The sequence below is a fragment of the Neopsephotus bourkii genome, unplaced genomic scaffold, assembly GCF_033783945.1.
Source record: "Neopsephotus bourkii isolate Nb327-2 ecotype Australia unplaced genomic scaffold, CSIRO-AGI_Nbou_v1 NB_38, whole genome shotgun sequence".
Classification (NCBI taxonomy): domain Eukaryota; kingdom Metazoa; phylum Chordata; class Aves; order Psittaciformes; family Psittacidae; genus Neopsephotus; species Neopsephotus bourkii.
Window position 1 is genome coordinate 1,343,807 of NW_026900555.1, and position 72,089 is coordinate 1,415,895.

The 72,089-nt window shown below is 41.1% G+C and overlaps 1 protein-coding gene across 1 annotated transcript; it reads left to right on the plus strand.

Annotated features, from left to right (window-relative positions):
* Positions 1-17,546: 17,546 nt before the first annotated feature.
* Positions 17,547-20,283, plus strand: SERTM1 (serine rich and transmembrane domain containing 1). The gene has a single exon (XM_061345290.1). It carries the CDS (start codon positions 19,666-19,668, stop codon positions 19,987-19,989), a length of 324 nt encoding a protein of 107 aa, XP_061201274.1. The 5' UTR covers positions 17,547-19,665; the 3' UTR covers positions 19,990-20,283.
* The last annotated feature ends 51,806 nt before the right edge of the window (positions 20,284-72,089 follow it).

A 72,089-nucleotide genomic window follows, 5' to 3' on the forward strand; every position in this document is an offset into this window, starting at 1 on the left:
CAAGAGGTAATGGCCTCAAGCTACACCAGGGGAGGTTTGGATTGGATATTAGGAAAAATTTCTTAACTGAGAGAGTAATCAGGCATTGGAACAGGCTTCCTAGGGAAGTGGTGGAGTCACCATCCCTGGAAGTGTTCAAAAACTGTGTATATGCGGCTCTCAGTGATATGGTTTAGTGGTGGTCTTGTCAGCCCTGGTGTAATGGTTGCCTTTTCCAACCTAGTCAATTATATGATTCTGTGCATACACATGCAACCCTGTAACTGCTCTGCCTAGCAAATCTTCTTGCATCTTTATAAAGACCAGAGGTCATTAGCCACAAGACAAAAATCTCCAAGAAAATAAGTTTTTGCGGTTCCAGTGCTTGCAGAACTGTATATTCTCCATAAGGTATATATGAATTTCATTGCCTTTAAAATCAAGGGCAGCTTTCTCATCTGGCTCTGCCTTACAGGATTTACTGCTGCCTATTTATGCATCCCAATTGCCAGAAGAAGCAGCAGTGCTTAGAAATGAGAAGACATCACTGGCTGGCCTTGGGCATTACCTGTGTATTTAATGTACCTCTCTGTAGGTATGTCCCAAACAAAGAGCTGACTTATAAATATTAAAAAAAATCCATGATAAATGTTAAATACTAACAGACAAATGTGATACATGTCAGTGTTTCATATCACGAATAAGCAGGGCATAAGTTGCTTGTCCTTTTATTAGCATGCAAATATATTAATGTTATACAAGTGACACTTAGGGAAATGAATAGTCTGTTATACTGTAAGGTTCTCATTAAAGATAACCTTTCCTGAGGTTGCTCAATGGTGAAGTTCCTAAGTGGATTAGTAGGAAGCATGAAGAGAATGAATGAACTTTGCAGTGACTACTTTTAATAAAGACTGCAGGTAATTAAAAAGACTAAAGGTATCTGGAGAATTCTAAGTCTAACAGTGTTCTAACGGTATTTTAAAAACATCTAACGGTGGAGTCAATTGAGCTTTACAAATCATTTAGCTGGTCTTGGCATTAAGAAGTAGCTTTTATGTGATGGAGGAATTAGAAGTTAAATATTGGCTCAATAAGACTTTTCTTATTTGCAGTGTTGGCCTTTATTAAATCATAAAATTTATGTAAATTGTAGTGCAGAAGCCTTTTCAGTATCGGAAAACGCTACCTTGAAAATTCATTAGCTTTCAGCCACTGTGTTCATGAAAAAGTACAAGACAAAATATGTGCTGAAGGCATCTGAGCACAAATCCAGGCCCTAAGAGGATATGCACGGTCAGGGTCAGGAAGGCATTGATACTTGCTGCCTTCCCCTGGAGCTCAGAGAGGAAAGACAGTATTTCTGGGGAAAGGACTATCTGTCCAAATAGCAGAGGGCTTTATCTTGGCTCTTAGTAGACTTGTGTTCTCTATATGTAAATGTTTAGAGTGAAGATTCAGGTTGGACAGATGAGGATCTGGATTTTCTAGTGCGGAATTTAATTCATTCAGCTGTTCTGTGCCTATGTCTTAGGAATGTAATGAAGTAACTCTTTCTGAGGAAGTCCCTAAGCTCCCTAGATACTCAAAAGGAGAAAGACAAATGGCTTTAAGTCCATCAGAAAAGGTCATGTACACCTAATTCATGTGCTCAAACTTAGATGAGTAAGAACTCCCTCTGGAGGTTTTCACAGTCACATACTGCTTTTTATTGACAACAAAGTGAATTTAAGCATTTCAGAAAGACTGATCTTCAAAGCCTTAAAATACAGCTCTGTTTGATGCATAATTGGGGTGAACTGCATCCAACCACGCACTTCAATACAAAAATTACAGTATCTTGGTGAGGACAAAACAGCCAATACAGATTCTAACCATTAAGATAAAGGGAGAAATTTTGATACAAAATTTCTTTGTTGACTGATTTCATAACAACAGAAAAAGTTCTGCATTTCACATTATAGACGTTCACAGAAGGCTGGGATTGTATTCGCTTGTCCAGTCAAAGTTCCCCAAGCTGTGGTACACCTGGGAGGAATGATAAAGCAGAAAATACGTAGCAAAGCCAAGCAGACAGCATGGATACAGCAACTGTTGGCAGGCACTCCAGCAGACTGGGGGAATTAAGAAGCTGTTTCTTTACTCCACTGCCTAATGACTCTGTTCAGGTTAATAATAATAATAATAATAAAGCCTTTCCTATATTTTTCTGCATTCTAAGGCAGAAAAGCCATTAAATCTACCAAGGCTGTACTGTCTCGTAGACAGCCTAGTAGCAGCAGGAACAACACTGAGCTCTGGAGGCCCAAGTGGAGTAGGCATCAGTCAAGCCATGTTTCCTCAATGTTCTTGCCTTTTCCAGGCAAGAACCTGAGAGGCAACCATACCCATCCAGAGCACTCTCCAGACCTTCAACCTGCTGCTCTGACTCCAAGGCAAAGTCAGTACTTAGCTGGCTGTAGCTGCACTTAAGAATAAAATAAAATAAAGTGGCTTTGTAAGGACTTCTTTGTGTTCTCACCATCTGAAAACTCTCCATGCATTCTGCTTTGCTGTTCCTTCATCCTTCTTTCAAACCTTCTCTGGAAAGATCTGTCTTCCTGTTTCTCTTTTTCTGTTTAATGGCTTTAGTGGAACATTTTATCTTTGCAAAACATTTTAAGATTCACTTTGCATGAAAGACACTGTCCTGAGGAAAGGCCAACTCATATTGTGTTATTTGCCCAGAAAGCAAGAAAGAGCAATAAAAGAGCAACTTAATTACTTTGGAGCTGCAGTGCTTCCCACTACCATGGCCTCTGCATGAGATCCAGACACAGCCACCAGCACTGACTGCAAGAGGCATGATGTTGCTGACAACTCCTCCAGTGCTGCTTTAACCAATGTCACTGAGCAGCTCACAGCAAATGAACGAGCTACCACAAAGAGTGGCAGGACATCAGTGATGTAATGCAAACTAGATAAACATCAGGAAATATCAGTGACCTCCAAAAATCATAAAAGCTTTTCTGCCTCCTCTGCTGAACAAAAGTGTACCTTCTTCCAGCAGTGCTGTTCACTTCCTCTCGAGAGGTGCTTTGCTCAGGAAAAGAGTGCAGAGTCAGAGCACAGCTGCAAAAACTGAATTCCCACTCATTGCCTGAGTACTGGTATCTTTTTGTAGCTACACAAGCTAGGATCATGTAGCTACATTATGTAAGGTTGAAATTGTGAGACACAGTGGATAGACCTGGATCTGACTTCTGAGTTTCTCCCAGAGTCCAGGATCACTAGTGACTATGCCTGATGCTGTGGGGTAAGCGCATTCATCAGTAGGAAGCACTCAGGAATTTCTTCATTCCTCAGTGGATTAGGTTTTGAACTAAAATCCACCAAAGTGAGAAAAATCCACAGGATCACAATTTATCTTTAGAACGCACTGATATCTTTTTGGCCAGTGCTAGTGACTGCACGCCTGGTTTACCAGCCACTTTAGTATATGCTTTTCCCTTCCCTTCTTCCTCCTGCTTGACCTTAGGGGGAAATTCTTGCTGCCTATCCTAGCTTGTAATTCCACTGATGGAATAATGGAGCTATAAAAGAAGCATTTCTCATGGGTTCTTTTTAAAAAGATATAAACATTTGTGTTTACTGCTTTTGCTTCTCCTGTCTCCTTATAATTTTATACCTGGGCCCCATCTATATGACAAAATCAATGTTGAGAACTTTAATTCACCATCTGTTTATACCCAGTGACATCCCAGACACAGGACTCATACCAAAGAGACCCCTAGTCTTAGTACACAAGTAAGAGAGAATATAGCAAAATGTCAGCTTTGTTTTTGTTTTTGTTTTTTTTTTTTGGGTGTGTGTGTGGTTTCTGCAGGATTCTTCCCCTCTAATTTAGTCATTGCCAGTTCTGTAGTAGACATCTACAGTATTTCTTTCCTCACAGTTTCAATAGGCTTTGTGTGTTATTGCCGCAACAGCTCTTGCACTCAGCAAGTCATAGAATCATAGAATAGTTAGGGTTGGAAAGGACCTTAAGATCATCAAGTTCCAAACCCCCTGCCCACTGCCAAATGTGCCCTTTTCTGCAGTGGCTGCAGGTTGAACTGAGCCAGGTTAAGGATATAATAGCACTAACTGACACTCTCTTCTTTTTGAGTTTCCAACCCAAGAAGAAAAACCTAAAACAAAAAACAAAAACAAACAAACAAACCAAAACAAAAAAACCCAAACAAACAAAAAAACCCCACAAACCCACAGAAACACTGACTTTCATTTTCACAGGTGAAATACGGAAAGGGGACTTTTGCCACTTGAAAGCCAAGCCCACATCATACGTATGCCACTGCATTCACAGGTTATTATCAAGGAGAAATAAGGTTCAACCATTGACATGCTTTAGAGGTGGACTTGGCAGTCCTGGGGAACAGTTGGACATGATTTTAAAGGTCTTTTCCAACCTAGTTGATTCTATGATTCTATGATCCCTTGTGAATGACTTTCCCTTTAAGATTTGCCTTTTATTTATTTATCCCTATGTCTTGTTCCTCCAAAACTTTGTTTTATGACATCCCAAGTTACTCTTCTACTGAAACCACATAGAACTGTATCAAAAAGAGCACATCCCACAGAAGTGCCTCTGCAGCACATTACAAAACGTGCAGCTCCCAAAGAGCAATTTTAAATGAAGAACAACCTTTTCCAACATCCTTTTCACAACTGCACATGGACATTGGCCAGACAGAAGACTGAGCTGAAGAGGGTGTATTAAACTCTCCATCTGCTCTTCACAAGGCTCATCACTGATTTCTAACCCACAGTAAAGTCATTTGGCCAAAAAAATATCACAGTGAATGAGACAAGTGCACCAGAAGCCAGCTGATCCTTTCCTTCCACAGTGTCTTGGGAAGGAAATGTGTCCAAGCCAGTCAACATTTTCCCATTATTTGATTCCAGAGTATGTGATAGCTGTAGGTAAGTCACTCTCCAAATGAACTAGCGAAGCCAGATTATGTTCTCATTTGGACTGCTTTATAGGCATTATCGCAGTTGGTCTTGGCATGACTATTAATTCACTCCCGTGTAAACGATGTCAAAGTATCCTCAAGGGCCTCAGCAGCTGTCCTGAAAACTCTTCTGAGTTTTAAAAAAGACACCTACAAGTTTCCACGTCCCAGAGAGGTTGATTTTCCAACACGCTCCTTTATTGTGCCCAGCTCCGGGTTAGGGTCCTACAGTTTGTGCCCCCGCAGACTCTACAGCAAAGGATCCTCCATTTCCCACGGGCTTCCCTGCCCAGCTACATGTAGGCTCCGCATACTCTCTCTTAGGAAATGTACCAGCCTGGGGAGGTGTGGAGAAACACCGTTCACCGGTATGGGACAGCCATGGGCGGCAAGAGCCGGGTGCCAGTGCGGGTTTGTGTAACGCCCGGAAAACCCCGGTGACTTCCATCCTCGCAATGCCAGCGAGGCGGAGGGATTTCGCTCCCGCAGGGCCGGCAGTGTGTGTCCCACACCCCGCGCACAGCCGCCGCAGCCCCGCGGCAGGGGCCGGGACCGGCGGGCGGTGGCGGAGACGGGAGAAGGGAGGGCAGTGGGCGGTGCTCCCGCTTGGGCCGCGCGGGACAGCGGCGGGAGGGGAGCCGGAGAGCCGAAGCGGGAGTCGGAGCCGGAGCTGCAGTCGGAGCCGGGCGCGGTGAGCGGAGTGCGGGGTGTCTGCGGGCAGCAGGGTGCCGCGCTGCCGGTGCCGCTTAAGCCGAAGCGTTCCGGAGCGGTCTGGCCGTCTCTTTTTTTAAAGGCGGCCGGCACTTCGGGCTTGGGTGCTGTTTCTCCCCCTGCCGAAATCTCGGTGCGCTTCGTCCGGTCGAGCCTCAGTGAGCCGGAGAGCTGAGAATTGTTGCTCGCTGTTGTTCGTACAGCGCCGACACCGGTTCCCCTCGGTGCCCGGTGCGAGCGGTGCGTTACTGAGGGCAGCGCCTGCTCTCCGTGCCTCACCGGCTGCTACTGCTGCGGGGTTCCTCCCCGTGCTCGGTCCCCCGTGTGACCAAGGGCATTCGTTGGGTTTTCACATGCCTTTAACCTAGGTGTGTCTTAGGCCTGTGTTTGCTTCTTCCCAAATGCTTTTTGGAAAGAACCTTTGTCCTTACTGACTTCGTGAGTGCTTGAATGGAATTGAACGCTTCCTCGTTTCAGAGAAACTGCTTGTGCTGGAGGCAGAGAGGGGAGAGCGTAGGAACAGCGGCTGGGGCGCTGTGCTTCTGGCGGGAGGGGTGCCGAGAGAAGGGAGGCACGGGCTGATTTCCATGTGTGAAGGATGCTGCAGACTGGGGGTTTGGTATTGCAGACTGTTGGGTCGTCACTGTGCAAGTACATTTCTGATTCTATGGATATAAGCACCGATTGCCAGCCGTGGGCTCTTTCACATTGTCTGGGGGAAGATGACAGGAAAGGAATTGCTCCCTCTGCAAATAAATTGTAAATGCCCATCAGTGGGAGAAGAGCTGAGCTTAGCACAATGTAGAAAAATAAACCAGGGTGGATGCACAAAAATGTGCGCTTTCCAAACTCTGTGTCTGGCTAAAAGCTGCAGGCTGTTACAGCTCTTAGTAGAGGTAATAAAGTTTGGGACAGAAAGCAAGTGAAGCAAACTCTTCTTACGCTTGCAGATGCTAAACAATTAGAGAGAATTTGTGAAAATAGTGGTAAAGGGCTGAGCATTTGCCACACTAATTAACATTTATGTAAGCAAAGACAATTAGGAATGCACACTGGGTATTAATGAATTTAATTCTCAGGTGATTAAAGCAAAATGGGAGAAAGAAAACAGAAGAAATTTATAAAAACTGGACCATATAAGGATGCATGTAGTGCTGGTAATTTCATTCTGGTAAGTCATCCAGGTGGAGGGCTGTTGTCTGTTCCCTTGTGATTTTGTTTTTTACAGTCATTTTGCCCCGTTCTGATGTTTTTGTGCCTGAACAGACAGAAACAAAGGACAGCCTGAAACCACCAGCCTCCTTCTCCCTGCTCTAAAGCCTAGAAGGGCTTTTCCTCCTTAGGGGTGGTTGCAGATGCTTGTAGCTGGGTACTGGCTGCTTTTCTTCCTCACCTCATCCTCAGACTGGGTCATCCGTATCACCTGAAGTGGTTGAAGGAGAGTTAAGAATGTCACCTCTGCTTCCCTCATGTTTCCCTGGCTTTCCACTGCTCTGTCGTGCCGGCTTGCCTGCCTGCAGACTGCTGCTTGCTGTATCCAGTACGTGTGCATTGCTGTTAACAGGAGAGAAATGCTGTAAGACCTTCAAATGAGGGCAAGGGCTCCTGGGTTATATCAGCATCCAAGTCTACTCTAGTACTATCACCAAGTAGGTGGATGTATGTTTATGAATATATTTTGTTTAGGAAACTATTGTTGCTTGCATTTTGTTAACCTTTTCAGATGTAAAAGGCTGACTGGGATAGCTTTTGTCTGCCAAGTATCTTGGTTCATAACTGGGTCTTACTGGTGCAGAACAAATCATAAATTGTATTCTGTAAATTCCTCATCTGAGGCAGGAAACAGTGCAGTTTTCCTCCTAGCCCCATCTATGCAAAAGCAAAAGAGGAATTAGCTCAATGACAGAGTACATCCAGGAGTTACTGAAAAATCTGATGTTTCTGATAGGCTTGAGACTTGGAATTTAAATACTAGAAAGTCAAGACATTTTCACCTCTACCTCTACTCTCTTGCAAGCACTCCTCCCCTGTGTCTTCATGACTGCGGTTACCTCCTTTTCCTGGTTTGCACAAAGGAAATCCTGTTACGGCATAGTAGATCCATGGCGCTGCTGCAAAAAAACCACCTTTTACCCTGCATTTCCCCACTTCTGCTGCTCCCCCTTCTCCTCTCCATCAGACATCTCAGTCGTAGGCTTCACTTTCAAGTGTCCTCAATAGCCTCCCCATATGTCATGTACCACCTCTCCTGCTTTACCAAGACGTACCCCTGGGCTTTGATCAGCCCGTGCTCCCAGCATCTGTCTCCCTCAACACAAAGGTTATAGCTTTTGCCGAGCTTCATCTTGTAGCTTCATAGAGGTACCCTGTCCATCATTTCATTATTTTCCTTGATACATCCCAGCACATTTGCTTTTGCTGTGATGCCTTCAGCAGCTGTCTGGTGAGGTGCTGAGACCAGCCCTCGCCCGTGCTGCCACCATCCCTGTCACTGGAGTTAGTCTAGCTCTGGATATAAGCACAACAGTGTCTTCTAAAGCAAGGACACCTGAGAGGCAGTGTCACACAGAACACTATCTAGCACCAGCAGGAACTCTCCTTCCATAGTCTACATTATCCTCACTTGCTCTTTTTGGCATTTCAGGTGCAACCCTGCCCCCTTATGCTTACATGTTACAGCGTTACACTGCAACTCCCTTTGCAAGACTGTTGTCCCTTTGCATAAAGTCATTGCAGATTGTTTTGCAAACAGTGACAATATGACAATATTATGCACACAAATACAGATATGATAATGCCAGTTTCTTTGTCAAGGGAGAGCACGCAGCCTGCATTGCAAAATGGGGGATGGTGTGAGGATGGAGAGCTTTTCTGTTATACCATTGAGAGGAAAGAGAATTGAAGGTTTTCCTAAGTCTGTCTTGGTAAAGCAGGTTGAGGCACCTGAGTTGGGAAGCAGAGTTACAGCAAGCGGAGTTACTGTGATAGCACATCTTTGTGTAAAATTCCTTTGACATTTTAAGTTCATGGTACATAGCTGGTACTGCATCTGCTTTTTTGGTTTCTGAAACATGATGATGCATTAACAGAACCAAGTGCACAAAATTCTGTCCTGGCTTTATGTTGTGTCAGGATTTCTAAGGAGGTTAACATGAAATCTGCTTGACATTTTTGGGTTTGATATGGACCATATACTTTATTTTTATAAAATACATTGAAGCCAGTGTTTCAGCTGAATTTTATTATACAAAAGTGTTTTCTTATTACTCTGGATACCACTTACTGGGTCACAAATTCATTAGTTAAGGACTAATAACTCTATTGACTAGCGAAGTTAAGGGCCACTTACGATTCAGCAGAGTCCCTTTCTGATATCTGCAGGGAGGGCTCCCAGAACAGGGTGGATGTGCTATCGGACATTCTGAGTGACAAAGACTCTCAGCTATGCTCTTGTGTACAGCCACCTCATCTGGCATTGAGCAGGACACTGTGCCACAGTACTGAAGGGGACAGTAGCGACCTTAAATCTATTCACGTCCAGATTTAGCTACATTTTGTCCTAAAACTGTATTCCTGATAGGTGAAGGGGCCTCATCTGATATTTCTGATTTTTTTTTTCCCCTTTACCTGAAGGGATGCTGAACCTGAGGGTCTGAATCATGCAAATTGTTAGCTTCACTTGTGGGTGTTTTGGGAGAAGGAAAGCGAGCTCTGATAACAAGGACTGCTTGCTGTGGGGCTTGATATTTTATCTGGTAGATTTTGCTCTGAGCAAAGGATGCGGAGAAGCTGGAGCACTGCCCTATGAGAAGTACATGCAGCTTCAGGAAGGGCAGACACAGCACACAGCCCTCCACTGCCGTGTTCATTTGACCCCAAGTGTGGAGCCCAGTGCTGGTCTGCTTGATTGAATACAAAAGGTGGTTATTGGGAGCCCATGTTAAGAGTCAGGCATAAGCTAACAAATTTTAATTAACTGTTGTTTGTTCTGAGATTAATTGCATCACCACCTCCGCATGTGCTGGGAGGCATCTTCTCCTCTGAGCTTTATCGGTGTCAGTGGGATGCTCCAGGCAGCCACTTGCAGCCTTGGCAAGGACGGGTAGCAGGAATAGGGTGACTTAACCATGAAAGGACATGGCAAGACAGAAGTGGCTGAAATATTTTCATATACTTATTCTACTGAGGAAAATGGGCTTTAACTGAATTTTTCTCTTTACCTTCCTTTCTTTTTGCCCTGTGAAAAAGTAAATCTCTAGTTAAACAGCTGTTCCACTCTACAATAAATTTCCTATTCAAACAAAAATTAGAATCTGGGGTTGCAAGAAATCAAATGAGATATCATTCCACAAAACACAGAAATGAAAGAAACCCGATTCTCTGTGGTTTCTCCTTCTTCCCTGGCTAGCCTTGGGGGCTAGCTTTGGGGGAACCAAATGGTGTGTGAAACTTTTGTGTCCCCTCTTCCTGATCATCTGCTGTCATTGAGGTGTCTGCCTGTGGTTGAATTTGGCTGAGAGTGGCCAACAGGAACAAAAGTTATTCAAAGCGGGAATAAATCTGGGACTGGACAGAAAGAAATCAAATATGACCTGTCATTATGGACAACAGAGAGTAGGCTTTTGAGTTTTAGGGTGGGGTTTTTTCAGCAACCTGTATTTTTTCACAGGAAATTCTCAACAAAAGTGTGAAATAAATATTTTTAGCAAACGAGCACAGGAAGAAGACCAGTTTCCTCAGTGTCTGAGATGCAGGCAGGACCAGAAGGGTCCCATTACTTCATCTGAGGTCCTAAATGTAAATCAGTGAGACTCTTTTCCCCATTCATATGCTGAGACAAAGTGGGAACAGAAAAGTCCCTGCTCCTCATGTATCTTATTGGCGATGGGAGTGAATACAGTGTTGAGGCCAAATCCTGCTGTGCCACAACATAGTCAGCACAAGCCTCAGCTGTGGGCTAGCGCTGCAGCTGAGACCATGAAAATAGCTGTGAAGAGCATTAGACTGGTGCAAGAGGGATGAAGGACTGTGGGATAGAAATGTGTGTGCCAAGGGGTCTTCTGTAGCTAATCTTGATGTTCTGGTCCAAATATTTCTGTGTTCTTCAAAGGTAATTAAAAGCTCAGACCTCACCATCTCACTGTGTATGCTTGCCATTTGAATATGAATGAATGCATTTAAAGAGCCTTGAGAATGTATTGTGTTTTGCACTGCATTGCCAGCGTGTTTAATCAGCTCAAGATTTGGTAGGCTCTGTTCCCTTCGCCTTGCTGGGGATTGGGCTGTTGTATTGAATGAAGGGCTAAGTGGGCAAGAGCTGTGTTCTGTGTGTTAGGAGGGAGAGGAATAAAGAAGAGTCTGCAGAGACAAAAGATAGCTGGAAAAAGAAGCAAAATATTTTCTGTTTGCCTTGTTTGAAGATACAGTCCCTGTTGCAGAGATCCGTGCTGCTTTCTCCCAGAGAGCTGTTCTGAAAGAAAAAAAGAGAAGGGAAAGGGTCTCTGCTACAAGCAGACAAAACTGAGGGACATAGGATCGAGCTGTTTGTTACATGAGGCAGATCTGCCAGAGAAAAGGTACCTGGGGACTGTTGCATTCCCCTCTCCATCCCAGTCCCACTGCCTGCCTCAGCCTGTGTGCTTCTGGGCAAGGTGACAGGGTGCATGCCCTCACAACCAGAGGACGTGCTGCGTCCATCCCTGGGGAAGCTGACTTTGGGTTCACCTGCAGCCCCCCCCCACCTCTCCTTCTGCATGGGGAGGTGATCAGGAAGCTGTCTAACTCCCTTTGGGTGGAACAGTAGTATACTCAATGTTATCATAACATTTGGATTTCAACAATGCTGACTTTTAACAGCTGCACTAGATAATTTTCTTTATTGAACTCGGACAAGCTTAAACCGTAAGTGATTCAGTGATTGAAGGGATGAAAGCAATACAACAATGCATTAACATTCATCCCCAGAGGTCTGCTTCTCTAGTGCAGTTCAAACCAAACGTGCTGAAAGGGTAGAGCTCGAGATGTGTAATGATTGTGTGTCTTTTCTTTCCCAGAGGGGAGGATCTTTCTGAAAGTGGCCCCACTTTTGCTTTAATCTGCGCCATCTGGGATTGTTTCTTCATATACAATCAATTTAATTTGTTTTATTAAAAACAGTTCAGGGGCCACATTTTATGTTAGATATTGAATGAATGTAGCACACAAAATTCTGCTAGCTATCCTTGTGTGTATACAGTATTCAGTTTGGGGATTTCAGGTAAGTGAACTTGAACTGCAGATTGTCTGAAATAAAGAGAATAAATAAATAGTAGTGTGTAATCCAGAAAGACTGATTCCCGGCAGGAGTCTTTAGGGGATAATGTGAAATGGACTGGACTGCAGATACAGTGCTCTGGTGCTTAAAGAGGTGTCAGGGGACAACAGGCTGTCTTGGTCCTGGAGCACTCTGCAAAAGAGGAGGAGGCAGGTGTTGTACCAGAGCATGGCTGTAGAGTAGAGATCAGGATCACACTTTTGATGTTATACATGCAGTGATGTAACTGGACAGAAGAAGGACGTGTTTAGCAGAAATAAAACAGAAGCCAGGATTCCAGTCATTTTGTTTTTTTTCTGAAACTCCTGGCATAGAGAAGAGTCAAAATTCAGCGCTTTTCCTCCCTGTTTTATTTCTCAATGTCGTTATTACTAAACTCTTCAACTTTGATGTGCTTTTTTATAGGGGCTTTTCTCAGTATGCAGTACTTTTAGATTTGGGCGTGATAACTAATCACATCTTGCACATTGGACACTTGGCTTTCATCCCTATATATTCCTGCTTGTAAGTATATTATTCATTCTCCTTGCTTGCTTTTATCTTACTTTTAAAGAGCAGGTTCAACAAACAGACTCTGGATCTGATCCCAGGTTATGATGGCTTTGCTTTACATTGATATAAATAACTCCATAATCTGCAGATTCATGGGAAATGTAAATGATAAAAGCATTTGAGCCTATCTGAATTAATCTAAGTATCCTTATGGCTTTGAGAATTTCCTTTTTGCAACCCCACACAAAACCCTAAATAAAATATTACTCGATTTTCACCTGCAACCAAGCCATCTGGGCACTTGTCTTCTTAGATTTTGAAAGTCATAAATTTAAATCACATAAAATCATAATTAAAAAAAATGAAATTAGACCATACATTAAAGGAGGACTTTGCTTGTGGCTGGAAATAATTTTTCCTTTTCCTTGAGTGTGCTATTTTATTGAATCAGTTGGTGACTGGTTCTGTTTCCCAGGCAGAGTGGTGAAGGGATTCTCTGCTCCTGGAGGGTCCATCTGTAACAGGAAAAAGAAGCATCCTACTTACTTGTGCCTTTTGATTGGTAATAAGAATTAAGGATCATATTCTTGCTAAACTCCAAATGAACATTTTTTGCTTTTGCTACCTGTGTTTTCGATGGAATAAAATGTTGCTCACTTTTTTTTTGCCTGGATTTACTGTCTAATTTAGTTGCATGATGTTAAATTGCTACATTTTTCTAGTCTACAGCAAATTGTTTTTCAAGGCTGAAGAATTCCCTATATGTAACGCTCATTCAGTCCTTTAGTATGAGCATGCAAATATATTTTTATTGGCATTAAATTCTTTGTGTTACATATTAACTGAAAAAACATTATGTGGTGATATAGTCCTATATGTTACAGGAAATAAACATGGAAAATGAAGGTGGTGAGGAGGAAGATGAAAGAATTAAACCAGTAGCTCACTGATCATTTTACATATATTGCATTAACAAGGGTCATGAGATATTTTAATCTTTTTAATAGACTTAGTGAATACTTGTTGCCAGCTTTTGGAAGTAATCACTGATAACAGAATTTGGGGAGTGACACACTTTTAGGGATGAGGGTTCATCCTGGAACTGGCATCACTGTACTGGCTGGGAACCTGCATAATCCTCCTCCTGCTCATCCTGCCCTGGTGCTGAATGAAGAGACGTTGTTTTGCTTTCAGGTCATAAGGGATGATATCATTATCTGCTCACTCCTGGCTTTAACTTTCCAAAAGGGCAAAAGAGAGCAGAGAAAACACTTGTGAGTTCTTTAACAATCAGTGTCAGCTTTAATGAATGTCTTCTGCCTCCCTTCTCCTACTCAAATCAAAGAGCTCTCTGCCTCTGTTTTAGGACAGACCCCAGACTACCATCTTGCAACTCATCTCCCTATCCTAGCCATTTCCTAGCTAGATTAATGACCAGTAATTTTAGTTCCATTTGGATCTGCTAACCACCATATCCTCCCCATCAGAGGGACAGTCCTAAGTCTTCCATTGAGGTCACATTGTTTCATTAGTGTGGGTATGGTTCTTTCACCCTCATCTCCATGTCCCCTGGGACACGTGCAAGCATGGGAACTGGCTCCATGGGAGGACAGTGTGTGCAAGATGATGAAGCCTCATGGCCAGAGGCTCCTTCTGCCAGGATCCATGGACATCTGACATGGGCGAGTTTCTTCAGCTGTCCTGCAATGGGTCAGTGAGCAACTCTCTGCCCTGAAGAAGAAAAGGGGGTTATTTTAACAAAAACTTCTGTTTTGAAGATGATAGAAATCTAATCTTTCTGCCGCACTCATCCTCTGCCTTTCTGTATACATTGGGCTGAAATAGGCAAAAGGGTTTTACGTTAATTAGGGAAGGAAGGCAGAGTCAGTTAACAGCGTGTTTATGTCTGATGGGATGAGGGACCTTTACTGTTGTACCTATGGTAAAGACAAGTTAAGCTCTCTTCTGTAAGGAGTTGTTTACAGTAAGGGCTTTTTAGAATACCTCCTTCTTGTAAAGAAAGAGTGATGGGAGACTCTGACAAAAATCCTAGTTTGTGTAGCATAAAAATGCTGCTTTTCTTTGGTGTCAGTGTGTCTCTGCCTGAACATTTTGAAACCTCTGAAACAGCCAAGGTATTTCTCAGCTTTTAGTCACAAAAGCCAGGAAGAAGCAAGAATGCAAAGTGCTTCTCTTTGGCTGATAAATTTTCAAGAAAATTAACCAGATTTGCCTGTGCTTCCTGTTTCTCAATTTTTAGGGCTTCAGTGGTTGTATGTTATATTAAGTTATAGTTCACTGAGCCTGGAGAAACAGAACTGTTGCATCAAGATATGCAGAGAAATACAATACAGGCGACCGAATGGCAAAGGATTTATGACATTGGGACTATGAAAAAGCTCTCTGTTTACTATATGCCATTCTGGAGAGTGCTGAAGTCTCATCATTCACCTTAGACTGAACTGGGAGACGACTAGTGTCTCAGCAGTGCTCAAGATTGAATTATATATACTACATGTAATTTGGCACCTAGGGCATATGTTAATTGATGAGGTCTCTGCTCCTGAGCACATTTCCATTTTCTGAAAAAAAAAATAGGTTTTAGAACAGGTGCCATATTTGGGGACTAAAGAAACAGAACAAGGTTTTGTGCTCCTGCACATCTAAACCCATCAGAGTGTGGTGGTGGTCTGTGCCACCTTGGTACAGTGAGTTGTTCTACTGAAGTGTGTGAATCTTTCAAAGCAGTTTGCCCATCAGAGCAGCAAGGTTGAGTAATGGAATAACAGCAGCAAGAAAACTCATCCAGTGTCAGAAAGGCAGATCATGAGCTGGGACTTTCAGCAGTGGGGTTGGACTTGATAACTCAGAAAGTCTCAAGTTGTGCATCCCTGTATTTTGATTGCAGAGGTGTCTCTGAGAAAGATCCAGCTACACCACAAAATCTGAGTCCCCCAGCAGACAGGTACCAGTTCTCTTGTCCCAGGAGTTTGCAGGATTGGCTATTTGGGAAGCCTTCTCCCATCAGACTTCCTCTCCACCTGCAGTCATTTCGCAACATCACTTTAAATTCAGTCTTCGCCTTAAACCAATTCAGCTTTCCAACAACAGATGAATGAAAGGTACAGACTACTATAGAATTTGAAAGCTTTGGCTCCTCAGTTGAATTCCTTGATCAGTTTATGGCTCCTAGAAAGACAGCGGGTTTATTGTTGTTAGCCACTTTGTTTTACCATTATACTTCGAAGACAATGACGAAATTCCCAGTCATTTTTTAGGACCAGGTTTGGGCTAGATGTTATGATGTTGTTCTGTTTAGTCTTCAGAAATGCACAAAACCAATTGCCAGAAAATAAGGTGAGGCTGACATCTGGCTTTATTGGGGGATATTCCTTTGGGAGGATTAGAATAAGTGAGATAAATGATTCATGCTACTTACCTTCTCCCAGCAGAAGCAGGAACCTGAGCCAAAGAATAGCAACGGTCCACTGAACAAAAATACTTGTGGATCCCACTCTTAGAAGCGGAGAGGTCTAATTTGCAGCATGGCAGAGGTTGATGCAGCCCTGGGACTTTGTAGTGGAGTTTTGGTCCAGAATAGCATTTGCCCCCTTACCCCACATCACTGGCTGAGCTATCCTGGCTGCTCTCCATCAGGATTGAAGTGTTGGAACAGCACCAGGGAACATCATCATGATCAGATCCATTTTATTTCTGTATGTGTTTTGTACCTTCCCTATGAATACTACTCAGATGTCAAGACCAGATACGTTCACACTCTGTATGATTTTGCTGTTTACTCCAACAGGGTACAGATGGTTGGTAAAAAACCTTTCAAAATGAGTAGGACCTTACACTTTAGGTCTGTATTTTTAGATGTGTGATTAAAACATCACGGATTTTTTTTTTTCATCTTCCTTAAAATATTACCTTAAGAGCCACTTTAGCTGAAGCTACATTTTGTGGTGAGATTCATTTACACCTCACATCAGTACACACTGTGAGTGAGGCAACTAGGATGTGGACCATAATAATTTGGAATCAGAGTTTTAGTGTCTCTATTCTCAATACAAAATATTTGGGTAAAAATAGCCCCACTGACATTGTAAGACCTATAAAGGCTTTCATCTAGCAAAACACATCTCTGCTTAACTGTGAGGTTCTGATCAGTTCTATTTAAGACCATAAATTTCCCACCGACTTCAAAGAAGGACCCACGCCAAAGTTCTTCCTTGTACCAGGGCCAAAACTGTTAATGGGAAAAGGAGAACTTAGCAGATTTCAAATTTGTGAAGAATTTAAAGGCTTTTAACTTCTGCCATGTTAAAGAATTTATGTGAATTAATTCCTTAAGTTATTATAGAGCAATTCAGTTAATAATGGTTCTGCTTCTCATTATGATGAGTAATCAAGGATAAGCATCTTCTATATCAAAGCTTATCTTTTAGAAAGGATAAATTAGCTATAATGCACTTAACTACTTCCAGAACATGAAATGAACATGTATTGTTCCATTAGTTAATTTTGGGTCACTGAATTAAAGACAGTTCAAAAGGGATATAATCTCATAAGGATCTCTTTGTTCAGTCTGTTGTGACTTATTTCACAAGGTACAATAAATACTGTCTTGTGGGGCTAAATACTATTAGGGTTATTAAATGGTTTTGGTTTAGTATAGTTTCTGCATCAGTATGAGTTACCACAAGAGTAAGATTTTTTTTTATCTGGTATTTGTAGATGCAGTTTTGTACTCCTGCATATCTTGTAGGCTGTCAGGGTGGTTGATTAACCAAAAGCTCCACAATAAAACAATCAATGCAATTAATGAAAAATGAAACAACATCTGGAATGTAACCTTTTATCCATGAAAACATTACAGATGGGTATGTGCTAGCAAATTAATCCAGGCCAAGGCATAAGCCTGTCTGTCTTCATCTCTCCTGTTGAATTAGCAAGCGCACCTCCTGGGATGGTTTTGGACAGCAAGCATCCTCCAAGCAATGCCTGGACATATCTGGGGTTACGACTGGCCATTATGCATTCCCAAATAAAGCAGATTTGGCCAGCCTGTCCATGGGAATAAAAGGGAGTTTAGTCGTCTTGATGAAGCACAGGTTGTCCTCAAGATCAGAAAATAGCCTTGACCTGGTTTATGTAGTAGTATAGATGTAGTTCTGAGGTATAGAAAGTAAAAGTAGGGTTTAAAAATGTCCGGTCAGGTTCTACCTACCACTTAATGTAGTCCTTGTTTCCTCAGGCACTTTGGGCTTTTTGTGGCATATAGCATAACATCCTAAATTTAAATTACAGGGCAAAAGTACAGTGGAGAGCTATGAAACTTCAGTGACTGCAAAGCAAACTTCTTAGCTTTTTTCTCAGGGTGTCTTCAAGGCTTTTGTGTTCACAGAGGAGAAACAGTACCAGCAGAAAAGTACCTTATCCTTCTTAAGCATCTTGAGTTCAGGTTGGGGCTTTTACCATTACATCATATGTCAAAAGGTGTCAGCCTCTTGGAGAAATAAGTACTTTACTGAGTTAGCAGAGGTAGCATGTTTAAAGGAAAAAATGTAAGCAGACCATTGCCAGGAACAGTGCTGAGAAACTCATGGAAACACAGAGAGATACTTGAGCAGTTGTGTGACACACAAGGAAAGACCCCGGACTGTTGCATCGTTACTTCCAAGGGCCTGATTTTGTCTCTGGCTGATGCTGACATTGTTTGCTTTCTCTATCAATATAAAAATCAGTGGGATTTTCCTCAAAGCTTCTAACAGTGCGTTAGAGACAATTGTATTGAACTGGAACCACAGGATGAGGCTGAAAGCAAGGTCAGGATGAAAGGGACCACACTGGGAATGGATATTGTGTTCCCTGTAGAAGGGAAGCTCACTGCCTTTCCTTGTGGTACCTGAGTATCTACAGTTAGAGGCTGGCCATGGATGGATGGATTGAAAGATTGTATGTGGATGATTGTATGCAGAAAATTAGCTTAATTTCCTACCCACTTGCACCTTGCATTATCTGTTTTCTATCAAAACAAAGGCAAGGGGTTGCACCATGTAATTCAGCTACAACATGTCAGCTTTTTACAAGCAGCTCCCCATCATCAAGCCTTCTTTTACACTTCCAGGCTGCACCTGGGGACTGACTACATTTTTAAACAAAACACAAAGCAGCTTAGTATACCATGATCTGCTTGTCCTGTGACACTTTGACCTTTGCCAGCACCTGAGCTTCTAGATCCCAACACAAAATGGCTGGAGGCAAAACTTTTTCACAGATAGGATCTCTTCTCCATTTGCTGCCCTTAGGTAGTTCACTTGCATATGTTGAGCTGCCAGGGCTGTCCATTCCCTTGGGATTTAGGTCTCAGCAGCTGCAACACTTCATTGAAATGTGCCTGCCCTTGAGATCCCCACAGAACCATTACAGCAAGATGTATTTTGATCTTTAAAACCATTTGATCCATTTTAGAAATATATGGCAAGAAAGCAGGTCTGGCATATTTTCTCATTCTGGGTACCTCTGGCAAGACAGTAAGTGGCTAATGGATTTGTCATTCATCATGGTGTTGATCAGCCTTTCTCATCTAGGTTGAGAAGCCCAGTGTGAATATAATCATTAGAAAGGTAGCTGTTCAGTGCCAAAGGGAGTTTTCGTTCCTTGACTAGGGTTTTTCCACAAGATAGATTTGGATTCCCATATATCTGTCCCATATAAAGTACATTTTTATTGTGCCATTCCTCAGTTAAACAACTTGTGGTGGGGAATTTTAATTCATTGATGGGTAGGATTTCTCCTAATCCCTGCATTTTGGAAAATAGAGATATAAAGATACTTGTTACCTAATGCTTTAAGAGTTGCAGCTTAATGCTAAGGAATAACTTGTAACTTAAGAACCAGATTGTATCAGATACACATTAAATCACATTATCTGCTAGTAAATTAATCTTGGTTTTTTATTTTATTTTATTTTTTCTCTCCCTTGCAGTTCCGAAGCATACAATCTCACGTTGTCCTGGACTGGAGCAGTAAAGGATAAATTTGATCACTGACTGACTTGTCATCTCTTTGTAGTGATGGACAAATGGTCGCCTAAAATAAACCCTTTGTTATGCTGCTAAAACTACATTTGAATGCAAGATCTGTTGTGATTTTTGAAACACAAACCCAAAAATGTCAGAACCCAACCCTTCATCTGGATTTGTAGGAAACATGGAAAATGGGACTTTTCTGGAGCTATATCCCACATCCCTTTCAACTTCAGTGGATTCATCACCTGGCCGTTTATCCAATGTCTATGTCTATGTTTCAATATTCCTTAGTCTCTTAGCTTTTCTCCTTTTGCTATTGATCATTGCACTTCAGAGGCTGAAAAACATAATTTCTTCCAGTTCCTCCTACCCAGAATATAATAGTGATGCTGGAAGCTCTTTCACTAATTTAGAGGTTTGTAGTATTTCTTCCCAGCGCTCTGCTCTCTCAAACCTTTCTTCATGAAACTAAATGGAAGGAAACATACAGCAAATAGAAGAAGAGGTTCGCCCAGTTTCTTGGGAAGGTAGTGCATGCAACATTTGCCTTAGAAGACTATTATGAGGAGGTGGCTTTCAAAGTTTCTGTCGTTTTTTTTTCTTTCCTTTTCTAGTGTGCATTTCCCCTTTTACTAATGTTCTTTTTCATTCTGGACAATGGATAATGATATTTGTTCATTGTTTTATGCCTGCAATAGTGGTGCTGTCTTTTTCTCACACATATACTGTGTTCATTAAAAGTATTCCTTCCAAACTGTAATACGGTTCTAACTGAATGTGTCATTTTTCTGCTGTAGTTGTGACCCCCTTCACTGGTTTTGTATCAGTAACATGGTCACTACTTTTCTTTTTCCTTTTTCCTTTTTCCTTTTTTAACTAGATAAGGACTTCTGAATGAAATCCCTATTGCAAAAGTATAAGAAAAAACACTGCTTAAATTATAAATATTAGGGCAATTTAAAGTTGTGGTATTTGTTTAGTTTGGTTTTTAATTTTCAAGTCTTTTACAGTATTTATTGATGTTTATAAAATCCATTTCTTGAATGTTGCTTTTTTTTTATTCATACTCCTAACTCAATGTGTGTATAAAGTCTCTGTATTTCAGTTTTTGAATCTCTGGTTAACTTAGTAAAGCAACTGCAATAATGACACTCACTGCTGAATGTGTGGAGGTATTCTTGGACCCTGTTGTGTATCATTTGCCTAATGACTTGTTCCTCCAGGGGGCAGGTTTTGCTGCTGGATCGTAAATAACACACAACTCCTTCACATCCTTCACTGAATCTGTAGCTTGTTCGTACTGGATACCAGTACAAACCAGTGCTTTCTTTAAAAAGTCTGCATATGACACCTACAGCTAGCAACTGAGTAGCTCCTAAACTGTCCTTTATGCGCAAAATGTTTTTTATTTAAGTGATCAGTGCCAGCAGGAACAGAAATTGCTTGCACTTGGTGAGGACTTCCTCAGCCAGATTTTGGCCTGTAGTTTCACATACTGTGGTGGAGGGGGAAACACGAGGATCTGTGTAATGGCAAGGCAAACCTGTGCTCTGACCCTCAGGAGGTGCAAGGTGTACTTGCAGAGTGTAGGAGGAGATGGGAATGAAAAAGGCAGTGCCTTTCCTCCTGCTCAAAATGTAGCCCAACACTCATTTTCTGCAGTACAGTAACTAACAGCATTGCAAGCAGGACGCTGTGGGCAGCTGAGAATTAAATCAAATCCAAACAATCAAAGAAATTACTTGAATGGCCAAGTGTGACCTGCTAGGACTGCAGCCCCACATTTGGAAAACCTGGTGTGAATATAATCATTAGAAAGGCACCTGCTCAGTGCCACACAACACACAGATGATGCTGGAGTTGGTGTTCACTATTTTTAAAAGCGAACCTACGTATGGTAGGTGTAATGACTTATGGTGGTGAATAGCTCCTCATAAAGGTTAAAGAGCTTGCTGACTAATACAGACCTTAAGCCTGCAGGTTCTCTGAGCCAAACTGGTTTGAGCAATATATTTAGTCCCTGGAATATTTTATTTATCTAGATAAAAATTTCTTGTAAGTCACTTTTCACTGTAATTGATGAAAAGTGGGGAAAGAGTTAACTATTTAAAAGGGATCAGAAAAGATTGTTTCATTTCTGAAAGCTCTTACAAATACCAAACCTGTAGCAGAACGTAGTTGTGTGTTGACTGGTAGATAAAAATAAATGAACTGTAAATCAAGATAGATAGAGCAACTCTTTAACTATCTTCTCTTACTGACAAAGGTGTAAATCTGTTGCTTCCTTTGCTGCAAATGCAAGAATTTAATCAAAACCAGAGATGAGACCACAGGTTGAGATGGATATTTGTTCCCAGCGATATGTTTCCCATTACTAGTTTATGCTTGCAAATATAGAAGCATTTAATATTAAATGCAGGCTGTTGAAAACCCATCAGCTTTGTTCAGTAAGTTGTCAAACTTCACAAGAGCAAAAAGCATTTTTCAGACTGCATGAAGTAGCAAAGGTAGCTGAAACCACACATTTGATTTTGATTTGTAGTTTACTAGATGCTATTGATTTTTTTTCCCCACTCTGCAGTGACATGTGGGATTGTATACACTCATCATAATATCAGCTGACTCGTACCTGTTCTCATCAGGACAGATTTGAGTAGAAACAAGTTGGATCCAACAGAACAGCATCAGGAGAAGCCACAGGCAAAAAGCAGCATGCCATTTTCAAGGTTTACTTCTAGAATAAAAAGAGGATATAAAAATACTCAACCAACCTGAGATCATGAACTTCAGTTAACTTGAGAGCACTAGAACAGGCTTCCTGGAAAAGTGGCCAATACCCCAAGACTGTCAATATTTAAGAGGCATTTGGACAATGCCCTTAACATGCTCTAACTTCTGATCAGTCCTGAAGTGATCAGACAGTTGAACTGGATGATCCCTGTAAGGTACCTTCCAACTGAAATTTTTATTCTATTCTATCCTACCCTATCCTATCCTATCCTATCCTATCCTAGCTAGAGTTGCAGGGATTCTCCACCAGAGTAAGCTGAAAAACAGATTAGATTCTCTGTTTCATAAAATATCTTTCATTTCTCTCTTTCTTTCCCCTTTTTGCTGTCACTCACACATCAAACAGATCTGGAGAGGTTGGAGAGAAACGGGCAGAGAGGAATCTCATAAAATCCATCAAGGGAAAATGCATAATCCTGCACCTGAGCAGAAATAACCCCAGGCACCAGTGCAAGCTGCGGCTGACCAACTGCAAAATAGCTCTGCAGAGAAGAACCTGGAGGTCCTGGTGGACACTAAATTGAACACCAGCCATCAGCACACTCTTGCTGCAAAGGCAACCACGAGCATCCTTGGCTGCATTAGATGGAGCACTCCCAGTAGGTTGAGGGAGGTGATTCTTTCCACTGCTCAGCACTGGTGGGACACCCGGATTGCTGTGTCTGGTTCTGGGCTCCCCAGCACAAGAGAGATGTGGAGCTACAGGAGTGAGCTCAGTGCAGGGCTACTATGATTAAGGGACTGGAGCATCTCTCCTACAAGCTGAGAGAGGTGGGCCTGTTTAATCTAGAGAAGACTCAGGAGGATCTCATCAGTATTTGTAAATACTTCATGGGAGGGAGGAAGAAGGAGACACGGTCTTCTCTGTGCTGGCCAAAGACACGACAAGATGCAATGGACACAAACTGAAACACATGAAATTCCGTCTAAACACAAGAAAACATTTCACTGTGAGGGCAGTCAAACATTGGCATAGGCTGCCCAGAGAGTCTGTGCAACGTCCATGCATTGATCTAAGCAACCTGCTTGCAGCTGACCCTGCTTTGGGCAGGAGGGCTGGACCAGGTGATCCTCAGAGGTCACCTCTCCATGCTGTGGTCCTGCGATTCACATCAATGCAAAAACTCAGTGGCTTGCAGCTCACTGCCTCCTACTGATGTGTTTTCTCATCTCTGCAGCTGAATAAACAATATCTTTACGAGGGAGTGATTTGTTCAATAACTTCTCACTAAAGAGCCGCTCTGTTCCTCCTGCCTGCAACCACATGCTTTTCCAGCTTTTCCACTGTTTTTTTTTTTTTTTTTGTGTTGTGGGTTCACATTTCACCATTGACTTTTGCCCTTAGCCACTTCTATTTTTACTAAGCCCTCTGACTGCAATAGTGCCCTTAGCTTCAGTAATATATGATCTGTTGCAAAGTATACCTGGAAATCTATAGGAAGAAGAATACCAATAACGCATGAGTAATGAAAGAACATAAGGAATTTCCGGATCACACTGTCTATCCCTGTAGTACTCTGACAAGGCTGAATCCCCATGGAGCATTGTGCTCTGCTCTCCTTGAGCTTTTTCCCTTCAGAGTCTTTTATTTTCAGTGAGACCACTGGGAAGACATCTGCACGGGAAAGTTATTTACGTACTGTGTATACCTCCCATTCTTGTTGATGGGACAGGTTTTTTGCTGCATCTGTTACAGTTGTGTAAGGAAACATTGTGAATGGCAGCCCAGCTGCTTCCCCAGCTGAATGACCTTCTCATATCCACAGCCACTCGTAAGCTCCCAAAGACAACGGCCCCACTCTGTGGCGTCAGCCAAAGATTACGTGCCTCAAATTGAGGCTGCAAAAGTAGCCTGAAGTCCTTTTTTTTTTTTTTTTGTCCGAGAGATGTGAACTTACTCTTGCCTATGTCTTTAGTATAACACAGAACAGCCCACAAGCTGCTTTACACTAAGTAAACTATGTGATGCCAGCCAGCCTGATGTGCAAATGGGACCCACCTGCAATCACAGACCCACTCTCACACCACAGCTCCATAAAGCTTCTGGCTCAGTCAGACCACCTGTAAGTAGAGTGGTCCAAACTGACCAAGAGGTTGTTCCACGCTGGAGCTTGGCCAGCAACTCTTTACTGATACCCAATGACTGTGCTTTGGAGATAAAAGCAGTATTAGCCATTTGGGTATTCCCCTCCAAGGCCATGTAAGCATGTTGGTGTAATCATGGTAATCACCACACAGGCAACAGCAAAGCAGGACCAGGTGAGATGATCTCTTTCACTTCTGTTTTCTTTGGTTTAGACCAGTGGGAGCTGATCACCCACTGTAAGTCTGAAAATCCCAGCAGGAGCCCTATCAGTATGTCTAGGATCTCCACAAACCTTTAGGAAACTGGACTGGGCCTCTTTGCATGGTTTAAGTTCACCTTCTGTTCCTTATGGACACACAGTGGGTGCATGTGTTTTGGTGTCGAAAGATGCAGCTTTAATACAATTAACCTCTGTGAACAGCTTCAGTTAAAAATTAGGAGCAAAACAAGTCTAGCATTTTTAAAGTATAATCTAATTATAATTTTACAAACAAACTTCCAAAGTTTTCTTTGGAAAACTGATTTTTTTTTCCAAAATATTTGTCTCTAAAGACTAGTGAAAAAACCCTGTTTGGTTGTATGATTTAATATGGAACATTTTATTCCAGCTGTGCTGACAAATATTTTTGCCCATGTATTTTTCTAGGTAAAACATTCTACTGTTCAAAGGGGCATATAATTACTCTGTCTGTTTATTTCTCTGTCTTATCCTCAGTGCACAAATGTAGGTATCAGAATAATTTTGGCTCATGTATTTTCTTAAGAATCTGCACTTTTAATGCTACATACTGACTTGCTCATACAGACCAGGGCCTGGAATATATTTACATCTCTCTTTTTGGTAATAAATTATTACTACTTTAGTAACACTATGAATTGCAAAGTACAAGATGGAGACTAAGCTGTTAGCTAATGAATTCTGCTTTCACTGCCCCTTCAACACAGATCAGTTTGTCTTTTGTCTTACAATATTAGTTACAGTCCATAAATTGTTCTTATGGCTCTATCTTGAGCCTGGGCTCAGCAGTTGCTGACAAGTAAGAAATAAATACAAAGGACATATTTATGTCAGAGATTCCATGCAGAGGGCAAATCCTGCTCTGGCTCCCTGCATGCTGAGGTATCCCCATGACTGTGGTCTTTTTCCCAAACAAGTTCATCAGGATGCAGAACATGGAAGTAAACACAGAGGCTTGCAGATGATATTAAAATAGGACAAGCTGCAAACACCTGCCAGGACAAAGGAATGATACAAAGGCAGCCAGTGAGAACAGAAACATGGCAGGGAGTGAAACAAGATGCAGCCTGAAAAAGCATGCAAATTAATGAGTCTGAGGCACAAGTAAACTGAAAAAGGATCACTGGTGGTGGGAGAAACATGGGCAGCAGTGACAGAAGAGCATCTTCTGATGAGAGGGGTGATGAATTGGGCACAAATAGGCACTATTGCAGTGCCTAATGCAGAGCAGTGGCTTTTATGGGGAAGCATGGCTTCAACAAGCGCAGATGGCACTAACTGTGAGCTGATAGGTACCTTCTCATCTGGAGACACTGAGTTGGAGTTTCCCATCCCACCACCTGCCAGTACCCCAGCTGTTGCACTACATAGCTACACACTCAGAACACGTGGAAATAATTGTTCTTCAAAAACTGTTCTTTGCATGTTCAGAGAGGGCTTTTTGATGACAAAAACCTCTATCCTCACAGTAACTTTGCATGTTAGTATAACATTGTTGGAAAGTCCATAGGACTCTGCCTAGTCTCTACAGTAAAAAGTCTGAAGAATAAGTAACATGATTTTTCAGTCATTTCTTCAAAACAAATGCTGCTTCGTTGTCAGTTTCCATTCATGCTTTAAGAGGTTGGTTTTATTCAGAAAGTAACTTTGGGATGAACATGTCATTGTATCTCTCCAGGAATAGTTTCCCTTCATTAATTTTTTTTTTATATTTGAGGAACTTGTAAAGACACAATTCCAGCTTACACCCCTATGTTACACTCATTAAGAGATGGCCAGATACAATTTCAGCCATCAGAATAAAAACAAGTGCTTGTGGGGCAAAAAGGTTAATGCCAATATCTGATCTCAAGAGTGAGTTAATGCCTGGGTTAGGTTTGGCCATTTTGTTAGACCCAGGTGGTCCCAATTTCAAGGTGTTTCTTAGAGGTGTGGAAGAAGCTTCCAGCCCTGCTGACACTGTGCTTTGTATTGGGTGAAGCAAGCTCCTGTGTTCTCATCCTCACCCAGAATGGGTATCTAGCACCCAGGCTCCCTCCCACACTGCCACATTCTCCCACATCCTCTGCTTTTGCACAGGCTGGTGGCACAGGGCAGGCCTGGTCCTTGCATAAATGCTCTAGAATGACCATGCCTGGGATCATGGCTTGGGCAAGTTCATGCTGCAGGTTTTGGTGTAACTCCAGTAACCTCCTAAATAAACTCAACCAGTGCCATTAGGTGTGTTTTCTACCTCCATGTGTTTCAAAACGGTAAACCCAACGAAATGCCCCTTCAGCAAATATTACACACCTTTGCCCAAGCTCCATTCTCAGTTACCAACATGAAGGCAGCAAAGTTGTTCTGGAGGTATACAACCAAGAACAAGAGAAACATCTCATCCTCTGATATTTCTTATAACTGAACCCACACCACACCTCTACAAGCTCAGCTGCTGTCTTCCTGTGGCATGTAGGGACAAATGTTACTGACTAGAAGACTGTGATCTCCTCTTTAATCTCTGTTTTCTTATCCAGAATGTAGAGATTTCTTCTGTTTTCCATGTCATAAAATCTGCAACCTACATTAGCAGGTAGACAAACATACTAATCCATTCATAAACACTTTAGCTGGCCTTAGTAGCTCAAGCTACATGTATGCATTGAAAAGGGATCCAGCAGCTATATGTAACAATCAACCCCGTTCCCCAGAAAAACTTCCAGGAAAAAAAACTATGGTAAACTTCATAGTATTAGAAAATATTGTAGCTCATGTTGAAGGTAAAGAAGATTGGACTGACAGATTTATAATTGCTTTGATCTACTGAGAATTCAGAACAAGGCAAGCTGTTTGACCAAAGGCGCTTTCTAGTGTCTAACTCATCAGTATTCATTAAGTGGAAATGCAGGCTGCTGCAATGAAGATACAGTAACTTGAACTTAAGCAAGATGAAAAGCAATTAGTTAGGTACTAGAGTCAGAGTGCTTCATTTGAAGTGGAAGAGAAGACTGCAAAGAAAAAAAGCTTTGCATGATTTTGCATTACAAAAGATGATTACTGTGAGGGTGGTGAGGCACTGGAATGGGTTGGCCAAGAAAGTTGTGAATGCTCCATCCCTGGCCGTGTTCAAGGCCAGGTTGGACAGAGCCTTGGGCAACATGGTTTAGTGTGAGATGGCCCTGCCCATGGCAGGGAGGGGTGGAACTTGATGATCTTAAGGTCCTTTGCAACCCTAACTATTCTATGATTCTGTGATTGTAATTTTGTAATATAAGGGTGGTTACAGAAAGTGTAAGGAACAACAAGACTGGCTGATAAACGCCTTTGCCCAGCTTGGGTCATCCTACCTTATGCCCTCTGGATTTGTTCAAAAAGGCACAGCTCCACTGTTGCTCTCTCCCATGCCCTAGTCTGTCTGAGTAGATGTCCTCTTTAAGTAACCTTTCTGGGATAGTCTTCTGTCTTCCAGTTTTTGTGTTTGTTTCCCCAAAGATAGATCCCAGCAGAGGAAAAAGCTAAAAGCAAAAACCAAGGGAGTTTGAATAAGAATAGATCTGATATATAAATAAATAGATATACAAATATGGACATACAGAATAAGAAAAGGGAGTTGGAAAAGTTGTGTAGGTAGAGAGACAAAAGAAGTGCAAATTCAGTTCAAATTCTATCCTCCAAAGTCAAGAAATGGATACAGAAAGAGGGGGAAAATAGAATAAAATTCTGCTTTTGTAACAGACCACCCACCAGCCGCTTACTATTTACAACTAAAAACCCACCGTGCAAAACTGATAAGTGAAAGGGTAATTAGGAAAACAGACATGATTAAGTGTTTGGGAGCGTGTGCTCAGCTCCTCCAGGAAATGCACCAGAGAGAATGGAGAAAAGGAGTCATCTCTGCAGACAAGAAATAGTGGGCAGGTGGACTCTGCTTTCAGTAATGCTGTGACCCATGAGCTTTGAGTGGGGTTTGGGCAAGTTGGGATGTACTCCTCATCACTTTCCCCCTATACCCGCTCCAGCCAGCCTCAGGGACATCCCAGCAGCTTTGGGTGCCATGGCCACTGCCTCCCCTCTCCCCAGCAGCCAAGACACTGAAGGAGCTGGTGTGAGATGAGAATGTGAATGTCTGCATGCTAACTAGTTATAAATGCCTTAGGATGGCTTAACAGTCACCTAAAGCAGCTATCTGGCCTATCTCTTCTCTGAAAAAACATGATTCTATATCCTTCTATATTTTTGCTGTTTGGTTGTTTGGGTTTTCTTTTTTTTAAGCTAAGACATAAAAAAGTACCTTGGAAAAGCAGAACTCACTTGTATCTGAAGATACTGACTTCTGTGAAACTGGAATTTTCTAATCCTACTAATACTTTGACTGTGGCAAAGGGAATAAAGAAATAAAAATAGAATGAGAGCAAGGCAGAGTACAGAACTGAAGGACTGACTTTGCCATACATCATTTCAGAGCATCTGAGGATTTACAGTTGATTTAATCTCTTCTTTTTTCAAAATTAAAATTGTAAATAAATATTGCTAGAAGCAATCCAGCTGTTTCCCCCACCCCTCAACAGAGTTGTGTTAGCCCACACAGTTGTGTCTGCACAAGAGGATGACACATGGTTGTGTTTGCTCCCAAGCCTATAAGTCTATATAACCTAGTCTAGAGCAGACCTCCTCTTGTCCATCTAGCTCAGAGCATCATCAAGAAAAGGCCATAACCATCCATATCTATCCCTGCAGGCACATGCTTTCAAACCTATTTCTGTTGCAGTGGTAAATACATCAGCCAATAAATTATAGGCACATACTACAGAGATTGTGGGAACACCGTCCCTGGAGATACTCAAAACTCATCTGGGGAAGGCCCTGGGCAGCCTGCTCCAGCTTTGAAGTTTCCTTGCTGTGAGCAGGGAGTTGGACTAAATGAGCTCTATAGCTCCCTTCCAATTTAATATTTCTACAATTCCATGATATAAATTAATCTGAGACCAATGCTGAGTAAGGAGAGAAGAAATTAATGCAGAAGTACAAAACTTGTCCATTGTTACTGGCTGTAACCCAGCATTTACACTAAGTAATATCTAGTTTGGTGTAAATCATAATACAGATCCCATTATGATTTGAGTAGTTTCTGTGGTTATCCTTGATATTCTCATTTCATAATGCTTCAAAAGTCTTACTGAAAGCAGAAGCCATGCTAGTTCATACATGTCTTCTATGGCAAAGTGAGGAAAGTGACGATTCCAAGCCTGTGAAGGTGACCACCATCATTCCTGGAGCCCTGAAAACCACTGACCCTAAAGTAACTCCAAGCCTCAGTGCAGAAGTGGATTTTTGATGTGACAGTACTCTGGTTCCTGAGGTGGAAAACCAACCCAGTCTGCCATAGCCTACCACTTTGCCTGTTCTCCTTTCCTAAAGGGGTTTTACAGAAGTATTAATGCAGCAGTTTGTGTTTCTGCATACTGCAGCTGAGAGAGGCAGGAAAAGAGTAACACTGTGAGCGTGACTTTAAATGACATTTTTCCCAGTTAAATTACTAGCTTCCACTGCCTTCATTACCTTTGTAACTTGTATTATAGTATTCTCGGTGACTGATGCCATACTGTGATGGGCATCCTGAAACACAAAGATGGGGCCCAGCAGATCCCCACATCACCCTCGAAAAAGTGATTTTCACTTAAGTTATGTTCATGTCTCAAATCCATTTAAAATCTGTCAATAGCAGCTGTGCCTTTCAGCCATTATTTCCATTGGAAATTCCTAAAACTTAAAATTTCTATGCTTGAAACAATGCAGCAACTTGGGAAGTATGGTAGGAAGCACTGGTTTCAGCAGAAAGAGATGAAATACTTGTTATGTTCCTGAAACAAATGATGTGCAGGCAGCGGGCAATAGTTCTAGTGGAATTTAACCTGCAAGCACCAAAACCTGCATCACAGTCCTGTGCAGATATTTTCTATCTTATTCCATCTCTGTTCACTGAAAATTACAGGTTACACTTCACTGTAATGAGCTTCCTGCATTTCTGGTAAAACTGTTTGGATTAAATAACATTATAAATTGAAATGTTTTATTACAAGATTTCTTAAACAAGCACTCTTCTCAAATAAGATCGTTTTGAACTACATTTAAAAGTGTTTCAGATATCTTTGATTTTAAAAGAACTACCAAAAGCATCTCTGTACAGATTAAACAATTTTGTTTAATCTAAAAGCAGATATTTTATTTTCTTCATCTTTTTTTCAAAGCCAAGCTTGTGTTTTTGTGAAGAAAATTTACTTCAGATTGACCTATAATTAATTTTTTCAATGATTGTATTAATCGGGAAAGAAAAAAACAACAACCAACCAAAAAGTCAGTTATTTATAAAACCTTAATCTAATTTTCTTTCATGACTTGATCCTAATGCATTTTTGCACATAGACCTCTTGTTGACCTCCATGGAAGATACGCATGTAAAGGGAGTGCAGAACCAGACTCGGCAGACAAAATTAGTGTTTTTCTAATTGCTTTAATTGGTGTTTAATTTTTCCGCTGCTTAGATCCCAAGTTACTGACTTTTAATGGAAAAAAGCAATGTATGCTCCAATAAGAATGTAATTGGATAAGGAAAATAGCTAACATTATATTAGAGCCCCAGAAACACCACAATTGGTAAATCTGAATGTTTGGTTACAAATACCACCAATTGCCACTTCAGCTAATTTGTATTCGCAAAACCACATCCCTGAAAATGTGTAAAACATCTGCTTCGAGAAACTGAGTGTCAATAACTAAACGTGCACCATTGTACAGAGACCTCTGGAGCTGTAAGGAGGAAGACTACATCATCTCCATTAAGGACAGTGATTTGCAGATTGTCCACAGGATGGGTCTAATCACATTATTCATTAATTCAGCCTATTGGGGGGGGGGGAAGGGGGAAGGGCAGGGGAGGGAGAGAAGCAAGTCAAAATCATCAGCATGACACAAAGAAAATATGTTGGTTTTTCCAAATGAAACATGACAATGACTTTAGCTGGTTTTGATTGTATGCAGGTACTTTAGCAATCCACTTTTTTGCCTATTTTCTTTAGTTTTTCTAAGGTTACTGCTTGTTGTATGTCCATGGCACTTTATGCTAAGCAATCTGATACCCTCCAGTGCAGTCACTAGGTGTGAATTCCCCTCCTTTTGATTTACTGAAACCAGAAAACCTTCACAATAAAACCTCCTGTGAAACAGTAGGGTAACAACATCTGTGAAGGATACGTGCCTATCCCCTCTCAAGTGTACTTTTACCAATGCCCTTTACTGAATATTACCAACCCTGTTCAGCATGCAACACAGGCCTTCTGGTGATAACAAGTAACATCTGCTTTAGCTCAGAAGGGTAGTGCAAGTAGTTCTTGCAGGCAGGCTCTGCTCATTCTGGTTGTCTGTAGCAAATTTTAAGTGGAGCTGGTGTATAACAAAAATCACAGCTGACAAGACGTATTTTTAGCCACATGCTTCTCATATGGATATCAATATACAGCATCTCCAAAGTCCCAGTAAATTCAGTGAGATTATCTGTTGAGCATATAATGTGAAAAGTCTCTCAAGTTAAATAGGGAATGATGCTTGCTAGGTAACATAAAGACCAATTACTTTCAGTGCTCAGAGTTGGTGCTGCCACAATTCTAAGCCCTCGTATGAAAATGCTCTTATCACTGCTATATATTCTCTCGCCATTCACTGGTACCATTTAATTTCTCCAGTTGTACACTAATCATTACTAAATATAGCTAGATTTCCCAGGATGGCAGCTGCAAAGAAAAATACTCAGCCCTGAGTATATACAGGACAGTTTTCCTATATAAAGGCACCATGAAGGATATATGATTAAATGTGGGATTCACAGAAACTGGCAGATTACATCTCTGTCTGGAAGTGGAGATGGAGAGTTCTCCCCCCTGACCTAACTGTTGGAAAACCTGTGCTAGCACATAGGGAAGCAACCGATTTCTCTTTTGATTTACACCTATGAACTCAGAGCTAGAGAGAGGCTTTGTCCTTTAGACACCAAAATTGGCTCCAACCTTTCTTTCAAAGGATGAAAAGGTTGCACACTGTGCTATGAGGCCTGGTGTCTGGTGCCACAGCAAAACTGGCAGCCAGGAGAAGGAATTGCTAGGCAAATACAGCTCTGCATTTTGAGCCTCATGATAGAGGCACTGACTTGCTCTACTGAATGTCCCATAGGCATTAATGTCGGCACATGCAGGCTTGCATAGTACAGGAAGACTTCATGGACTGAATTTGCCTAGGTCTAGCAAGTCCACAATAAACCCATATGTGCCTTAAAACTTGCCAAAACCTTGTTAAAATTTCACAGGAGAACTCAAAAGGACCATCCAAAATTCATGACCTAGTACATGAAGGCACAAAACAAACAAACAAAAGTAAAATCTGAAAATGGAATTTGGGAAAAAGTAATGCATTTTTTTCTTTTTTCATATTTTTTCTCTTGAAATGCGGAAAACGAATCAGTTCAGTTGGACACTGAGGAAAGAACTCTTAGCCTAAAGAAATACAATCTGGCAATATAGCAGTAAGCATAAACAGGATTTTGCAATGAAAAGCTTTGTTACTTACATTAATAATAATTTGGTGCTATATCAGACGTGTCTTCACAGAAGTTTTACAACATAATCCTAGTAAAGTACAGGATGATGAAATGATTAACAGATCATAGTTGAAGTATTGGAATATGCTTACCATACATTAACACTTGAGAAAACAACGTCTTGGTTCCTTCAGAGCATTAAGGTTTTTTGAGACTTTTCTACTGGCCAGATCTGAAATACAAGAGCTAAAGAAATCCTGTCAGTGATTTCTACGAAACATCTGCCTCCATAATCTACAAATAAAAAACTGAGTAATTTGTATCTCTGGGCTAAAGTCCAGTGAAGAAATTATTAAGTAATCACTTCAAAAGCGATTTCCTTTAGTACAGCATGTCCTTGAATTTTAATAGGTCATAAGTACACAGTAGCAAGGATTTTGTTTCATGGTATGGTTTTCCTTCTCTGAAATTAAATAACTGCCAAATATACTCAAATGCACATTAATACACTTATTTGTAATTTAAATTAATTCCTAAAAGCCAGGCTTTATGGAATAGGATCACCTCAGAGAAAATTCTTTCCTTCTTTTAAAACAGTACTGGTGTTATTCTAGAATATGCATTTTGAAAACATTCTTTTCTAAGTTATTTCAAATACTTTCTATTTTGTTTTCATAAAACCCCCATCTGCATAGTTAGACCTCTGCACCAATGCAATGTGGTTTCCTGGAAGTCCCCAAAGATTTATGGTTTTGCAGGACTGAATTACAATATTTTAATTAGCAAATTGACCTTATTATTTAGGGATTATTTTACTCCCCTGCAAAATGCAGTAGTAAAATCTGGAATAAAAGCATTACAAAAAAACAGTTTCAGCGCAGGTTTTTGGACTCTTTCACAAAACTGTGGACCAAAAGCAGCCTCCCAGTGATGATTTTCAGATGTATGAAATAGAGATTTTTCTGACATCCTGCAAATGTTTGTTGACAATGCCAAATGAGTTCATTTTATTTCTCTCACTCTCACACATCTATATATCTGTGTGCTTGCATATATGCCACCAAACTCCTCAATCCTCCCAGTCACTTTTGTCATTCTCTGAATGCATCAGTCACTTCTGGGAAGATGCTCAGCATCCCACACAGTGTTGCAGCTACTGTCACCCCACAGGCATGGAGAGCGTTCGCTGCTTTGCAAGGGCGTGAGTTTGCCATGTATCTTTGCCATATAATGTGGCCACCTCATATTTAGTATTTTTTTGTTCCTCATCACACTAAACCTTGTTGCCCAGGTTTCATGCTTCTACTGGGAACTGGTGCCTCGGTTGGGCTTTCCACATGCTGTCTTACCTTCTTCTAGTCTGAACTTCATTCTGTTTTGTACTTCCCATGTTTTTCACAAATCACTGCTATTTATTTGCCTGTGGTGCTGTAAGGCCACAAAGAGATATTGTCTGGGGCCTTCTCTGCATTGCACTCAATATTTGAAGCGTTTCAAACAAAGTAGAATTGGAGGAATAAATGCAGTTACCAGTGGTGTAGCCCATGAATATACAAGGTACAGAGAAACCATTGTCCCTGTCCTCCAAAGCATCTGGATGAGTCTGAAATCAATCAGCACCACTGAAAGCCTGGCAGAGGTAAGCTGCGCACGATGTAATCATAAAACGGAATCCTGGTCCCCTCCATTAACCCCAAAGCCATCCTTTCCATTTGCATCTTTATATCAGTTCTTCGCCTCCACTGTGCTCACCTTGCCTCATTGCCTTTGGGATTTCTTTTAATACTCTGTTTATTCCTTCATCCAGATCATTAAATAAGATGCTAAATAAGCCTGAATCTAACACTAGCAGTAAGCCACCTGTTGTGGTTTAAACCCAGTCACACAGCTCATGCACTCACTCCCCCCCTTCTTACCCTCCCCCTACTCCCAGAGGGACGGAGAGGAGAATCAAAAGAATGCAACTCCCACAGGTTGAGATAAGACCAGTTTAGTAACTAAGGTATAACACAAATCACTACTGCTACCACCAATGATAATAATGATAAAGGAAATAACAAGGGAAGAGAATACAACACCTCACCACCTGCCAGCTGATAACTCACCCCCCCCAGCCCAACCAAGCACCAACCGATACCTTCTCCAACCCCACAGTCCTAGCCCTTCAGGGTAACTCCCAGTTACATCCAGGGCAGGACGTGCTGTGGAATGGAATACCTCTTTGGCTAGTTTGGGTCAGGTGTCCTGTCTCTGCTTCTTCCTGGCTTCCCCTCCTCCCTGGCAGAGCATGAGGCTCAGAAAGTCCTTGGCCACATCAAACATTTGAGCAGCAACTAAAAACATCGGTGCTATCAGCACTGTTCCAAGGCTGAAAGTCAAAAACACAGCACTGCACCAGCTACTAAGAAGGAGAAAAAAAGACTGCTGATGCTGAACCCAGGACACCACCAAACACCAATTTGATGTATTAACATTTGTCATTACCCTTTATTTAGAATACAGGGAGTTTTCATCCCAAAGTACCTATCAAGACAATTATGAGGGTAATATTTCATAAGCAACCCTGGTGCATTACTAAAACACAATTATATTGGTGTAAATTGTCACAGCTATCAAGAGAATCTGGCGTGTTGGAATATCTGCTGCTGTTACCTCCTCTCTTCTCCCCAGTTTGCCTGTTTGAGGCAGAGCCAAGGTCTAGGAGAAACAGCGGAGCTTGGGCAGTGCATGCATGGAGCCATGAGATGCTGTGGAGAAGATACAGTTGAGAGACTTACAGGCTCTTCACTGGATGGGGAAATTCTACAGTATTGTCCCCTGTGGCTCCTGCTTTCCTTTCACAGATCTCTAGGGTTTTCCTCCTTCAGCATTTTCTCCTTTGCATAATGAAGGATACGAGCATAACCTCATCCAAATGTAACTGCCAGGATCATTCCTCCCTTCCAGAGAAGTCTAACTACATTTGATTTCCTCTTCTTGTTCACATAAGCAGGACAGGAGCTGCTTTCTGAGGTGAACTCCACCAAGTAACACAATCCCTGTAAGAGGCTTCCCCTTCAAGAAGGATACATGGAGTGCCAGTGATTTGAAGATTTGAACCTGCTCCTGGTTCAAATCTTAGACAACCTCTGGCAGTCTCTTGCAAACTGTACCTTTTCTGCCTTGTCTCAGCAGCAGCTGGTCTTTGGCTGAGAAACACATCCAGCTCCAGGCCCACCACTGAAGGTACTTGAGATTGATGGCTTCTCCCAGGCACCATCTCAGCTTTCTTGCGCTCCACAGGAACTGGCAATGTGGCTGCTCCCAATTAAACCCTACATTAGCTGTATAAATACCACAATCCCCATGTGACCTGAATCCACTGACTCTTTTATGTTTATATTTTCTGGGAATTCATGTCTGGTTTAGCAATTAACAGGTCTTTTATTAGATCTCCTTTGTTTCCTAAATGCTCTCCTTTTTCTTTCTCATTACAGACATTACCTTTCTAGAGCCAGATAAAACTCTTCTTGTGTGAATTTAGTCCCGTCACTGATTTCTGGATGTTTTCCTTTCAGGCAGCCTTATACAAGCAAGAAGAATCCTTCATTAAAATGTGTTATATTTTTCATTTGTTCTTCGAGCACTTCCAATTACATTTCTACTGGCTTCTATTCATACCTTTTCCTTAAAAGCCTTAGCCAATTATCTTTCCATTTTGTTCTGTTGTTGTAGATTTTCATAAATCTCAGTTCTTCTGTACAGCTCATTAATCTAGACCCAAAGGAGAGGATGGTGGGAAAGAAGTAAAATAGAAAGCATTCCTGAGATCCTGGCAGTAAGCATGAAATCATAAACACTTCAGAGAAGGAGCAGTGCCTTCTGGTATGGATTGCTTAGCAGTCCTACAGATAACGTTACTCCTAGCCACTGAAAGCACTAAGCTTCCCAGCTAGTGGCATGCAGCCTCTGAGCATGACAGTATCAGAGCGTAATACACACCTCAACTTTTATTCAGAGGGAATAATTGCTGAAATTGCTATTGAACACCTAAAAAAAGCATGTAAATCACAGAGGGGTCTTATTTTCTGCAGAACTGCAATCTCATCACTTCCAAGGTGTTAGACTTGTTTGCTACAGTAAATTCTGTCCTACCTAAGTTGACAGTGAAAATAAATACCTCAAGGTATTCCATCATCTGAGAGACATGTGCCTTACCACAAGATGCCCTGCCCTGTGAGGTAACAGAGCACAGCAGTATTGTGTTCTACTTTCCTTAGGTTTAAACATGAAGATTTTGACAGACTACTACCTAAAATAAGGAGTGTCCAAGTCTCCCTAAAGGAAAAGTTAACAGGGCCTTGGATACCACATTTCAAGACTCACTGCATTATTCAGGGGGCAGAAAAAAAGCTTTAGTTTTCTTTTAAAGGACTCAAAGTTGTGTTTTCAGATAGGTGGCTCATCACTTCTTCATCTCAGCAGTCAACTATAGTATCTTCTGCGGTAACTTGCAAAGCTACTTCTTGAAAGAAATAGATAATTTTAAATTGAAGCAGATCTATGAAATAGTAATAAAAGCAAAATCTTCTTGAAAGGACTTTTGGAATATTGAGACCCAGCTTGGGTCTCAGTGTGGATCTGAGCTGTTTTCGAAGCTCTCTTTGAAGCTCCCCAGGTACTGTTTAATCCATGATGGTCTCTCTTCCCCTTCAACAGCAACAGTTGGGGGCTGATGGTCACTGTCATCTTTAAAGTGATCTGTTAACATTAACATATGCCCTCCAGACAGTTTTCTGTATTCAACAAGGGTTGCCAAGCATCTCCACAGTTATTTTAAGAGTGTTGTGAATATTCATCTCTTCCTTGGTTATTTTTTATTGTTTAATGTAGTTTACAGTTTCAATTGGTACCTTTGTGGATGCTGAAAGTTATGCACTCGTTTCTCATTTAAGCAAAATTATTGGCTTTGCCACTGCATTCAAGGTTGCATATTGTTGCTTCTGATAATTACAGAAGGAAAACCAGCTGTGGAAAAAGCAGTGGACATCCTCATGCCACTGTAGAAATCCATGGTTTACTTGTATCATGAAAACTGTGCAGCTTCGCTCCTTTCATTGAAAAAGGTTTCAGTAGGGCAGAAAGAAGACAGGATATTCAAAGGTATGAAATAGCATTTATCCAATGTAGGTAAAACTCTCTGGGCTGAAAAAGAGAAAGTGGATAAAATCATTGTTCATGGACAGAATGTATGGGGATCAACTGTTAATTCTTTTATGCAGTGCAAGGATGAGGAAGCAGCAAATAAAGCTAGTAAGAGCCAGACAAAAGACAAAGCAGAGAAGTTGGTCCCTCATGCAAAGGGTAGTTGACAAAACATGTGGATGCTGAAAGGTTAAATGTTTAAAATTTCTAAATAAAGAAACCCAGCATCTGGCTCAGGAGTTCTGTGACCTGAAAATGGTTGGCAGTTGAGAGGAATATCAGAAGTTGTATCAGTTGTCCTAATTTTATGTTCTTCCCTAGGTACTTAGGGCTACTGCTGGAGATACGATACTAGACACAAAGGACTTCTGGTGTGATGCAGTTCCTGTATCACTTTCATTTATGTTCTAGGGAAGATTCAGACACTGTTGGTGGATGAAGAGAAATAGGATTATGAAATAGTGGATGTTTCAACATGATAACCCGGCCAGAACTGGGGTGCTGAGAAGCATACGATTAATACTGTGTTTATGATTTAAAATACATGTCTACAAAGAGTCTGAGTGCATCCTCCCACTTATCTACCACAAAGAATAGCACAGAGCAGTTTACTGGAAACGTGAAATAAAAGCGGGTTCACCTCTCTAAAACTAAACAGACTTAACAGCGTAATTAATTGTTGGTACCACTTAAGCTCTGGGAATGAAACCTGACACCAAAGAATACAAAAATTTCAGGATGTTAGTTTAGATTGGATATAAGGAGGAAGTTCTTTACTGTGAGGGTGCTGAGACACTGAAATAGGTTGCCCAAGGAAACTGTGAATGTTCCACCCCTGTCAGTGTTCAAGGCCAGGTTGGACAGAGCCTTGGGTGACATGATTTAGTGCGAGGTGTCCCTGCCCATGGCAGGGGGGTTGGAGCTAGATGATCTTAAGGTCCTTTCCAACCCTAACTATTCTATGATTCTACGTATTCTGCAGCTTTAAGTATAGAGCTGGAGTAAAAATAATAGGCAATGATAATAAAAAAAAAAATATAACAAGCAGTGCAGTAATTATTTTCTGGGAATGCTGTAAAATTGGCAGCATGGGTTTCCAGGTGTGTTAGTATAAGGACTCCTTCCTACAAGGAGATTATTTTACACAGAGCTGGGATATGCTCAGCATTGCAAATTAGATTCTCTCTTCAGCTATATCCTCCTGCAGTTAAATTATTGCTTCTCTGCAGCAGAAATTTTTTTCCAAAGTAAATTTTCATCATTCAGAACAGATATCCCAGAGGCCTGTGGGCTGTAGGTGGGCCCTACACATGACAGAATTCTCCCTAGGGCCTATATTGGAATATATATAGCAAAAGATTAGGCTGAAGCTACTCAAATTCTGGGACTTCGTGAACAAGCACAAAACATTCATGACCTTAGCTGACAGAGATGATTTTCAATATTCGTATTATAAATCCTCTTGAGTTTAGTGCAATATTTAGGGGAAAATAAGGATTATCTAATAAAAATGCTTGTGTATGAAAATCATACTTTCACAGTGTGATTTTATGGAACTACCAGTAGCAAATGTTCACGTTAACTATATTTTTTGGAGTGTGATACGGCTGCATTTTCTGCTTTCTGACCCCAGCGACATTTCATTCAACATCACTCTCCAGTTTCGAAAAAACCTAAATAAATTATATTTACTGCTGTTCCCAGCAGGATGGCATCCCTGCAGGATGACTTCTGCAGGGGCTGTAGTACAAGAAGGGCCCAAGGACTGTGCTAAAGGATGACCCTTTCTGCAATGTAACTGCAAAAGAGGAATGTTCTAGAAGATACTTTCAGCTCTTCTGTTGCTGCCCCAAAAGGAGTGTTTCAGTTCTTTAGTGGTCTCTGATGACAGTATAGGAAATCCACATTGACTTTACTCTTCCAGGAAACCCAGATCCATCTCAGATAACTTCAGACACCCAGACAGAGCACTTACATTCCTAGTAAATCAGAACAGCAACTGATCAGCAGTCAGTTCATTCTTCCAAGGTACAGATGGTTTCATTTTGCTGTTCTGCCTGAGCTGTAAGAAGTAACCGAACTGAAGCATGTAATTTGCAGGATAAGTGTGATGAAGGTTAGGGTAGTATATAAACAAGATAAACTTGCTTTCTCCCCCTGTTTGGGAAAAGAGTACTTGCTGGCACTTCATTCTGGGTTTTATGTGGGAAGGAGTATTGTGTGCAGTTCTGGTGTCCTCAACATACAAAGGACATGGATCTGTTGGAACAAGTCCAGAGGAGGGCCACGAGAATGATCAGGGGACTGGAGCACCTCCCATATGAAGATAGGCTGAGAAAGTTGGAGCTGTTCAGCCTGGAGAAGAGAAGGCTGTGTGGAGACCTCATAGCAGCCTTCCAGTATCTGAAGGGGGCCTGTAAGGTTGCTGGGGAGGGACTCTTCATTAGGGACTGTAGTGATAGGACAAGGGGTAATGGGTTAAAACTTAAACAGGGGAAGTTTAGATTGGACATAAGGAGGAAATTCTTTCCTGTGAGGGTGGTGAGGCACTGGAATAGGTTGCCCAGGGAGGCTGTGAATGCTCCATCCCTGGCAGTGTTCAAGGCCAGGTTGGACGAGGCCTTGGGTGATATGGTTTAGAGCAAGGTGTCCCTGCCTATGGCAGGGGGGTTGGAACTCGATGATCTTAAGGTCCTTTCCACCCCTAACTATTCTATGATTCTATGATTCTATGATATGAAAAATGAATCATGGAATCATTGAATCATAGAGTCACAGAATGGTTTGGGTTGGAAGGACCTTAAAGCTCATACAGTTCCAACTCCCTGCCATGGACAGGGACACCTTCCACTAGACCAGGTTGCTTAATGCCCCATCCAACCTGGCCTTGAACACTGCCAGGGATGGGGCAGACACAACTTCTGTGGGCAAATTATTCTCTATATCCTCAGTGATAATGTCACCTGAAGTGACAATGTTTATTGGCTCATGAGAAATTGTCTAGTACGTGACTTCTTAGAAAGGGGGAACTTGTCTGTAAATTATCACAGCATCACTTTTCATTCTAACATCAAACTTTCATATGTTTTCATATTACTTTAAGTTGAAATGGCCCTGTAAGCCTAGTAACAATGACTGAATTGTACCCATGGTTGAGTTGATGACAGACTGAAAATTATAAGGTTATATGAATTTATAAAGAAATGAAGCAACATGATTAAGAGCGAAACAAGGCTCTTACACAATAAAATGTAACAGTGGACAACTACAGCTTAATTTTACAGTGTTGTTTGAAAATGAAAACTGACGCAAAATGACATACTGGGATTCCATGTTTGTTATATCTTTGTTACTTTCAGATCCAACATGTTCCCTTTATCAATGAGAGATGTGTTCACTCAGCCCTAGAAATTCTACCTGCCTTCTAAAACTCAGATTAGCTTCTCTTCTCATTATGTCTGCTTCAGTGTCTATAGAAAGTTGAGTTGTGAATTCCCTCAAGAGTCATCAGCCCTAAGATCTTCCAGCTGTGCTTTTCTAAAATCTGTGCACATTGATTCGAAGAAAACTCCAGGAACAAACTTGCCAACAAAGTTTTCAAGCTGACAACCAGGTATTCTTTATTGCGGCGCCGGGAGACACGGGGGATAACTCCTCCTAACGTGTGTCCCCGTACTGCTAAACAAGCCATCCTTATATAGTCCCTGGGCATACATACATATTCATGAGGCTACGTATGGATTACATCATTTTCCAGAGAGTTCCCCGCATGCGTACAGAATTGTGGTGGTGGTCTCTGAGGGTCGTTTACTTCTTCCAACGATCTTCATCACTTCTGGCAGCCTTTGAAGCACGCGCAGTAGATGCTCATACCAGTTTAATTGGTTCATTAGCACCAGAGACATAATAATCCTCCCATCCTCCTACTTATCTGTTAGTTTAACTGTAGCCCATCCTGGACACCTGCAGTTCCCAGATACCCCTTATCCCTGTGTTCTGTTTTTCTAGGCTGTTTTTTTCTTAAAGCTATGTCAACTATAACGATTTATCTTGTGAGAATTCTCAGTATGTTCTTTAGCTGCACTCTCTCTACATGTTTTTCTCTATGTATCCTGCACCTCAGTAATTTTCCATTGCTACTGTTACAAAGCCATCAAACTTAGCATTACTTAAAGCTACTTCTAAAGATTTCTATATCCCATCTTGTAATTTTGTGGCCCCTCCCTGTCTCAACTTCCCCCCTTTTTCTATCCTTTTGCAAATTCTTTTGCAACTCTCTTTTCTATATATTACCATTACCATCAAAAGTCTTTTTGAAATAGTTTCCCGTTTCTACTTGGTACTTAATTTCATTCCTTTTCCAGTCTTCATAATTTATCATAGATCGTTTACAACACCAGAGGGAACATTGTATCATACCACAAGTAATCAATATTAAAACAATTAACACCAATATTCCTGCAACTAGTTGCCTCAACCAGGAGAGATTGGGTAACCATGAAGTGAACTTTTTCCATATTTCTTCAAAACCCCAGGAGGTGTCATCCATGGCCATTTCATGAAATACCTTGGTTTGTTTCCAAATTTCCCCCAGATCTGTTTCAATTCTGCCACTTTGGTCTATATAGGAACAACAGCTTTCATTGATTATGGAACAAACCCCTCCTTGTGATGCCAATAACATGTCTAGAGCCATTCGGTTTTGTAATACTATAGACAGGCTGGTTATCTCTTGTTGTTCTGCCTGGATTATATCAATGTTTTTGCTTTCCATTTCCTCTATAGTTGCTGAGATATTTACAATTGCCTTCTCTAATTCACTTTCTCCCAAAGATGGAATTAGACCTCTTACAAAACTATGAAATGCGGTGTGCCGTTCAATAATAGGGTTAAACTCTCTCTTAATCCGTTTAGCAAAACTTCTAATCCAGGTCCCAGAAGGATACCTGTTGATAATAGTAAAATTGGGTATTACAGCACCTAAGGTGCATGCCCCCTTCCAGTTGGGGGGTAGAATCTTATAAGCATTTTTTCCACATAACCAATACCATCCTTTCCCTTTAGGAACGGGCCACCACTGAACTACAATACCATCTATATTAATCGTATGATTGCAATTTGAATGGTGACCTACATCTGTGGCATTTAAACAAGCATGATCTCCTACCCTGGTTCCTGGTGTAATACATCTTTGTGCACAGGTGTAATATTTATTACCTGGGTTAGGATTAACTATTCCAAATGTTAAACTTTCCTTTGAATACAGATTGCTAGTGTTCACCCACAAATTTGTCCATGAGACAGTGTTAGGAATTGGAACTCCAATTAATGGGAGATCCAGGCTTTCTCCTGATTTAGGCAACTGTGCACACACCCAACAGTCACTACGATTAAAAACATTAGTAACATTCTGCACTAATTTCAGGTATAAATTCTGGTCCCAAGCTTGTGTGCCAGTTATCATATGAGTCCAAATTATGACCGACGCAATTTCATACGCAAGGGTCCTGAAGGTTCGATCTGCCATGTCTTCTCTGGCTCTGGTGCTTTCTTAATTCTTGAATAATGTATCCAAGCAGGTTGTTCCTTTATCTTCACTGCTGTAAAGGTGGTCAATAATATCTGGTACGGTCCGCTCCACTTCTCCTGTAGAGGATCTCCTGAAAAATTCTTAACATAAACCCAGTCTCCAGATCTGAAAGGGTGAATCAGATAATCCAAACCTCTTGCTCTTGTCCCTACTATTCTCTTATTTATCTCCTCCAATTGTTTTCCCAGATTGATCAGAAACTGTTGGAGATAGCCTTCTCCCACTTCCTGAAGACTTTCTCCTTTAAACTGGGACTGATATGGTCTTCCATACAAAATCTCAAATGGGCTAACCTCTTCTTTCGACCGAGGTTTAGTTCGAATTCTTAATAGAGCCAGTGGTAAACCTTGGTACCAATATAAATTCATTTCCTGACATATTTTACTAATTTGTTGTTTAATTAGATGGTTCATCTTTTCTACTTGCCCACTGACCTGAGTCCTGTATGGAACATGTAGTTGCCAGTCAATTTCTGATTTTTTGCTAATTTCTTGTAACAATTTTGCACTGTTGCAAAGGTGATTAAAGTGTGAACCCCGGTCAGAAGAAATTGCCGCTGGTACTCCAAAGCAAGGTATTATTTCATTTAATAATATTTTAATCACCTGTTTTGCATTATTTATCCTGCAAGGGAATGCTTCTGGCCAGCCTGAAAAAGTATCTGTTAACACCAACAAACATCGATAACCCCCTTTTCTTGGTAATTCAGAAAAATCTATTTGCCACTGCTGTCCCTGATAACTTCCTCTACCAGTTGTCCCAATTTGATTTCTATTTTCAGTCTTAGGATTATTCTTAAGACATAGCTGACATTGTTTTGTCACTAATTGAACTGTGGTGTATAGATTCCTTCCTACAATTTGTTTGTCTAAATATTTATGCAAAGAGTTGCTACCCCAATGAGTTTTATTATGTTTTTCCTGAACTAACTTCCAGAGCTGGTTTAGGGGATTACAATTTGTCCATCAGGTATCTGAACCCAACTCTCTTTATTTTCCTGTCCTTTTAGATCCTCATTCAATTTTGTATCCTCTTTTGAATACCTAGGTTTAGATTTTTCAATTGTTAGTTTGCCGTCAGGGATTAAGGACATGATTTGAAATTGTTCAGCTGCTCGTTTGGCTTCAAAATCGGCCAAATTATTTCCAATTTCCTGATCAGAGTCACCTTGTTGATGTCCTTTACAGTACATAATAGCTACTTCTTCAGGTAGCTGAACAGCTTCCAGTAATTGTAGAATTTCTGTAGCATGGTTAATCTGTTTCCCTTGTGGGTTCAAAAGTCCGCATTCTTTCCAGATAGCACCATGTGCATGGACCACACGAAATGCGTATTTAGAATCAGTCCAAATATTTATCCTTTTATCTTTAGCCAATTCCAGGGCTCTTATTAATGCTATTATTTCTGCCTTCTGGGCAGAGGTGTTTGCAGGTAAAGGTTTAGCTTCTTTTACCTGTGAAGTGGTGGTAACGGCATATCCTGCCTTTCGTTTACCATTTTTCATGAAGCTACTACCATCAGTAAACCAAGAATCAGCATCTTCCAGAGGTTTTTCTTTCAAGTCTGGTCGGCTCGAATATACAGTCTCTATGGTGGTCAAGCAGTTGTGTGTTAGTGGTTCTGTCGATTGTTCCTGCAAAAGGATGCTGGATTCACAACATTAGTGACCACAATTTCTATATCATCCTGTTCTACAATGGTGGCCTGGTATTTAAAAAAAAAACATCAAGGAGATAACCAGTGGGCTCCTTTCTGCTCCAGGACTGCTGATACCACATGGGACACTAGTACAGTAATCTTTTGTCCCAAGGTGAATTTGCAAGCCTCTTCAATATTCATGATGACTGCTGCCACAGCCCTTAGGCATCCAGGCCATCCTTTGCTCGCTTCATCCAGCTGTTTTGAAAAATATGCCACTGCCCTTCTGTAGGGTCCTAGTTTCTGAGCAAGGACCCCCAAAGCTATTCCCTGTTCTTCACAGAATATAGCCAGAAAGGTTTAGTCACATCCAGAAGTCACAGAGCTGGAGCTCTCATTAGCTCTGTCTTTAAATTTCTAAAACCCCCCTCTGCTGTATCAGTCCATTCTAAAGAGGGAGAGTTTCCTTTCAGCAGTTCATATAGAGGTCTTACCAGAACACCATAATCATGGATCCAAAGTCTGCACCATCCAGAAGTTCCCAGGGATGTCCGGAGCTCCTTGATGGCCGACGGTCATGGAGTCTCGCAAATGGCTTCTTTTCTAGCAGTTCCAAGTTCTCTCTGTCCTCCTGTTATTTCATATCCTAGGTAGGAAACTCGGGTTTGGGTTAGTTGGGCCTTGTCTGGATACCCGATAACCATTCAGTCCCAGAAAATTTAATAATTCCACTGTCCACTGGATACATTCTTCCTTTTTTCTGTAGCAATTAACAGGTCATCCACATGTTGTAACAGAGTCCTGTTTGAGTAGGTGGCTTCCATGATTTTAGTTCTCATGCTAACTGATTTCCAAAAATTGCTGGACTGTTTTTAAACCCTTTAGGTAATACTGTCCAAGTTAATTGAGTTTCCCTTCCTGTGTCAGGATTTTCCCATTTGAAAGCAAATAATTGTGGCTTTCTTTGGCCAATGGTAAGCAAAAGAAAGCGTCCTTTAAATCCAGGATGGCAAACCATTTCTGATTATTATTCAGTTTAGTCAATCAGTCATACGAATTAACTACTACTGGATGAATATCCTCTGCAATTTTGTTGATTGCCCTGAGATCGAGAACCAATCTGCAACTTTTCCCATCATATTTCTTTACTGTCCAGATAGGAGTATTATATTCCAATTCACATTCAATTAATAATCTATATTTTAAAATTTATCAACGATTTTTTTTTATTCCCTTTGATCTTCTAATTTTAAGGGATACTGTTTTATCCTAATTGGGTAGGCCGCCCTTTTTATTTCCACTTTAACAGGCAAAGCATTTTTCGCCTTACCTGGAGTTTCAGATGCCCATACTCCCACATATACCTGGTTAAAGATTTCTTGTATTTCAGGGAGGTCCTCCTTTTTGGTTTTCTGTTGAATTGAAGATAAACTCAAAACTGCAATTAATTGATTGTTTTTAACTCTGAATTCCATTTTGCCTTCCTTAAATGTTGCTTCTCGCCCTAATAAAGATTTTAGAGAATTTGGCATGTATCAAAATTTATGCATTCCTATTTGTTTTCCCAATTTGTACTTTAAAGGTTTCAGAAAGAATGCCTTTTTTTTCTTTTTTTTTTTTTTTCTCTTTTTCTTGGTGGCCAGTAGCTCCCACATCTGTAACGAATTCTTTTCTCTCCGTTTTAACACCAAATAAGTGTTCCTGTATCCACTAAAATTCCACTTTATTTCCTCTAGTCCCTAGTTTTAATGTAAACAGTGGATCTGCCTCAGGGCAGTCTCACTTCCAGCGTCCAAACTCCCCGTAGCACCCACACCGATCCGGTCCCACAGAAGAGGAGCCCACTCCCCCACCTCCTGCCGACATCCCTCCTTCCCACGCTCAAACACAGGAGCTCCTCGAGCTCCCCTCCTTTCCCCCTTGGTTTTCCCTTTTTTTTTCCTTTTTCTCACAGCGGCTCATCCTGCTCTGCAGGGCCTGCAGATGCCTGCCTCTGCAACATCGCCTCTGGTTTAACCCCTTCTTAACTCTGAATGTGAATGTGCCGCTTGTTGCCAGTGACAGAAATCTCTTCCTCCTTATCAATATCAGATAGGACAGATGCAGAGGGTGCTCCTCTCGGAGGTACCTCTGGTACGTGATTTTCCACCCTATTTTCCTGATTACTGTTTTTTAACTTTAAACATCTTTCCCCAGTATCACAGGGTGAGCATCTCCAGCTTAACTTTCAGTTTTTCCCTGTCCTTTCCCAAAGCCAAAATTGAGGAATCTGGCGCGAGCTCTATTAATTTTGCATTCAGTCTGTCACTCCGTGTGATTTCTTAAAGTGAAAAACATATCTGCATACATTACTTCATCCCATTTTCCTTGCCCCCTTAAAACAACATTAATTGTAACACTGTGTTATAGTTCAGAGTTCCAGTTTTAGGCCATTTTTCCTGATCTACCAAAGTATACAAAGGCCACCATTGGTTACAATATTTTACCAATATTTTCTTATTTACCAAGCCCCCAGGAGACCCTCCAAGTTCTTTCCAGTGTGCCAAAATGCACCCAAAAGGATTCTTTTTCAAGATCTCTTCACTCTGCTGATTTTCCATTATCAATCTCACATTCACACACACACACAGATGGGATCCCCAGACATACTCCACACAGTTACAACACTTGAGACAAAGACAGAGACTTAAATTCAACCAAACGAACAACAGTTAATGACACAGTTATAACATCCTGTCACCAGTACCAAAATCACAAGACCAAAATCGTTACTGTAACAAGCCACAAAATAAGGCGAATACCAGTAGAATCAAAAGCAATACTTCCTAACACCCTTTATAGTTGACCAGCCTATCAGTGTCCCAGGAAGGATAAGACCCTTGTGTCCGGCCAGCCTGTCTGCATCCCACTGTGGGAAGCATACTGGACAGCCCACTGTATCAGAGGGTGATTCTACTAATCTATTCAGAGACCCACACTGACAGCATCACTGAATTAAATCCCTTATGGGCTGTTGATAGCACACTGGACCCAAAACCATTTCCACAAGACACCCCTTCCATCTTGTAGGACCCAAATCACAACATGCCCCCTGCTTAGTTATAACAGTCTGTCACTGATACCAGAATCACAAAACCAAAATCCTTAACATAACAAGCCACAAAATAAATCAAATACCAGCAAGATCCAAAACCATTTCCACAGGACACCCCCTGTGTCTTTCAGGACCCAAACCACAAGAAGCCCCCTGCTTCCTTTGGGTGTATACCAGTAAAATCCAAAACGTTTTCTGCAGGACACCTCCTGTGTCTTGCAGGACCCAAACCACAAGAAGCCGCCTGCTTCCTTTGGGTGTATACCAAACGGACGCTAGCAGCCGGGTATACGCCTTTACCTACGAGGTTTCCTATCTCAATTTACGGAAGACTTCCAAACCATGCATATGTTATGAAACCAATTTACCACCAATTTACCAAACCAATTTACCAAACCGAGATGCTCCCTGCATTTTACAGACTATACAAAAGAAAAGAATACCTTTTATGAGATGGTCCTTGTTTGCTCCCTCAGCAATCCAAATGAGTCAAGGGGTCCCTCTGGGAAAAATTCCCAAGGGCCCTAGGGAGCCCTGTCCTCAGTGGGTCCTGCAGCCAAGCAGAGAGGGTCCCTTCGTGGTCGCCAAATTGATTCGGCGAAAACTCCAGGAACAAACTTGCCAACAAAGTTTTCAAGCTGACAAGCAGGTATTCTTTCGGGGGATAACTCCTCCTAATGTGTGTCCCCGTACTGCTATACAAGCCATCCTTATATAGTCCCTGGGCATACATACATATTCATGAGGCTATGTATGGATTACATCATTTTCCAGAGAGTTCCCCGCATGCGTACAGAATTGTGGTGGTGGTCTCTGAGGGTCGTTTACTTCTTCCAGCAATCTTCATCACTTCTGGCAGCCTTTGAAGCACGCGCAGTAGATGCTCATACCAGTTTAATTGGTTCGTTAGCACCAGAGACATAATAATCCTCCCATCCTCCTACTTATCTGTTAGTTTAACTGTAGCCCATCCTGGACACCTGCAGTTCCCAGATACCCCTTATCCCTGTGTTTTGTTTTTCTAGGCTGTTTTTTTCTTAAAGCTATGTCAACTATAACGATTTACCTTGTGAGAATTCTCAGTATGTTCTTTAGCTGCACTCTCTCTCTATATTTTTCTCTATGTATCCTGCACCTCAGTAATTTTCCATTGCTACTGTTACAAAGCCATCAAACTTAACGTTACTTAAAGCTACTTCTAAAGATTTCTATATCCCATCTTGTAATTTTGTGCCCCCTCCCCTTGTCTCAACATCTCCATGACCCCAGGTTTGATGATTACTGTACTGAGAATGCCATTGAGGGATTCAACACATTCAGTTTTAATGGCATTATGTATACAAGGTGCTCGCAGAACTGAAAAGCAAAACAATATTTCTGTCACAAAATAGGCAGATATGACTGTACACACACAGGGAAGGGATCTGTTGATTAAGAAGATGGAATTTTTACATATCCATTTTCCAGGGTACAACTACACTAAAATTATCCTTGACAGTACATCAGGCTAATGTACTCTGATGTGTTCTGTAAAATTAATGAAGCCATAGTAGTGGCAGGTAGAGCAGCAGCACTTTGCTGTTAAATCCTGAGTGAGTGGTTAATTATAGAATTAGGGACATTATAGCAAGAACCTGTCCATTCTCCTGGTAGTGCAAGTAGAGCCTAAAGGGCTTAAAAAAAATGATTTGTGGGTTAATGAATTATACATTAAAAAAAAAAACTATTAAGGTTTCTCTGTATTAAGATGGCAGATCTTTCATAGAAAGTGACGTATTCTGTTCAAAGAATCAGTATGTGTATAGCTGCTAAGCTGATTTATTTGCTATGACCTGCATTAATAAATGCCAGCTATTTTGTTCTGTGTGATGGTAGTCACAAGCCATGCACAGTCGTTTTAGCTCCTTCACAGACTGCTAAGGGCTGTTTTTTTAACTCAAGAATGAGTTTTCTTCCAAGAAAGCATTAAAAGTGAGCAACACTTTAGTCACTGTAAGTCTGGAAATAAAGCAAATTGAATGTCCCTTCTTTTTGTTGGATGCTCTCAATCCAGCAAGCAATGTTTATTCCATCTTCCTTAGTTAATAGATTTATTTCTAAATGGAGAAGCATCTAGTTTTGCCTTTTGAGTCCCTGAGGGTTTTGTTAAGGGATAATCATTTCTGAAAATACATGGACAGTTAAGGTAAATCCTATATTGACTCACTGGGAACCAAAACTGAGACCTATCTGGAGCACTGAATGGTTGAAACACTAAGCTGATGGTTTTGCAGCCTGGCAGACTGTAGGTTTGAAGTCCGTTAGTCTACCTTCATAAGATTTTAAACCCCATGCTAACTTTGCCAAAAGACATCAAATAAATATAAAACATTGACATATCTTCAATGTATTCTAGTAGTAGAGTCACTTTGAATTTGATATTTGACACTAACAAGATAAATCACACTAGTACCTTCTGGGTAGGCCAAAAATTCACTCTTTCTTTGCAGTGTTTTGTTGTCTACATCTCTGCATAATTCTACAACTTTGCACAATTAGGCTGAGTCAGTCCTACATACATGCTTAGCTTTAAACTTGCCTGTTGACTTCCACAGGACTGAACATGCTTCCAGGCATGCTTTAACACTACTATTGCATTGACTTCACCAGAAAAGCTTACAGTTTACACTGGCAAGCTTGTTTATAACTCTCTGCAAGAGAAGGCAGGAGATTGCTGGCTGTATTGCGCACTGGTAAGCGAAGAAGAATCCTTGCATTAAAGTTGACAATCCATAGGCAAATCAGAGTAACCAGAAACAGAATCTTAAGACTTTAAGAGATGTTTAACTGGTGTAACACTTCCCAACACTTTGTCACTTAAAGCTGCGTTCTTAAAAGTGACACCTCTACCAGCAGGGTTATGAGAAACAGCTGGTGAGATGGGAAAAATCAGTTAATCATATTCACACAATGTAAGAATAAATCATAGAATCATAGAATAGTTAGGGTTGGAAAGGACCTTAAGATCATCAAGTTCCAACCCCCCTGCCATGGGCAGGGACACCTCGCTCTAAACCATATCACCCAATGCCTCGTCCAACCTGGACCTGAACACTGCCAGGGATGGAGCATTCACAACCTCCTTGGGCAACCTATTCCAGTGCCTCACCACCCTCACAGTAAAGAATTTCCTCCTTATGTCCAATCTAAACTTCCCCTGTTTAAGTTTTAACCCATTAGCCCTTGTCCTATCACTACAGTCCCTAATGAAGAGTCCATCCCCAGCATCCCTATAGGCCCCCTTCAGATACTGGAAGGCTGCGATGAGGTCTCCACGCAGCCTTCTCTTCTCCAGCCTGAACAGCCCCAACTTTCTCAGCCGATCTTCATATGGGAGGTGCTCCAGTCCCCTGATGATCCTCATGGCCCCCCTCTGGACTTGTTCCAAGACTTCCATGTCCTTTGTATGTTGAGGACACCAGAACTGCACACAATACTCCAAGTGAGGTCTCACAAGAGCAGACTAAAGGGGCAGGATCACCTCCTTCGATCTGCTGGTCACGCTCCTCTTGATGCAGCCAGGATACGGTTGGCTTTCTGGGCTGCAAGCGCACACTGAAGCTGGCTCATGTTCATTTTCTCATCAACCAACACCCCCAGGTCCTTCTCCGCAGGGCTGCTCTGAATCTCTCTTCTCTGCCCAACCTGTCGCTGTGCCTGGGATTGCTCCGACCCAGGTGTAGGACCTTCCACTCGGCATGGTTAAACTTCATGAGGTTGGCATCAGCCCACCTCACAAGAGTGTCAAGGTCCCTCTGGATGGCATTCCTTCCCTCCAGCGTATCAACCGAACCACAGAGCTTGGTGTCATCGGCAAATTTGCTGAAGGCACACTCAATCCCAGTGTCCATGTCATCGATAAAGATGTAAATTAGTAAGTTCCATTTAGTCTTACCATTTAATGTATCTTCCAACTAAGCAGATGTGGGAAAATGAGGGAAATCAGAGACCACCTCTCCACAGACCCCCAAAGTCAAACACTAGGGGTTGAGAAAATCTCCCCCCCCTTTCACATGACAGCAGATAAAAACCTTTGGCAGCACTACAATACCTACATCTTCTTACTTTTTATCAGCTGGCAACAAAAACAAGACACAGAAATCTAGTGATGGAAAACTTACTGATTTGTGTCTACATTTCCTTTTTACTTCTATAATGTAGTGTGAAAAAAATTAGAGTTTTTCTGTCTTGCAGAAAAATGCAGAACATTTTATTTTCCACTGTAACAACTCTCATGAACTGTGCTGCTAACAGAGATGAGAAACCTGGCACTGAAGTGAACTTAGTTATGGGCTAGTGAGAAAGAAATGGGCCAATTGCTGATGAAGGTTGTCAACACGTCCTTTGTGTAGGAAGTTGCCAGCTTCTGTTAAGGAAATTACAGTACCATGGCTACTCAGAATGTAACTCTGAGCACATCCTCACTGACTCTTTGTTGCCCAGTTTTTAACTTTCTGTTTCTGTTAAAACTACTGGGAAGGGAGGTCAGTGTGAGAAGAGCTTCAAGTTCACCAGTTGCTTCAAATATCCTCTGATCTTGTCAGTGTGGGCATCCCACAAGTTCCAGACTCAGCCAGCAAAAGCCAGGAGAGATCTTTGAACCTGAGGCCTCAGATATTCATGATGATTTTTTAAAACTAATTTTGGATCTTCAGGGCATGAAACAGCCTCCTTTTGCTCAGATACCTAAGGAGCATGCTAAAGACCAGGAAAGTATCTTCTTAATAGGATACCAAGTGTGGCATTAAGGGGTTCTAAATCAGTTTGCACCCAGGAAAGCCCTGTGAATCTCTGTCAGTTCCTTTGAGGGGGACATGGTGATGCAGAATTTAACAAAATGCCAGTTCAATATACTGTACTATGTCTAAAGGCTCAAACCACTTTGGGATTGACACTTGTCAGGCAGGCATCTGCAGTCCTGCTCCATTCAGTTTTCATTGCTTTTTAATGCTTCTTTGCGCAAAAAGTTTGGATAAGACGAAAAAGTCAGTATGTATGCAGTATGTATGCCTTTAAATTCTTTCAATCTCCTGTCATGGGTTTCATGCTGACTTACCACAGCTAAGAGCAAAACAAGATCCTGACAAAGAACATTCTGTCCTTCAGTGATGGAACAGGTACTAGAAGCCTACTGATAAGCCCCATTCCATTAAATAAATTTCAGAAAGAAAAAAAAAGTAATAAAAGTTTCAGTACACAGTGGTCACAAATACTCATGACAGCCTCCCATTTTTATTTAAAAAGACCATTCAAAACAGGCACCACAGTATTTACACCATTCAAATTACAGAGGAGGATACCAAAGTTCTCTGATTTTCATCCAAATATTCCTAGGATATCATAAACCAAAATTAAATTCAAACTCACTCTTCTTCTCATATCAGAATAAATTAGCACCTTAAAATATTAATAATTTACAAAGGAGACTACATGGTCAAAGTGATCAAAGCAACACAACTCCTCTACTGGAATGAATTTCCTAAAGGCAACTCTGCATCCTTGGCCTTTTAATGTCCCTTTCAGAGGTTTTCTGAGCTAAATCCTTATAGCATTACTCAGTATTTCTACAGTCAGAAAGGATTTAGTAGGTTTTCCTCAGAAGAACTTCACAAGTCAAACACTGCTCTCCTTAATGTTCTCCCTTCCCCACAGCCTGAGGCTCACTCTCCCAGTTTAGTTAGTGGACTGAGACAAGACATGAACAAAGGTGTACCTGTCTGAATTTGTATTAAGCTTGATCTTGTTCCTTATCACATTCATGGCATATCCTCACAAACAGCCCTGCCAGCACCACTGTGAGGGAACTGCCTGGCAGTGAGTAGGGAAGGGATGGGGAAGTACCTTGAGGCATCATTGAACCACAGCCTCAGACACATGCCCTTTGCCCAGATAGGTCTTTAATTAACAGCTTTGACTGCCTCTTCTGTAAGTTGTGATGATATATGCAAACAACTCAATGAATTGACTACTGGGTCATGTAAAAGTAAGTTGGCTGTATTACTGACTTAAGACTACAAGCTAGTTAGAAACTACTGCAAGTAGTCTACAGCTTGTCAGCCTCATTGAAAGCAGTTACCAGTGCTCCTCAGACAAAAACCAGACTCCTCTATTCAATAAATATTTTTGATGTCAAATACAGCATTATTAACTACTGCATACTGAAAGAATCAAGATTTAGTATTTCTGTTTAATTCTGGTAGATAGAAGTAGCTGCAGTACTTGGAAAACAGCTCTTCCATTAGCATCACTTTAATGTCAACATCAAAATCTGGATGTGAAATTAAATACAACTGCCAAGTACATCTAACATTTTGTTGCTGCTGAAATGGGGAGTTTTGGCTTCTCTGTCTTTCCTGTGCAGGACCCACGTGAGGGTCTCAGTTCCAGGGGTATGGTTGTCTGTGCTCCTGGTCAGCTTTGATACCAGGCAGCTGACCATCCTTGCAGAGAAAGTGAGAAAGTGATGCAAAGTGCCTCTTTGGAGACAACTACCCTTTGCTTGGGTGAGGGTTTTAAGGTGATGCTCTTGGCCTTGGTCCTTCCCAGAGCTCCACTACAGCCATGCCTGTGCCTGGCAATGCATCTCACTGACATGGCCATGGTCTAAGGACTTAACTGCTTGGCTTCATCTCAGGCTCTGCCTGACAGCATGGACTTGTCCAGTAATCTGGGCTCTTGGCTGAATGCAGCAACCATCACAGGGTCCGTTAAGCTCACCTCTCTCAGGTAGTGTGGACGGGGCTATGGGGTCTCTTCCCTGTAGTCATCTTGGCTCCTGGCTTTTCTTCCCTTGTGGCACAGCCACATTGCTACTCCCTGTCCCACTGAACTGAAGGACTCACTACTCTGGCATTAAGCAATTCATCTTTTTGTCAGGCCAATTCTCTGCAAAGCATTGTTGTTATAGCATATTATTATCACAGAATATCACATAACACTGATGACACAACCCATAAAGTTAATGGCCACACATGTGCATAACCTGGCCTTCCTCTGATGTTCCAAGATACAGGATGATATCTGTGGTGGCATTAGATGCACTGCTGGTGTTAGAACATCTCAAACCCGAGCTGCTTCTGCCACAGATGATGTCAAGGACCCTTTTAGGAAGGGTCCTGCAGCAAATCCAACAGCCCAGTGTAGCCAGCAGGCTATTTGGAAAGGGCAGTCAGATAAGGCAAGCCAAATCTGCTAACGGATTTATAACCAGAAACACCTGAAAGATAGTACAGCTATGTCACATTGCACCATAACATACACCTCTGTTTTCCACCCTTCTAACTACTTGAGTTGATATTCAGCCAATGATTAATTATATAATTTGTCACCTTGATAACATCTTAAACTGTGGGTTTAGTAACTGGGCTATACAATACTAAGAAATAGGATGCCCTAATGACGTGCTTCTACATTCAAGACATCTTCAATGTTTATGTCAATTAAAATTTGTATTAATTTTGCTTAATGAAGTAGCCATGTTCCCCTAGAAAACTAACCTTTTCTGAAGGACCTCACACCAGGATACCAGTACAGTGAAATGAATGCACCTGCAGCAAGAACCTTCCCTCTCCTTTTTCTTCAGTTACAAGAAGAAAAAACATATGCCATTTTCCCTGCTGTAGTTGGTCATATGGCTTTCTCAGCCTTTAAAGTAAAAGGAGAGTTACCTAGAATGCATGGTTATCTCTCCACAGCAAAGGGGCCCAAAAAAGCAGCAACTGTTTATAGTGTGTTCATCCCTTCATCAGCTTAGAGTGCTTAACCAGAGCCTGGCCAGGAAGCAGTGATATTGAGAGCAGCATAAAAGCTAGTACCAGAAAGGAATAGCTAGATGCCCAGGGAAGCTATAACACCAGAATTCATGAGAGGGTTTGGAGACAACAAAACCAGTGTGGGATGATAGAAAAAGCCCACTAATCTGTGGGGTAGGTTTTGTCTTACCTTGTACACTAGGAATCTACTTCAGAGTACCAAGGGCTGCCTTTACTTCTGGTGATGAAACACCATGCTGTGAGGGCATGCAGTATCTGACAATGGTCAGATGTTTTAGATACCTATTTTACAATTTTTACACTTACTGACTTTGCTAACAGAAAGGGAATGCTAAAGTAATAGGTATAAACATCCTAACCATTATTGCTTGCATATTCACAGATACTCTTCAAACATCTCCAGTCTGGAGGATACTGTTCACTGCAAAAATGCTAAGAAAACAAAAAAGGGGAATGATGTTCATTCAGAGCAGAGGACTAGAAAGGAACTGTGAAGAAACTGTCCTCTTGTATGTGAGGACTTTCACATCCCATTCAGAACTTTTATTTTCTACAAGGTTAGTGTCTTTTCAGAGAGAGATGAAACCCAATTGGAAGGTTTCTCAGATGTATATAGATAATTATCATGAATGAAACCAACTTGACATGTTTTGTGGCTCATTACAGAGATTACAGAAGAAAACCCTGCAACCAGTTCAGGTTTTACATGAGTCTTCTCATTGATTTACAGATCTTAAATGGTCTGAGGTATCCAAAGTGTGACTGTGCCTAGAATGAAAATACAGTTAGATTCATTCAGAGTAGCTACACATACATCAAGAGATGTAAGTTCATTATTTTAGTCATGAACATCCAAAACCAGCATCATAGAGAGCTTCATTTCTCACTGCATGCTGACCAAAAATGGTAGATATCCTTTCTTAGGCAAACAGCTAAATAAACGTGTGAACATGACAATCAGTAACTGGCACTTTTTGCCAATTTTAAATGAGTTGGTTTCGTTTCAAAGTGACAGCCGTCAGAGGAAAACATACTCCATTATCTCTATAAAACCTCACAGCATGCTTTCCTAACATGGAGCTACCACTCTGACGAACAAAAAACCCCACATAAACTTCTACTTCAAATCTAGGTAGATCTGCATTATATTGCTGTCACTGAAGTTTTGTGGTCTATACCCCAAAAAGGACCACAGACTTTATAGACAAAAAGGGTAAAGAGGACTGTTATTGCTTCCTGTCTCAGTTGCGGAAATGAAGGATTAATCCTAGATCCTCAAATATGATTAATCATTAATTCAGTGGAAGTATGATACTAATCATCAGTGAGGATCGAAGCCAAAATGATTTGCTAAAGGTCACCAGGAAGTCTGCGACCACTGCAGAAAAGGAACTTGATTCTGATAAATATGAATCCACAACTAGAACCAAACACTCTTTCTGACTTCCACTTGCAGCATTTAGGAACCCTGAGGAGATGACTTCGATGATAACCTCTCTGAGACTTCGAATGCAGCAACATGACTTACTAACAGAAGAGAGAAGCTGTGACTTTGCAAAGTCTTAGTCACCCTGCAGCAACGGCTCTTTAAACTGTGGTTAAGTGTCAAGTGTTTTGTGCCTTGGTGAATACAGGCTAAGCTACCTCACTTTTGCTGTGGGGTGAAAGCATCCTCACAGGTTCTCCCAGCAATATAGTTACTAAAGTGTAAACTTCCCTTATGGTAACTTGTTCATACACAGTCAGTTCTGATAAATTCCAAGGATTAGCAGATGTGCCCCATGAGTGAAAAATGGCCACCTCTTTTTATTTTATCCGATTTTTTGTGATAAAATGTATTAAAATATTTTATGTGGAGTTTTTTGCTTGTCTAGCTTTGAATATAAAATAAGCTTAGTGTAATTCTCTGACAGGAGTTCTGTCATTGCTAAGCTGATTAGAAATCTGGGAACAACACAGCTGAGCTCTATTGTAAACTATCAGTAACAATCACCACTGGGAATTTGTGTGTACTCCTGAAGAACAAAATCCATTCTAAATCAGAATGAGAGATGCAGGACAGTCAAGGAAGCTCGGAAGGTCACTGGGTAGTGTTATCAGTCAAATGGATTTTATAAAACATCAATTTTTCAAAGCTTTACTCACTAACACGGTGTAAGACCAGGCCCTCAGGGACTGCATCTCATCAGGGGCAAAACTTGGCAACAAAGAGAGAGCTGGGCTATAAATCATTCCTGATGGCTTGGTTCCTTGAAAGCCTGCAGCAGTGTAATCACTGAACTCTTCAGAGCACTTGATCACACAGCTGGCATGTCCTAAAAGAGGGTTTCAATAAAATGCCTCCGACACGCAGTATCAAGCACCATGCAAAACTGCTGCACATGCAGAATGTTTGTCATGAATCAAAGCCTTGAAGGTTGCATTCAGCTGACAAGAAACTTTGTGAAGTTGAAGGACATTTTGCTCTCTCCCCACTGATGATGACATCATCATCATGATTTATGTCTGAGGCAAGCTATGTGCTGCTGCTTGAGTGTGCAACCTGACAAGGAACAGCCAGCAGCTCTGTTACAGAAGTAATCATGATGGCTCCATTCATTGAACAGGTCCAGGTGCCCATATGATAGCACCTGGTGGTGTGGCAATGGCATACCAGCAATGTTGAGAGCAAACTCTCTGCATCCTTACATTTGTTGTAGAACAGTGAGTTCAACAATGGCAGATCAGCAATGTTGCAAGAAAACTCTCTGCATCCTTACATTTGTTGTAGAACAGTGAGTTCAACAACTATTGCTTCCTCCTCATCACCATCTTTCTCTGAAATGGACTCCTGTTGTTATCTTACTACTATTTGATCCTTACCATGATCTCAGCCATCTCCCTGAGTGACCATTTCTGCCTCTTAATAAGGAAATGTGGTCTTACTTAAGCAGCTAGATTAACAGGCATTAATGGCAAGTTTCTTAGACTTCTTTTTTGAGCTACTTCCTTCCTAATTTGGAAAAATTATCTATATTTGCAAGATAAAATCAAAGACTTCTTATAAATCCACTTTTTTTTTCTCTGTTGAAATAGCTAACACATGGCAAACAAAAGCTCTAGGACTAAGACAATTCTCTCTTCACACAGGCCGCCAAAGACCCTTCACAGTCTCCAGTGATAGTGATCTGGGCCAGATGGCTCAGAACGACCACTTTTAAGAATATCTTGGAACATATGCCTGCTGGCTTGCTTTTGAATCTAAAGGTGAATGGGCTTGCAACTTATGTCAAAGGGTCATCCCAAAGCCCAAACTCCAATGGTAACCTTATCTGGAGGACCCTACAGCTTGTTATCGCAATATTTCCCTGGGACTCTGCACTTGAGCATGGTTTTTGGTTGTTTTGTTGTTTTTTTTCTCAGTGTGTCCTCTTTTGGGGACCTAGGAGCCTAGGGTTTTTATTTAAAACCCCAAACAGTGAAAGCTACCATCCCAGAATTTGACACTGACTGACATAGATCTCTTTACACAGGATGTGGGACAAAGTATGCTGTGTGGCATGGTGAGCTTGGAGTTGTTGCTGGCTTCTGATGACAGGGTAACTTCTGGCTTTATTCAAGGATTCTGCAAGCTATGTGACCACTTCAAAGGAGGGAACCCAGGTCTTCACCTTCTAAATTTAGCCATGAGACTTGACTTAGGGTCTCTTTGGGGATTCATCTCTTGGCCCCATCATGCTTGCCTTCCTGGCTGATGAGGCTTCGCTTGGAGGGAGGTGCTGTTGGGTACCCTGCCCCTCCCACATTTACAATCTGGAGGTCAACACACTGTTTGGAGGAAGGGTATGCTCGCATCCTCTGAGGTTGATGAGGATGCTGAATACAATTTGCAGGTTTTCTGGGTAATATAGACTCTTAGAAGATGTAAATTCTGCTCTGTGAAGTAGCTGTGTCTGGATGTAGCACTCAAGCTGATGAAGGCACTTAATATGGGTTCCTATCTCTAATGGTAGCAAAGGAATCAGATCAAGTTCAACTACCTCTTTTTCCCATGGACTAATTCCCAAGCTTTCTGGATTGCTCTTTCGAGATGCCCTGGACCATGCTTATGTTATGTGCAGAAAACAGAGTAAAGTTCTGGATGCTGTCCTGCTTTTGGGTTCTACCACCTCACTCTAATGATAGTGGTAGCTGAGAATCCTGCATCGCCTTGTGCTTCATGCCTGCTCTAGCTCATTTACTGAGGCTAGGGGCCTACCATCTAGCTATTGTAATAACTGTATGGGAGTCATGCCAGCAGAATTTTTGGATCCTTTTAAAATTAACTTCAAAACGTCTCATTGGCTCTGGTCACAGTACTAATCAATTTCAGTCCAAACTCCCTGTAGTAGACTCCTAATTTCCACAAAAGTCATAGAATCATAGAATAGTTAGGGTTGGAAAGGTCTTTAAGATCATCAAGTTCCAACCCCCTTGCCATGGGCAGGGACACCTCACACTAAACCATGTCACCCAAGGCTCTGTCAATATAAGACAGATATTTAACTGCTACTGGGAACTATATCACAGGTCTTTCATAATCCATGATGCCCAGTTTTTAATCCATTACTAATCCTATGATCCCACACTGAAATTCTGTATTTCTTACCCCCAGTCACCTCTCCTGGCGCTGGTGCCAGTTGCATCTGCAAGAAAATTATGAGTCACTCATGAGTCATGACAAGCCAAATGCTGTGCACAATTAACTGCCTATCTGCAGTTTTAAAGAGACACTGATCCTGTTAGGGTTGCACTGACTTAAGAATTATTATGATTCCTGGGATAGATTTCATGTTTCCTGAACTGACACTGTCAGCTGGCACTGTCTTCTCAGCATAGGCCTTTCACAAGTATATACACATTCTAGTGCAGGAAGATCTGGTGCTAGAAGACAAACAGGAACCTGCCGTTTATAGAACACACTTGTAATCCCAATACAAGTATATGAACACAGAATGGTTTTCCTGGAGTTTTTATATGTTTTTCTTTATCCTATGAATGTCTCTTACAGACTCAAAGCTCATCTATGCTTCTGACACTTAGTAATTACCATAACTGATAATAGCAGGTCAATGATATGGGACAGTGTTTATACAGATACGCTCTTTCAGATGCCAATATTATTTGCCATGTGGTTTGCTTTAAGTTGTTCAGGTGAGATGATGCTGACCATCAGGTGAAGTTCCCGACGACTGGAAAAAGGGAAATATAACCCTCACATTCAAGAAGGGGAAAATGGATGACCCGGGGAATTACAGACCAGTCAGTCTCACCTCTGTGCCCGGCAAAATCTTCAAGCAGATTCTCCTGGAAGGCATGCTAAGGCACATGAAAAACAACAAGGTGCTAGGTGACAGCCAGCATGGCTTCACTAAGAGGAAGTCCTACCTGACCAATTTGGTGGCCTTTTATGATGGGGCTACAGAACTCACGGACAGCGGTAGAGCAGTTGATGTCATCTACCTGGACTTGTGTAAAGAGTTCAACACTGTCACACACGACATCCTGGTCTCTAAATTGGAGATACATCAATCTGATGGATGGACCACTCCATTCCATAAAGAACTGGCTGGATAGCCACACACAAAGAGTTTTGGTCAGTGGCTCAATGTCCAGCTGGAGACCGGTAACGAGTGGTGTCCCTCAGGGATCAGTGTTGGGACCGGTCTTGTTTAACATCTTCATCGCTGACATGGACAGTGGGATTGAGTGCACCCTCAGCAAGTTTGCTGATTACACAAAGCTGTGTGGTTTGGTTGATAGGGAAGGAATGCCATCCAGAGGGACCTTGACACACTTGTGAGGTGGGCTGATGCCAACCTCATGAAGTTTAACCATGCCAAGTGCAAGGTCCTACACCTGGGTTGGAGCAATCCCAGACACAGCTAAAGGTTGGGCAGAGAAGAGAGATTCAGAGCAGCCCTGCGGAGAACGACTTGGGGGTGCTGGTTGATGAGAAAATGAACATGAGCTGGCAGTGTGCGCTTGCAGCCCAGAAAGCCAACCGTATCCTGGGCTGCAGCAAGAGGAGCGTGACCAGCAGGTTGAAGGAGGTGATCCTGCCCCTTTACTCTGCTCTCGCGAGACCTCACTTGGAGTGTTGTGTGCAGTTCTGGTGTCCTCAACATAAAAAGGACATGGAACTGTTGGAACAAGTCCAGAGGGGGTCACGAGAATGATCAGGGGACTGGAGCACCTCCCATATGAAGATCGGCTGAGAAAGTTGGAGCTGTTTAGCCTGGAGAAGAGAAGGTTGCATGGAGACTTCATAGCAGCCTTACAGTATCTGAAGGGGGCCTACAGGGATGCTGGGGATGGACTCTTCATTAGGGACTGTAGTGATAGGACAAGGGGTAACGGGTTAAAACTTAAACAGGGGAAGTTTAGATTGGATATACGGAGGAAATTCTTTCCTGTTAGGATGGTGAGGCACTGGAATAGGTTGTCCAGGGAGGTTGTGAATGCTCCATCCCTGGCAGTGTTCAAGGCCAGGTTGGACAAAGCCTTGGGTGGCATGGTTTAGTGTGAGGTGTCCCTGCCTCTGAGGCAGTGTTGGAACTTGATGATCTTAAGGTCCTTTCCAACCCTAACTATCTATGATTCTATGATTCTATGATTCTGGTAATGGAAAATCTTTTGCGTGCTGTGGACATAGTGGGACCTGACTTTATGCAAACCCCTCAGGTCTTAAGGCACCCCATCTGGCATTTGTGTTTCCCTCAGCCCAAGTACTGTTTATGCCTTGGCTGTGCTCCTCTCTATAGACTTTGCTGTAACAATGAGAATCTACTCTTCAAATCGTTTTATCAGAGGAAAATCTTCTCATACTGTAGTTGACAAACACAATAGGCTTCAAGCCCAAAAGAAAATAGAGGGCACACGTCTTCTGAAGTCTTTTATATTAGACATGGCATCAAACACTGGGGACACCATCAGGTTCATCTTTTATTCTGAGGCATTTCACAGACTAATAGAGAACAAAAATGTTCCTAATGGAAAGAGCAGCAATCTGCAGGAAGGGATGGCCAAGTATTAAAATGCTGACAAGTGTGCCCAGCATCTGCTACAGATATGATGAATACATTCCTTACTGCATTTAGAAATAATCACGGCCTTCTGCTTCAGTGTTCTGCTGGTGTGTTCTGTTCTTGAAGATACTTGCCTCAGAAATCTGCAGTGACAATTCCATGAGGTCTTTTATATGACTGGATGACTATATGACTATGAAAAAGGTGGTCATGTACTGATACTTCCACTTTTCTCTTGTTGGGTTTTTTTGGTTTTTTTTTTTCACTGAATCTCTCAGAATCAGTTCTTTGGAAGAAAGGCCAAGTCTAAGACTTTCATGGAATTACGCCAACAGAGAATTTGGCCCCAGGTTTTTTTCTGTGTATTTTGAATTGACAGCCTTGTACCTGTAGCTAGAGGGAGCAGATGGAAGACATTCCAATAATAGGTTTTTTTCTAGTTGTATGGTTCAGCAAAACACAAAATATTGCAAGGAAGCCTTTTACTTTTAAAATTTTATATATCAAATGACGGTACCAACAAGCCGTAAGCGCCCATTTTAGTTTACATACAGCTCTGGAAGCCACCACTGCACAATTTCCTAGTACCACTTTCATAATGGCCAGTGCACTAACTCAGTGATATTTTTGCTATAACTACAGCAAACTCCACCAATCAGCGTAATTGTGACTAATGGGTTCAATCAAGTCTCCTGCTGTGGACCTGAAGCTGTGAACTCAAGCATAGTTTATAGACATGAGTCTAGAGCCAATTACTTATTGATCCAGATGTAAATGGATATGGATTCATGTCCAGACAGGCTGCAAGCTGCTGCCTGCAAGAGCTACAATGCCCCTTCTAAACCAATACTACTGTCTTTTTCAAGATACTTGTCTCATAAGCCTCATATTCATTAGGATATTAGCTGTTAGTCTCGATGAGGTCTCCTACAACTGCTACTATAAGAGAGTTAACTTAAGAAAAAACTGTCGTAGATGAGGAATATTCTTTTCCCCATGCTTTTAAGAATATGAAATCGGCTGGACAGGGTCAGAAGAACGATCCATCTAGCCTAGGATTCATCCTTCAAAAGAAGTTACTTTATGCTTTGCCAGAGGTATCACTTTATATGTAGCACATTTGGCCTCAGACGTTTCAGTTTAGCTACACTCCTCTTGGCAGTGTCCTTTCATTTTGCAGAAACATGGACCATCACAAATTACCAGTGTCTGACATATGATACTAGGACTGATGCTTCTGGAAATCACAGAAGAAGTGATAGATGAGACTCAATGAAATCCCTGCACCTCCCACATTTTTATTGCCTTTTTTCCCACCCACTGACAAAAGCAACACATCCAATGGAGTGTTGTGCCCATGGCAGCAGCCAGACTTCAAAGGTTGCAGGAAAGGACAGTAATACTGGTCTAGTTAAGGAACGTTTGGTAAAACACTCCAGAGAGCAATTTCTGGCACTCAAATCAGTACAATTAGTTTCTCTTGGGAAAATAAAATAAAATTTGGAAAGGAAAAAAAAAAAGGAAGAAAACAACAATCCTCAGGAACAGAGCACTTAGCATGCTTGATAAAGGCAATAACAACAGCACACTCACTGAACTGCTTCCTCTAAATGCTGTTATGGCAGCCATCCAAAAAAGAATCATTCAAGGACTTCCTGAGTCAGAGAAATTGTCACTATGTATATTGCAACTGTATTATGCAATTGTTTAATACAATTGTGGTGTACAGAATGTGTACTTAAAACATACATTGCATACTGTGTTACTATTGCACATAACAAAATACGTCCATATTTTACATTGGTTGAAGTTTTCTTTTATGGATTTGCCCAGTCACCTTTTGAATTATGTAAGCTTGTAGCATCCATAACTTTCTGCAGTGAAAATTTCCACAGCTCGGCTGAATGCTGTATGAAAATTCACCTCTTTTGTTTGCTTTTATCTACTAGTCATCAGCTAGTTTCATTTGAAGTTCTCTTGCTTTTGTACTGGATGAGACAGCTTCTAACAACAATTTATAATTGTCTTTTCTAGCCACTCATTTTCCTAGACCTTTCTACCCTCCCAGTTATCTCTGTCAGTCTACTCACTTGTCTATTTTTTAGCATAGTTTCAGAGTTCCATGTCTTTGATCATCCTTATCACTCATGTCTGTATTTTTTCCAGTTTTGCTATCACCCTTGAGACAGAAGAACTAGAACTGTACTGAGCACCTACAAAAGACACACTGTGCGTATCATTTTGTTTAGTTTGATGTTACTTTCCTAATAATTTTTAATACACTAGTTGCTTTGTTGCTTAAAAAAAAACAAGAACAATTAATAATTGATTAAAATATTAGAGAAATAACAAGGAAATAGCCTAGATTATGCCTTAGCACCAATAAGGTATGAACTGATCTTGGCATGCCAAATGCAAGAGCAGCAAAGATAGATACTCAAGCTGCAAAGAAGTCACCCATATAATCATAACTCATAGAAAGAATGCTGCCTCCTACTGAATCTTAAGGAAATGTTTTAAATGAGAGCTTTTATTAAAAATAATGCTTTGATCATCCTCATGCTTTTCTTGCCAGCATTTATTGCTCTTCTTTCAAGGGCCAGCATTTGAGAAATATTTCATAACTTACTGGGCCAGATGATCTAGATTAAGACTTTAGAGTTCTCAGAAGGGAACAACCTCCTAAGGAGCTTTAATTACCTGGCATGTAAGCTGGGACCGCTTCCTGCCACTGTTAGCTACCGGACTAGAAGGCTCCTCCTGCAATTCCAGGTTTTCATTTGGGACAAACTACTTCCACATTTTATAATTACAAAGATCAAGACTGATTAAATTTTGATTCAGCAAAAGGCCTTTGAATACTAAGGCAATTCTCTTAGCTCAGTGTTTTCCATGCAGATTTGGTTGGACTCGACACAAATATATGGCACCATTTGGAGGAGGACAGGCCTGTGAAGGGGTTTCTTCCCAGAGTTTTCATGGCTTTGACAGGTAATTAGGGTTTGAATTTTGAGTCATGACAGGCAGAATTTTAATCAGGAAAACAAGAAAATGAGTATGAACACAAGCAGATTAGCATCAACTGAATGAGAGCAAAACCAGAACTGCCCTGGTCGTGTTATCAGAGCTTTAGAGAGAAATGATGAGAATTTTTATAGCATATGTAAGAAAACTGTGAAAAGAGAAGTTATAAATGAGATAAAGAGATAAATGTGTCTTTTGAGAATGACCAGTAAAGAAAAAAGAAGACAAAGGGGAGAGAACTAATTTAGAACTAGGTATGGGTGATCCATAACATTGCCAGTACTATTTTAAACTTGATTTAGTAAAGTTATTCAGAGATGCTGATGCTGAAAGGAAAATTTCAAATGCCTGGGCCTCATCTATAGAACAGATCTGTTGTGGAGAAAATAGAAAAAAATAAGGTTTAACAATATATACACTTATCACATTACTCTACATCTAGGCTCTCTAAACTAACCTATCACTGCTCCATCAGGATCCTGCAGCACACAACTTTAAAATCACCTTTTCTGAAGAAACTGGGAACATTTCCATATAAATACTGCAGAATCTCATGGAATTGTCTGAAGACAAATCTAACTCCCTTATCTTTGAAACAAGTTCATTTCAGATCAAGCCGAGAGTTTGTTATTTAAGTAATAGTACTCTAAACCTTGCAAGAATGAGGTGGGAAAGAAACTAATCCTATTGACTGAAATCAGCGTTGGTGCAGTCTCTGGTCACATAGGGTTGTGCATGGCCTTCCTTCTTTACTGCACTGTAGCTTACTTCCCAACCCCCCAATCTCTTAGAGAAGCATACTCTACCCAGGAGGAGGAGAGAAATGGTCCCTTGTTATTCTCACATTTCCATTTTTCTAATTGAGCCTTTTATTACTGTGTTTTGAGAGGGGTGAGAAAGGTTGACTTATGAGACAGGTTTTTTGCCTTCAGGCATTTAACAAACAGGTTTCCAGCTGTACATCTTTGGCTTTAGCTTATTTAGATAATTTTAGCTTATGTCTTTTTCTGAAGATGATTCTTGGCAATGCCAGTTGATGATTCTGGGACTCTTGGTATGTGTGGCAAGGCAAATGACAGGGACAGTCTCTGTGCCCCAAGCATTTCTGGGTAAGTACGAGACAGAACATGATCCAGTAGGTAAAACATACCTCACCCACATGAGAATGGGAAGTGAGAATTTAACACATTTTCTTTTCAAGAATTTTTTCTTGATGGCTCATACTTCACCCCTCCCTTCTCATCCCCTCCCTCTTCTGTCTGAAGTACAGGTGTCTTTTCTACAAATAACCTCAAATATTCACAGCCACATCTGTAGAAAGTTTTCCTCAAACTAGAAGCTTTCAATCTTTAATTTTGGAATGTATTCATTTCTTTACATGAATATCAGTGTGGATTCTTATCAGATAATAGGACAAGAAAATAATTAGATTTCATACAAAACCTCCAATGGGAAAGCTCAGGTCAGGAATTTTCTGAAGTACAATTTTGTCCAGTTTCTTGCATCTGGATCAGAAGTCACAGGATGGCTTTGAAAGTTAGAAATGACAGGCTGCAGGGGACAGAGAATTGTGTTAAAGTATGTTATACTTCCTGGTTCCTGCCAACTCCTCATCCAAGCCCTTCTGTTAGGAAGCCTTTCTGTTGATATATACATGGAAAGAGCAAAATGAAATGCTGCATTCAGGAGGGAATGGAACTTGAGGCATAAAAATCTTCAGAAAGTGACCTTTGCTCTGAGGCTGCTTTGTCCCTGCATGGTTAAGGTTGCCAGAACTGGCAGTGTCATGGGGTTGCCCAGCTTGCAATGCTGAAACTCTTGGGAAGGGTGAACACAGAAAATGTTGCCTGTTTCTTATACTTTCCCACATGGTCTGCAAGACTTGTCACTCATCGTGGTTTTACTGCCATGGTCGAGGCTACCGGTGTGACTACAGTCACTACAGTGGCAACTTGTCTGTAGGAAAGCCCTCCTCTTTCTAAGATCATTCAGGTAGGAGCATTGTGGGCACCATTTCAAATATGTAATTGTATTGAATTGAATTGTATTGAATTGAATTGTAGCTTGATGTGTATGAGGCTGCAAGGCCTTTCTTTGCTCAGCCTCTTTTGAAGAATAAAGTAGCATCATTACCTGAAGTGCAGCAGGAGGTATGCTTTGCTCCATCAGACTGATGCAACAGAAGGTAAAAACTCCCAATCTGGCGTCCAATGTGAAGAAATCTGAAAACCCTGAAGAAGGCCCCAGTACTTGCACAGAAGTGCTACAGCTACTGCTGTAGCTACTGCTACAAAAGCATTGAGCCTGTCACCACATACAAGGAGATACTCAACTGTCAAATCCCAGCTCTCCCCCTCTCAACGCTCTTGAAAGGATAACACAGGCAGCAGTCTTGCTGAAGGAAACTCCTGCAAGTGAATATAGGGAATAACTCAGAAGTAATTAGGGAAGATGTGGAAAAGAAGTTTCTCTTTGCCACAGTGAGGAAGACACAACCCTACATAATGGAGAAATGATCCTTCCCCAGAATAAAGGAAAAGAGAAAGAAATAACTGAATAACATATTTCTACTAGACTTGGTTTGCTGTGTATTTAAACAATAAATAGCTTTGAAAACTATTCTAGCTAGTGTGACTGAGCTATATGATCCCTGATATTAATACCCTGATTACTATCAAAAGTAAAATTTATGGTACCCATAGTTGAACTGAAGGTGGTTTACAGAGTTTAAAATGAGAAGGGTGTATTAGATCGTCCAGTTTGAATCTCTAGTATTTCACAGACCATTTCACAGCTGTATCACCCAGTTCCTCTTTTATTGTGCTATCCTGTGTTTGGGTAAACACATTTTCCAGCAATTTAGCTAGGCTTGAATCCAAGAAACAGAGAGGTGGAAAATCTACCACTGCTTTATTAGCTTAAACCAGTGGTTGATCAGCTTCACTGTTAAAAATTTGTGCCTAATGTTCCATTTGAATCTGTATGATTCTAGTTTCCAGAAACTGGCTTTTGTTGTGGTTTTCCCTAGTTCATTACATTTAAATTAAGTCCTCTACTATTATTTTCTCTTCAAAAGGGTGCTTAAAATGGTATCATGTCTTAGTCTTCTTTCTGAGTGAACTTACGTCTAACTCTAAAGCCATCCCTGCGCTTTCCTTAAATCTCTGTTGTGAGGGGGGTTTTGCATCTATTCCATTTTCCCATAAACTTATTTTAAACCAGAAAACCTGGAATTGTTAGTAGTATTCAGGAATCAAGTTCCACCAGTGTTGTATAAGAAAATGAACTTGTCTCCCTGACTGTGAGTACTGAAAGTGACATTTTTACTGAGCATCACAGCAGCAGTTTTTTGGTGTGATATTTGATGCTTGCATATTATGACCTTTAAATCATTTTCAGAACATGATCTTGCAGTGAAAGCTCACCACTCTGTAAGCTTGGCCTGAATTTCATGTTCTTAGCTTTGCACTGTTTTAAACTACATTTTCTGAGAGTGTTAGGGACACAGCCACAACCTTACTCTAATTTACCACGCTATGTTTCTTCATATGGTCTGCAAATTTCACCAGCTCTTTGTATTTACTTCCACATCATTGATTCAAATGTTAAAAAATATCAGGATTAGTACAACTCTATGTAAAATCCCACTACAGGCATTCACATACAGTTATGACTCTATGTGGAAAATTCATCACAGGCATCTGTTTAAAAGACCACTTCCCAGACTATTATCGCACTGTTCCTTCACTGTTCATATACAATATTGATCTTTATCAGAATGCACTGGTATACTGCCAAATTTCTTACCAAAGCCTAAATAAATTATATTCTGTACTTTTCTCAAACATACATTATCTTAAAAAATACAGTTTAAAACAACAAAAAAAAAAAATCAGTTTCACTTTAAAAGGCCTATTTCCTATGAAAAAGAATCTTCATTGGCACTTACTCTGTGTTTGATATCCAACTCTTTAATAGCTATAATTTATTTTGAGTCTTCACTACTAAAGATTTATATATCTGTGACTTAACACCAGGATGACCAGTTTATACCACTTTGAGCCATCATCCCTATTTTTGGAATACTGATGCAACATTAATAATCATTCTGTCTCTTGAAACAGCTGTGTTGTTCCAAGATTTATTAAAACTGAATTTCAACAGACAAGAGCTGTACCTGGCCAGCTCCTCAGGTGTCAGGGTATAAATTATACAGGCCTGTAGACTATAATTTTTTATTTCTGCAGATGTTTAATATCCTCCTTAGTTGCTATGGAACTGAAGAATACTTTCCATTTCCTCTTACGATGAAAAAAAAAATCCACATTTCCCAATTAATTGACTAAATATTTATTAAACTTCTGTTCTTTTCCCTTAATAACTTTATCATCTCCATTTAGTAGGGGGCCTAAGAAGAATTTATTTTCTAATAATCTTCAGCTTCTCATTTTTTTCTATGATACTCACATTCTCTAGCAATTTTTCTGTACTTCATGACTGTATATGGCTCCTTACCTATTCTTCATTACATATAATTTTTTATCCACAAATCCTGTCGTGGCTTCACCACTGTACCAAGACTGGCTCTAAGTCAAAGTTGTCCCTTTTTATAGATTGGAACTGTCCTTTTAACCATCTAAGAAATTCTTCTTTTAAATCAACTGGGGTTTTTGCTACACAGTTCTGCTCACAATTTTTTCTGGTTTTAAAATTAACTCTGATACATATGCTGTTCATGTTTATGCGTAGTACATGCTTTTATAATTACTGTTTAGGGTAATCTTTTTTTCCACAATGACTGTAATTACTGGTCCACCTATCTTTCACTCTGTGATTAGTTCTCCTTTATTGTAATCTGGCACTAAACAGTGCAGCACCTCTCATCTAAGGAAATTAATTGTTTAGAAAGTTTTACAGTATCATAACACTGGTAGTCTGAGCTGCCCCTCCTTGGTGTGCTACACTTTTAACACAATAGCATGATGTATTTGTTATAGAATAAGCTGTTGAAAGATCAAAAGTTTTGTTCATCTGCCTGACTAGGACATGCTTCAAAGACCATTACTTTAAGTACAATCACTTTATTATGTGGAGTAAAGAAGCAGATAACACTAACAAGGCTAGACATGGGTTAAAGAGCAACTCTTGTGGATTACATTAATACACTAAGTAGTGCTGACTGTCTTGCCTGTCACCGAGCTACCAAGAAATTAAGGATATTATGTACAAGCTCACGTCTTATGCTGGTAGATACAGGCCAAATACAGCTGCAATTGGTCACGTCATTGTGAACATCTGACACATGTTTGCAACAAGAGATCCAGGTCACAGGCAAACTAGGAAGGCTAAACACAGTAAAATAAATCATTAGCCTTCAGGCATATCATTGCAGTTAGTAGTGGTGACTGATTTTTGTGTTAATGCTTCTTTTGCTTCTTTTTTCCTACAAGCAAGATGGATCTTCCAGACACTGCCTGAATAAGTAAAAGCATTGTGATT

Coding starts and splice junctions, on each gene's coding strand:
- SERTM1 (XM_061345290.1), top strand. CDS start 19,666: ATGTCAGAACCCAACCCTTCATCTGGATTTGTAGGAAACATGGAAAAT.